This window comes from Lactuca saligna, chromosome 7, assembly GCF_052625555.1.
Source record: "Lactuca saligna cultivar CGN05327 chromosome 7, ASM5262555v1, whole genome shotgun sequence".
Classification (NCBI taxonomy): Eukaryota; Viridiplantae; Streptophyta; class Magnoliopsida; order Asterales; family Asteraceae; genus Lactuca; species Lactuca saligna.
In genome coordinates, this window is record NC_136423.1 from 51,826,370 (window position 1) to 51,898,458 (window position 72,089).

Genomic DNA, 72,089 nt, shown 5'->3' on the forward strand with positions numbered 1-72,089 from the left:
ATTTGACGATGCCATAACCACCTAAGGTCTGACGAAGCTTTCGACAAAAGACATACAAAAGGAACACCAACAATAGGTTTCATGTCGAGCGTGAACATGTATCCTTTTCTTTTCGACTTAAGTATAATCTCCTTTGTTTCTTTGTTAGAGATGATGCATCCTTTTTCATCAAATACAACTTGATTGTCAGTGCCCACAACGAGTTGCGAAAAACTTATCAAATTATGTTGTAAACCTTCGACATATGACACTCTATTTACAATGAACTTTCCATTCATCACCGTGCCATATCTCTCGACTTTGAATTTTTTGTTTGTTTCCAAACTTCACTACTCTTGGATTATCTAGCTTTCGATAGTCTCGTAAATTCTCCTTTCGCCCAGTCTGTGACGAGAGTACCCACTATCAATGTACCAATGCTTATCATATTGCTCTTCACTTAGTACCAGCGATCATTCAGAAGAATTTAGACCCCTAAGACTTTTTCGGTCCTAGGACATAGTTTGAAATGCATTATGAAAAGATGAACCTAGTACCAAATTTCGAACCTTTAACATTAAACTATCAATTAAGTCAAATTCGACAGATTTAGGCATTTAAATGTAATCATTCAACGTGAAAGATTTAACATTGATTTTCTCTTTTCCATCCTCAGTTCGATGTCCTTCATTCTTCTTCTTGGGAGTTTCTTTCCAACTTTTCATAGATGGATTCGACTCATGTGACTACAGACTTCCGTTCATTGAATAATGTAGTAGCTCTCGTAAGTAGATTTGATTTTTTTCTTGAGAGTACTTTCCCGACTAATATTGTTTTCCTATACCTTTGAGTAAATGATGGATATCTTTCACATCACTTACTTCCTTTCACAAACAATGCTTTCACCTTCTTCATTGAATCAGGGTTTTGGAAAGTGTAGGCTTGTTGGCTTAAAATATTCACTTTTCATCCGTTGAACACCCAACTTTTTAAAGTTTCATTTTGGTAAAGACGGTTTTGGTGAGTTTATAAATCGATTTTTGTATTGATTATTATAACCAACAACATTTTGATTGAAAACATTTTGTCCTTGTTGATAATGTCTTTGTTTATGAGTTGATTTAGGATTTATTTGTTCATTATGTCAAACAAAATTCCTTTGACTTTTGTTTTGATCAAACCTTCCTTTTTCACGAACATTTTGAGACCGGATTTGATTATGAACATTAGTTTGACTATGAAGATTTTGAACATTTTGAACAAATTTTCCATTTCCTTGTTTTTGAACAAATTGAGACCGGATTTGATTATGAACATTAGTTTGACTTTTTTAAAAATTATTTTGCTTTTGATATAGATTGTTTTGAACAGACGTCTTATTCTGGAAAAATTTCTTAACACGTTCAACTGATTTTGCTTAAAAACTTTTTATTATGAAAATATTTGACATTTTTCCAATAATTTTTTTTGAGCATTTGTAGTTAAAATACCTTCCTCACTAACAAATATTTGAACACTTTCATTGAAAACTTGTTTTTTTGTCTATTAAGATTTCGAAACAGTTTCTTTGGTTTGATTAACAACACTTGGTTTTTCCATTTTTACTTCCCAAACACGTTTCGGTTTTTTTGTTTGAAAAGTTGTTGAGTTTTTGTTCAGACCATTTTCAATTGTCCTTTGGTTTGAATAGAAACCTTCTTTTATCACATCTTTATTATCTTCCTCAACAAGTTTGTTTATTTTTAGATTCACCTTGTCAACTTTTGTAGAAGTGACAAACACTTGGTTTGGAAATACGTCTTCACCTGTATTGTTCAATGATGGATAGACAACTAAATTAGATTCTAGATAATGAGAACCTTTATCTTTTAACAACTTTTCGAACGCCTTTGATTCTTCATAGACTTGTTCAGCAACAACTCGAGGAATTGGTGTTTCATTCGAAACATCATCCTCATTGCTTTCATAATCTTCTACTACAACTTGATCAAAAGGATCACAAACTTTTAATGTAGAGGGTTGATCATTGTTAATCTTCGCCATTGAATCATGACAAATTTCTTCGCCTTTTGCCATCGAATTGACATTAATAATACATAATTGAGAGCAATCAACAATTTCCTCATTCTCAATTTTATTGATATTATCATAATCATCTTCGATAACAAGGAAATTTTGTTGAGATTCTAATATAGAATTCTCAATCATGTTAAAAAATTTAACTTGTTCTGTCAAATCCTAAAAATTTGATTTTTTTAAATATCTAATGGATTGATAAAGATAATTACCTTAATATTGTTTTAATTGGATAAAACTGAATATTTTAAAATGTAATTTGATATCGATATCTTGAATTCATGATTGGTTTTATTTTTAATTTAATTAATTGAACATTTATTCTGAAATTTTAAAATATAATCTAGTATTTTTTTGAAAAGTTTTAAAAAATACACCATCATGTTATATATAACAATAAAACTCTAATATTAATATATATATATATATATATATATATATATATATATATGTGTGTGTGTGTGTGTGTGTGTGTGTGTGTGTATATATATATATATATATATAAGAAAAGTCAGTCGAACCGCTAGTACGCCTCATTCACGAAGCTGATCTATAAGGGGGTATAAGAAAATTGTACATAAAATGACGATTAAATGAGTGTCCACTCTCACCCACCACTTCCTTGATTGGTGGAGGGTCGCTAGCCGAACGGGTTTGATAGGACGCTTAATCCTCATTAATAAGTATAACAAACTATAAAGTAACTAAATACATTTTTACAAGAATTCCCAATCTTAGTTACTTTAGAAAAAAGGTGAAATTGTATGCTAACCTATGAGGTTGCACATTGCACCTTATTGGTCGTTAGTGGAGTGTATGTGGTTAACGAGCACACTGATATGGACTAATAATTGTTGGTAATGGGTATCTTGTAAACTATCGTTGATCAATGGAGCATGTGTAATTAATTGGCACATTAAAATGAGATGATAAATGACACCGAGAGTACCAAGTTAATTTGCATTGTTATTCACATCTTGTTTGTGATTCTCGGTACCCCAGTCACAAATAGAAGAGCATAATCGAGATTAAACATGTCATTGAAAAGTTCAATGATTTTCAAAAGATCTAGGAATTTCATTCAAAACTTAATTCATTAAAATTTCGTTTTCGATGGTGCAATTGGTAAATCATCATTTACCTACCTTTATATAATATGCAATTAGATTACGACATCCATTTTCTAACTTGTAAATTATTTACTGGGATCCTAGCCTTGATATTTTATTTGGGTGTAATATTTAGGAATTCTCTTCTGTAACTAAAACTTTCCTTTCTTTTAGATGTCTACTCCAAGTGAACCCTACTACAACAACTTCTTTCTTTTTAACATTTGCACAAATGTGCAATTGGATGGCACCAACTACAATGATTAGATGCAAAATAGCAAGATGGAACTTTGATTTTGAGGATAAGGAATACGTCATGGAAAGCCACTCGATGAGATCAATGAAATGTAGCCCACTCCTAAAGAGATAGTTGCCGATGAAAAATACTACAATGATATGAACGAAAGCTTTTTGCATCATGGTGGCTACTATGACCCTAGAATTACAGAGACATGATGAGGATTACTGGTCGTACGAAATGAACAATAACCTTATGGAAAATTTCCATAAGCGAGCTCGTCAAGAAAAATACAAGGTGGTAAAGTCCTTCATGGCGTGAAAGATGAAGGGTGGTTGTAAGTAACAACGTTTCAAGAATGCAAAGATATGTGGATAGACTCATCAAACTAAATGTGAATTTTAATTAAGAGTTGGAAATCGACATTGTGTTCAACTATTTGCCAAGTTTTTATGATCAGTTCATTTTGACCTATCATTTGAACAACAATGAAATTACTTTGTCACAATTACACAACCTCCTAAGAATAGTTGAGGTAAGAATGAAAGGAAAAAGTGTTGCCTCCTCACCTGTTGTTGGTCCTATTTTGGCCATTGGTCAAGGGAAGGGGATAAAGAGGAAAGACCCTACCAAGGAGAACTGGAAGGGAAATTTCCAAGCTGGGTCATCGAGTAATGGACCCAAAGGAAAGTCTAGTTTCGCTGCTCCCCCTGTTTCCTACCCAATGGAGGTCACTTTCTTTTACTGTAACGACAAGGGGCATTGGAAACAAAGCTTCCTGAAATACTTGCAAGATATCAAAGATGGAAAGGTGAAGCCAACCTTGGCAGGTATTTACACTATATTATCTAAAAACTCATCATATTCTCATTCTTGCGTCCTTGATATAGGATGTGGTTTTCATATTTGTTCTGATTTGCAGGGGCTGACAAGAAATGAGGACGTGGAACATGGGAGAATGAACTTGATCACGACCAATAGTGAATCATCACATGTTACCAAGATTGGATTTTATAACTTAGTGCTTAGTAGTGGGTTATGTTTAGATTTAAATAATTATTTCTAATCGTCAAAAATGACATGAAACATCATTTCATTTCATGCTTTATATAGACTAGGTTCTAGATATTCTTTTGATAATGAGAATGGATCTACTTATGCTTATAAAAATGGTGTATTTTATTTTAATGCTTTACCTTGTGATGGTGTGTATCCAACTATGATGGTTGTAGACAATTTAGGAAATAGTGTTTCATGAATTGATTCACCTAATGGTTTAGACAAAGCATGCTTGTGGAATTGTTCTCTTGGACACATCAATAAGAAATGCATTGGCTAACACCACAAGAATGGAGTGTTGGAATCATTTGACTTAGTTTGCTAGGTAAGATTACAAAATCAACATTCATTGGTTCTTGTGATAGAGGTGAAGGATTGTTGGATCTTCTACACACAGATGTGTATGGGCCCTTCTAATCTAGCACAAGGGATGCAAATCAATTCTATGTGACTTTTACTGATGATTACATCAGATATGGTTATATCTACTAATGAAGTATAAGTTAGAAACCTTTCAAAAGTTCAAAGAATTAAAACAAGAAATGTAAAATTAATTTGGCAAAAGGATAAATATGCTTAGATCTAATAGAGGCAGTAACTATCCTAGTATCGACTTCCACGACTACCTCAAGGAATGTGGAATAGTTTCACAATTGACTCCTTCTAGAACACCACAACTTAATGGTGTGCCTGAGAGGTGTAATTGAACCTTCATGGACATGGTTCGTTCCATGATGAGTCGAGCTTCACTTCTAATCTCTTTCAGGTGGTATTCCTTAGATATTGCTGCCCACATTCTTAATCTTGTCCAAACAAAGAAGGTTGCCAAAAGACCTCACGAAATGTGGACGGGGAATGTTCCCTTGTTAGGACACATCAAGGTTTGGGGTTGTAAAGCATCTGTTGGACGAGAGACTCATGACAAGCTTGGACCTAGAAGTGCAAGATGTACTCTCATTGTTTATTCATAGAAGTCCTTTGGATATTTGTTCTACAAACCTAGCGAGAACGTGGTCTTCGTAGCACAAAGGGGAGTCTTGAGAGAGAGAGAGAGCTCGTATGAAAAGAGGACAATGGGAGTACAACTAATCTTGAAGAGATTCAAGAGGCAAATGATGAAGGATCCTCTGGAAATACTAGCACTCAACCCAAGGAAGAAATTCCAGTTGAATGTGTTGACGAGTCCTTACCTCTTAGGCCTTCTGGTAGGGTTAGCGTTCCACCTGTGTTGTATGGTTTCCATATAACAACAGAAGGTGATATGTTTATCATTGATACTACACTGGTAAATTTGGTTGAAACTACTAACTACAAGGAAGCAATGTCGGATGCTTAGTCTGCCAAGTGTAAAGAGGTAATGGGTAGCGAGATCAAGTCTATGTATAACAACCAAGTTTGGAATTTGGTTGACAATGTACAAGGTCATAAGATAGTTGGGTGCAAATGGATCTTCAAGAAGAAGACCAACATGGATGGAAAGGTACACACTTTCAAAGCTCGAGTAGTAGCGAAGGGTTTTACTCAAACCTTAGGGGTTGACTATGATGAGACCTTTTCACTAGTAGCTAAGATAAAGTCTATTAGGGTAATGTTTGCCATAGCTGTGTTTTATGACTATGAAATCTAGCATATCGATATCAAAACCGCTTTCCTTAATGGGAAGATGTCTGAAGATGTTTACATGAGTCACCAAGAGGGTTTTGTGGATACAAAGTACCCCAATAAAGAGTGTAAGCTTGAGAAATCAATCTACGGATTGAGACTAGCTTCTTGCAGATGGAATCTTTACTCTGATGAGAAAGCAAAAGTGTTTGGTTTATCTAAAAGTGAAGATGAATCTTGTGTGTATGTCAAAGCTAGTGGAAGTATAGTAACGTTCTTGGTATTGTATGTTGATGACATACTTATTATAGGAAACGACGTTCCAACCTTTCAATAGGTTAAGCCTTGGCTTGGAAAGTGTTTCCCTATGAAGGATCTGGGAGAGGCTGCTTATATTTTGGGAATAAGGATTTTGAGAGAGAGGAATAAACGACTAAATAGACTTAGTCAATGTTCATACTTGGATATAGTACTAAATCGTTTTAGTATGGAAAATTCCAAGAAAGGAGAACTGCCAATACAGAGTAATACCAAACTGAGTAAGACTTAGAGTCTGAGCGTCGATGCCGAGATAGCATAAATGAGTAGAGTTCCACATGCTTGCGCTGTTGGATCGATCATGTATGCTATGACATGTACTTGTCTTGATGTGGCTTTCAATTTGAGCATGGTTAGTTGTTATAAGAGAAATATGGGTAGAGCTCATTGGATAGTGGTCAAGCATATTCTTAAGTATCTGCAAAAAACTAAGGAATTGGTCCTTCTGCTAGGTGGAAGTGATGACTTGAGAATAACTAGGTATAGTGACGCCAATTTTCAGATAGACAGAGATAACTTCCGTTCTCAATCTGGCTGGGTGTTTATCCTAAATGGAGGAGTTGTAACTTGGAAAAGGTCCAAATAGGAAACATTGGTTGAATTTAGTTGTGAAACAGAGTACATTGCATCAAGTGAACATCGAAGGAGGCTATATAGTTGAAGAACTTCATCACATACCTTGTATTTGTGCCAACCATAAAGGAACCAATGGAGATTTTCTATGATAATGAAGGAGCGGTTTCCTTAACCATGAAACCAAGAGACCATGGCAGACCAATACATATCAAAAGAAAATACCATTTCATTAGACATAGAGTGGAAGAAGGTCACCTCATCGTGAAGTGAGTCTCATCCGAGGAGAATCCAACAGATCCCCACATAAAGGGTCTGAGCTGGATTAAGCACATTTAACATGCAAGGAGCATTGATCTGAAGGATGATATTAGTTTTAGTAGTTAGATAAATATTTGGAAACTTGTAACAAAATAAATGTAGTTTACATTTGATGATTGAATAGTGGAGAATTATTTATGAGTATTGTTTACTATCTTTTGTCGATTATTTATTATTGTGTTCCATTTTGCATGTTTTACTTCTAGAATAAATCGTTTTTTCAAAACAACCACGGTCGGTCATACTTTTGGAAATAAGTAGTGAATCAAGACTGTCATGAATTGAATTGTAGATTGTCTAAGGGGTTTAGACATATCAATATTTTGCTGCAACATTCATGGGTGCTTTGAAATAGAGATTTAAGTACTGGATTAACCCACACTCAGAGAACTACTTGACAGAATCTTATCACAAGTAATTCTAAGATGATAACATCTTATAATCTTTAAACGGAAATATGTGAGTTGTTTTTTACGAGTTGGTTGTGCATTGATAATGTGTTAACACATCAATAACTTGATGTTATATCACATGTTGTTGTGCATGATTTGATGAGTTAATAGTACAAGCATATAAGTAAAAATTTATCTGTTCCTTTTTTCCTTTAGAGGGAAAAAGCGGTCTCTTGGGCTCCTTGATGATTTGGTGTTGACTTATATTGTCAGGCCCGGCTAGGACTAGATTGATGTGTTTGATTAGTAGTTCTTTGTCATTACAAGTTAAAAATCGGGAAACAAAATATTCGAAAATGAGAATGATTCCGTTGTCACTTTTCCACATGATATCTTGCAGAACGGATGATTATATGATCACTTATCTTAGGACACGTAACTGACTAGGTCAGAGTTCGTCAGCGGCTTTGAGAGCTACAATTTGCTTGTCAATTTTGAAGGATATACTAGAAACTATAGTTATTAGACTTATCCAAGTGGGAGACTTTTGGATTAGGTGTCTAAACCCATAACTATAATTGGTATGTACTTGAATTGATTGTAGCACAGTCCTTTTGGGTTGCCCTCAAGACTAGCAACTAGGATGAATGATTTTAGAGAAATAGGTTGATTTATTAATTTGATTAATAAATTGTATTAACTAATTTATTAATATATTATGAGAATAATATGTTAATTAGAAATAGTATATTTAATTTATATTTAATGAAAAATTAATTAGAATTAATTTTGGGATTAAATGAATTAATTAAAAGTGTAGGGACTAAATTATAATTGTTCAATAGTTGAACAAGAGGTATTCTAGAACCCTGCATAGGGATGGACGGTTTAGATATGGTCTAGGGTTTCTATTATGGTCCTTATTGGATAATCCAGAAAGTGGATAATTACTCGGTTTAATATTATTTTGGACTTACGCTTATCTAGGGTTTCCTGATTGCAATATATAAAGGGTTTTACCCTAAGGATTTCAGCAATTGTTCTTAGAGAACCCTAGCCGAAATTTTTCCTCATGTCCCCTTCTCCTTAATCTCTTTCAATTACTAGTGTTGGGTGTGACCCATTAGAGGTGTGACAATTGTGACACTTGTTCTCAATGCTTCAATAACGTCAAGGAATTACATGGTTATTGCTTAATAACAATCAAGGTATGTTTCGTAACCCTTTATAATGTAATTTTCAATTATATGATAGTATTCTAGGGTTTACACATTGTTGTTCACATCTATGTTCAATTATAGAAAACATAGATCAATTTTTAGGGTTGCATGCACACATAGCATTATTGGTATGCTCAAAATCCATCATATGTACCTTCGTAGTCATTAGTGATTTTTCGACTCCAGTTGGGACAAAGTAAGTTCCAGTAACCTTCTCATCCTTCGAATCATCCTCTTCGAGCTGAGTGAACATTACTCCATGGGTTGAGGTCCTCATTTCTTCATCGTCAGACTCGGATGACAAGATATGATATGTTCCATCACTCTCATCTCCTCCTCTCGCCATCAAGGACGGTCCCTTTGTTCGTGCCTTCAAATCCTTAATTTTCTCAGTGTAGTACGCTTCATCTTTCACGCTCTCCTTCTTCTTTTCCTTCTTTCACAACATGTAGTCTTTGTTCAAGTGATTCAAACCATTGCAATAGTTGCAATCATGGCATGAATCCCCTTTTCAGCTTTAATGGCTTCTTCTCAATCACAACCTTTCCTTCCTTCGACTATACTCTTGCACCTTTAACTGTTGAGTTATTCCCTTTGAATTCACTGTTGTTCTTGTACCTTGGATTAAATGGATTTTTGAAAAACTTTTTCACTTTATTTTTCGAGTAATAAGCCACCACTTCATCCTGAGAATTCACAAAAAATCCTTCTTTTTATCCATCCACTTCTTCGCTGGATTCTATTTCAGAGTCCTTGGCAGTCAATTTCGACATTAAAGCCAATGGTCCTCCTAAGCTCAATTTCCCTTCTTCAATAATCTCATTAATCTCACTTTCATGTGCTTTTAGAATGTTTTACAAATCAGCCATAGAATAACCACTGAAAGTTTGTTGAGTTTCGATCATCAGGCTTATGTTCCTCTATTCCTTTTGCAATCCCATCAAGTAAGTCAAATTGTATTCCAGAGTCGAACGAGTAACACCATAACAAGTTCACTTGAAGATCAACTCGTTCAAGCGATCATAGTACAACTCGATGGTTTTGTTATCTTTCTGCTCGAACTCGCCCAATTCCAACATGCACTTCTTCACTAAACTTTTCTTGTTCTTCTCACTGTCCTTATATTTCTCTTTCAACGTGTCCCAAATTTCCTTCGTGGTTTTGTAACTTCGAACATAGTTGTAAACTATTGGTGGAAGAGCACCAATTAGTTCTCGAAGGCATTTCCACTTGTGATACACCTCCAAAGATCTTCCTTGATGACATTGAGATAATCCTCCATTTGATCGGTCCACTGCTCATAGTATTCATGTATGACCATTGGAATCTTGGTAGATAATCCAAGAAAATGAGAAAAACTTAACATCGTGTTCATGTTGTAGTACACAATTTTCGTACGGACAATAGTGATCTTCGATTTCAGAAAAGAAATCTAACAGAAGAATTAACCAGAAAATGATTAGGGAACACTCGGTCTAACAAACTGATTGTAGAATCGAAACAAATCAATAAATTAACAAAAGTTTTCTTAATCAATAATGCGAAAAACTTTGAATCGGAAAGAGCGATTCAAAAACATTGAAAAAGTACGAAAAACTAGAATTGGTTGAATGTATCCTGATTTGATACAAATTTTAGAGTGTTTAAATCCGGTTTAGAATAAGAAATCAATCACTGAAAGCAATAAGAACACGATCGTAAATAATATCTTATTAGCTCATTAACCATCTATTAAAGTATATGAGTTCAAGAGAAAGAATACAAGAACAAAACGTACAAAATACAAACACTTCAAAGTACATGACTTCACACCTAAACAAATGTAAACTAATTTTGACTTCTCACTAAACATTTCGCACCCTACAAAAACAAAATACTTTGCTAGAGAATACTCTTAAGGCTTACCGTATTCAAATCGACAAAAAATTCAAGTTTGTTGAGTTTTGAGAAAATTGTGAGACAATGCCCTAAATGGAGTCAAATTTGAAATCTTTGTCTTTTAATTTCTAACTAGGGAAGAATCCCGCGTTGCGGGGTTGGTTACGCTTTCACGCTTCATTTCACCAGAGGTTCCTCTAAGAATAATCATCTGTTATCTAAATATTTTGTTAATATTCCATCGTTATAATTATCATCCATATCCATTGATATGGACAACAATTATCCTTATAACAATTTACTTTCTTAAACAATTTTGATGTTTTGGTATTAAACAATAGACATAAATTAGCTATAAATTTGTTGCTCTAGAAAGCATTTCATCAGATACAAAAATTTCATCAAATACAGAAGTGGCAGTGCATGCCACATTACAAAACTTCTTCGGTTCACTTACAGACCTAGAAATTCAAATACAAAAGAAACACATTAAACAAAATGTAAAATTTATGTATGTATATATGTATGTATATAAATTGTAACCTGTATATCAAAATCTTTTGACACTCGCATGATATCATAGAGAAAACATTTGTGATCAACACAGTTAATTTACACATGATTCGCCCAACACATCATCCAATCTATCGTATGCATAATATCTCCTCTTTTCCATGTGTAAAAGCTCCCTGAAGTAATATCGCAGCAAAAAAAACGCATACATTCAAGAAACTTAAACAAATCTTTAACTACTCTTCTTGCATAATAGAAGGGTAAAATGGTCATTTTACTCACATCCAAATAGATTCCAAAAAGAAACAATATATATGTATACAACACTAATCATTTATCCTTTTTTTATGTATAATGCCCTTAGGGGAAAGAAAGAGGCATGAAGCATTCAAAAAAAAAGTCCCAAGTTTTATAATACCCTAATTGCAATAACTATAGACACAGTGCAAAGGAGTATTAAGAAACAAACCCTCACAAGTTATTGGTAATAATCACAAGTTATCGGTAATAAAGAACAGGTCCATGACACGTCCATCTGATGTTGTTGTCACTTTAACTCTTTGGATCATAACCTCAAGCTCAAAAAGCAATCGAGTCACATCTAAATGAAAAATAATAAAACATCAGACTGTGAAATGAATATAATACAAAAGTAAACTACACAATGAGAAAAAAGTACCATTTAATAATCCCTGTGGATCAGTGTTGCAGAATGTTAATAGGTAGACTGGAGAAGGTGATGGTTTTTGGGGTGTTTCGTTTAAGTAAGTTGATACAGAAAACGTTGGGCATATAGAAAAGGCAATTTATGATGCAAAAACCTCAACAGTAAAGTATGAAGAAAGTATTTGTACACTAGTCTTCACTTTGAAATCATATCTGTAAAATAACGACAATAGAGTTGTTACATTGAACCTAAATTTTACCAATTAACCAAAAAGAAAATTCAGATACACACACATGCACAGATGTAGACCCCAAAAACCATTTACACACATAATAAGACTAACGCTGACACCCACAAAAGCATCACCCTTCGTAGTTTACAACTTTAGGTTTTTAGATGTAAATTCTAATAATCACAAAAAAATATATATACAGCTTCATTTTAATTTATAATATAAAACGAATGGTTTTACTCAAAATATAAAATAAAAAAACTTAATTCGTTCTCCACAGTTTCCATGGTTAACTATTTTTTTTATTTAAATTAGGCATTTATAAGACATTTTATTTAAAATGTTGTTTTCAATTGCCTTTAAAGCTAATCAAGTGAACTATTTTATAAATTTTGATTATTAAAACATTTTTTATATTGAGTCAGATTTTTTTGAAGATGACAAAACATATTATAATATAAAAAAGAATGAAAATACCTCATTCTTGAATATCTCTTTTTACCAATAAAGATTTTCTCCAGTTTTGAATCTTAAAAAAATTACCTAAAAGAAATTTCATAAAAACTGATAGTCACTAAATCAAAATTTCCATACTATTTTATTTGAAATAAGTAGAAAATACCCTTATTGACTTACAGATCCACCCCTGATCGCTGAAAAAGTTCTCTCACATGACTCGCATCTCCATATAAAGGGTTTGCATTACGGTCTCTATTTACACTTTCACGCCGCCTCCTGTGTTGTCTGTATTTCGTGCTTTGAATCCATGTGAATCTTCTCTATCTATAAACCAGAACCTGAAACAGTTACGATCAGTTCCAAACTTACTAAAGGTGGGTATGCAGACTGATGTTGAGTTCCTCACCCACCATTTTTGTTGCACCAAATGTTTGTTAAACGCCAAACCTGTGAGCATATCAGCATAAAGATCAAAGTGGATCATATATGAAAAGTTGAATACTTAACATTAAAAATGAAATAAGAATGTGAGAAAGTGAGACAATGGATTACGTAACTACCAACCACGCGTCGTCTCCTAATCTAAACACAATTGATATGTGTTCTTCAATCACAAATAGATTCCAATTTTCATAATTATTATTTTTTTTATTAAACAATACAATTAATACCCCTTTTTGTAACTACCAGATTTTGCAGCTCTTTGATTTCTTATCGGTCAAATTCTAGAACTTATTATAACAATTATAACAACATTTGATTAGTACATTGAAAGAAAAAACAGAGATGGAGCAAAATAATTATAAAGATTCATTATAGAAGCCAATAAGATGACCTAATTCTGAACAAAAGTTGAAAGACCCCAATTTTCGTATTTATGAAAGACCCAAACTTTCATACTATTTCAAAAGATTTCTTAAGTTACTTCCTCAAAACATGCTACATGCATATTTATAAATCAATATTTTATATTGATAAAGTGATTACAAAGGATTGGATACAAACCGACTAAGTTTTATTACATTTCATGTCTACCCAAGAATCTACTATTCATATATATACATGAACATTAAAAATACAGAGAAATACTATTAACTATTCTAAATCTTTCAGTAGTATAAAGCTATATTGGAATACTCATCACCTGCAATTGTTAAATATTGAGAGGAATAAGCGACAACGCTTAGTGAATTCAATAGATAGATACAATATAATCGTATGCCTTACATATACCAATATGACAGAAGCAGAAGGGAACAAGAAGACATATGTGAAATCATGTGACAAGCGTTCATATCAATCAAAGACTTTATTCAAAGATATACTTTTCAATGAGACATAACAATTTCAATACTTGATATGCATAAATAAAGCTTTGGTCCAATTGGCACAGAAGACATATAATTTTGATTAACATTTTGGTAGATTTCAGGCTTATAACCCTGTCTAACCATTTGCCAATACCATATATTAGAGTTCATTCTCTTACGGAGTCATGCTCTACATGGTCAGAGGCTACATACCATTCCTATCAAACCTTATGCCAATGCCATAGAATAGAAGTCATTCTCTTACGGAGACATGCTCTACATGGCCAGAGGCTACGTACCAGTACCAATGTGAATCTAAGTCCTTTCACTGATCACATAGTTAAAGGTATTATAATTGCTATAAACATAGCGAATAAAATAACACGGGAGAATAACTCAGAATAATAACATTGAGAAGCACATAGCACATAGCACATATAACACATAACATACAATTGTTCCTATATATTGAACTCACCTTAAGTTAACCGGGGGTTAAAAATAGTAATTTGGACAACATTTCGGCTTTAAATATGTCTTTCTATGTTGAAAACCGCGAGCTTAATTGAAAACCAGGCTCTGCGAATGTAGGGCTTCAAAACCGAAAAGATAAAATTTCCGGGCTTCTAGGGGGTTTCGGGACGTGTTTTGGATGCTAAAATTGATATCGGGGCTCCGGGAATTGTCAAAATAGTGAAAATATGGAAAAAGGGGCCAAAAATGGAAATTTTCCAATTCAACCCCGGAGGGTTCAAACCCTCCTATTTATAGGGGCGAGGTTCGGATTCTGTGGTTGAGAAGCAAGCACGTGGCTGCTGGAGCGAAGGCCACGAAGCGAGAGGAGGGGAGAATACGTGCACCTGCGAGCTTCGGACATTTGGCAGGAGGAGCGAAGGCCACAAGGCCACTGCGAGGCTTGGACGTGGCACCGGGTGCGAGGCGGGTAGGCGAGACGTGTCTCGCGTCGGACTGGCCACCAATGTGAGACGTGTCCCCTTCCTGCTGGACCTCGGCCTCGGCGAATCTTCTTGTGACACTTGCTGACTTCGGATTTGGCCACATCTCCGGTGACGCACCTGCTTCGTGCGAGGTGATGTGGCTGGTACTATTCATGCAAGATTTTTTGGAAAATGTGCCCCGAACTTCTAAAATCCATAACCTTCGCATACGAGCTCCATTTTTGACGTTCTTTATATGCACGCGTAGCTAAAATTACGCTCTATAACTTTCGTTTGGACTTGTTTGGCTAATTTTGAGTTTAATTTTAATATTATTATTTTTAACAGACCGGGACAGGAAAATCCGTTAAAATTCATAACTTCTTCATCCGACACACGTCATAACTTATTCGTCAGCTACTTTTGATGAGACCTTTGATTCTCGTTTAGGATGTATCGGTAAAATATCGCTCGATCTAAAATTCGAGTTTTTAGTTGTCTACTGCTAAGTTGAAACTTCGAAAAATCATAACTTCCTCATACGAAGTCAGATTTTGGCGTTCTTTTTATCGAAATTCTCGGTTTAACGAATATTAAAACTTTTATTTAGATTAATAAGGCTAAAAAGTGGTTTATCAAAAACTCACTTTTTACGTCATTCGGCACCGTGGCGGTTTTGTCGCGGATCTTCGGTTGGTCATAACTTCTTCGTTATAACTCGGATTTCGACGAGGTTTTCGCCTACAAGTTTCTAACGAGATGATTTACATCATCGAATAATAAAATTTTACTTATTTCAAATTTTATATTTTCGCTAAATTTTCATTATTTGGCTATTAATTGGAATCTCATAAGACTTCCAATATTTTATGAGTGATTCTAAAAATAGTTTTACTTCATTTCTAGTAAAAACTAGCTGTTAGAACTCAACAATTAATTTTATTCACTTTTAATAATAACAATACACAATTTCAGAACGTGTACGTTACAAATAACTCCTCCTTTTGAGGATTTCGTCCCCAAAATCATAACGATTAAAACAATTAAGGATACTTCACTCTTATTCCATTCTTATTTTTCCCAAGTATAATTTGGGCCTCGATGGTGCTTCCACTTGACAATCACCAACTTCATTTCTTTATTACGTAAACTAGTCGTTCTTTTATTTAGGATCTCTTCTACTTAACTTATTATCCAGCATCATCTCGGATAATAGAACCATTTCATCATATATGGTTAAACCTTTACATAGATAGCTCACATGAAACACTTCATGAATATTTGTCAAATCTTTAGGCAATTCCAAGCAGTATGCTTGCTTACCAACCATTCTTTCTTCCAAAATAGCATAACACCTTTTCATGACCTTCAGTATTACTAAATCAACCACCAGGAATTCTACGGGTCGTCTCCTCTTTTCTGCATAGGGAATTTATCGATCCTGGGCCGCTTTCATTCTTTCTCGGAAAATTTGTATCTTGTTAGTGATGTCTTGAATCATTTCAGATCCTATAAAGATCTTCTATCTTATGTCACGCCAACATATGACATTTACACTCATACAATACTTTATATACCTTCAGTATATTTTCTACTGTTTGGATTGCTCTCTTCTTTTGACCATTTTTCTGAGGATGATAAGTTGTACTAAGAGCAACTCGAGATCCTAATTAATGTTTCATTCTCACCCAAAAGTGAGGAGTGAAACGAGTATCACAGTCGGAAATAATCTATAGTGGCACATCATGACTTGCCACAATTTCGTCTAAGTAACTTACGCGTATTTTTCCAATGGAGTCGTTTCACGTGTGGCGATAATATATGCACTCTTCATCAACCAGTCGATAATTATCCAAAGGTTATCATTCACAGTTTTCTTCTCCTCTTTCAAGGTATTAAATGTATAAGCCGGATAAGTAGAATATCCCTACGACATAATTTACGAGTTTTTAAGAACGAATTTATTACTTTCTTCGTAGACATAAATAGGATCTTCCCTTTCGATAGGGATGCATATCAACTCTTTCTAGATCAAGAGCTTTGCGTGGTTCTTTAACAACTAATCCATGTCGAGAATAATATCAAAGATAGGAATTAGGTTAGCAGGAAGATTATAACTTTCAATTCCTAAAACACTAACTCTATAGGCTTTATCAGCAAGTAATGATATATTTCCTATGTTATCTATATGAAATGATTGGACAACTGCGTAACAAGCAATTTGAAAAGAATATGCGAATTTATAAGGCACGAAAGAATCTGAGGCATTGAAATCAAATAACATATGCGTAGATTAGAGTTTACGAGAAAATTACTAGTCACAACATTCGAGTTTTTAACTTACTTCCTTTGTGGTAATCTAAAATGTACGATATTTAGCTTTTAGTTTGCCAAACGATTGTCAAATTCTTCAAACTTCCTAATTACTGGTAGTCTTCGAATTTGTACCCGCTCTTCATTCTCTATTGAACATTCGATCCTAATCTTTGAGTTAAAACTCAATTCTCATTGCAGACTCCTGCTCCTTCTATGTTTATAGACTAAACCCAAGATAAGGTCTTTATTTTTTCTATAACAGCAACTCGAATGGTTTTAATCTAATGACATTTGTATTTATAACACACAAGACACATAATGAGCCAAACTCTTGTATTAAAATCAGATCAAATAAATCAAGCTGATGGAATAAAGAAAATGAAAAGAGTTTGATCAACACGTAGATGCTTTGGAATAGAAAGAATAGAACCACGTATCTCTAATTCGTGCTTTCGGACCTACATATCTTTTAGCTTTTGGCACCTCCTCCTTTTTAGTTGGAGTACTCTTTGATTGTTGAACGACAACTTGACTCCCCGCCATTCGATCAGTAAGTGTAGGGTGGATACATTCTTGTGGCCAGTAACACCACATAGCAAGTCACATCTCTGACTAATGATTGCTCAATTATTTAATGAAGATTGTTATATTTCTATCGACTATCTCGACCATTTACTTCTTCAGTATTCCTATTCATGTTTTGTCACTATATAAGACATGGTTCTCTGAACCAATCAACTCCTTTCGCGGATTCATACTAATCGGACTCGATTCTTTATGACATTAACATTTGAATGATAATTATCTTCTTAGTCATTACCGAAACGAAGGTAACGACACACATGAATAAAACGAAATTATTTACTAGCTTCTTGGTAACCTTGTGACTTTTCCTGATCCAAATGTGAGTCCTGTGCTTCCAGTAGTATAGGCCTCTACTACTATTCACACCTACTCATACTCATCCCAAGTATTGTCTCATAGTTCCCAAGTCACCATTCAAAAGTTTTCACAAAGCAACTTATCACACATGAACGTATTCAAAAAAATACGTACAACAGTTTCTCCTAGACTCAACTAGGTTTTTCACGTTTCTATCAAACATATATTGGATTACTTATACTAGCCTTCTAGGATTTTTCTCATGCATATGCTCGATTTAATATATCCTAATACTTTTCCATAGGTCGATAGAAATTTACTTCAATTTCTTCATATTAATTCTTTCTTGAGTGGTGTCTACTCTACAACACACATTATTCCAAAATTTACTTTAGGGTTTATCTGCAAAAGAAAACGAAGAGTATTGATGAAAGCAAGAGGAAACTCGGGGCTAAGAAAGGGTTGTCGCTGAAATGAGCTGCGTCAACAACTCAAGACTCATAAAACCCAACATGTACATGTTAGCTTTGGACTTACACACCACGTGTATGCCAACGAAAAAAATAACTAAAAGCAGATCAGGAAAGAAAAAAAGAAAAAAAAATTCAGCAAATCACAACAAAGAACTGTTCATGTGGTACTTCAAAATTAGTATATATATATATATATATATATATATATATATATATATATATATATATATATAATGAGTTGTGTGTTTGAATTCTAGTTGTCATGTGATTTTTTTTTAATTTCTATGTTCTTTTTTCAATTTCAATGTTTTTTTTTCATTTTCTGTGTTTTTAATGGAATTTAAGTTTTAAAAAAAATAGTATTTTGAAATATTTATTTTCTCTCTCTCTCTCTCTCTGTATATATATATATATATATATATATATATATATATATATATATATATATATATATATATATATATATATATATATATATATATATGAGTATGATCAAATGAGAACGCCTAAAAGATTGAGAATGCGAGAACACTTATCAGACAACCATTTTATTAGGGTATTTAAGTAAATTTGTATTTAATCTAATTTTTAATTAATATAATACAATAATAATCAAAATATTATCCATTAATATTTACCTATAATTAAGGGATATTCCATAGTTATCGTTCTAGGAGATATTGAATTGAAGATACGTTTTCCAGGGACGATTTCCAGTATAGAATTCGGGATTTTGCATTCAATCGACTTTTGTATATTGTTCATCATTTACGATTAAAGATAACAAAGCAGTATACCATTCGTGATTCAAATCAATTTCGATGTCGGACTGTTTTGATTACATTAGCGATGATACAGAAGATGATGATCAATATGGCGAAGAAGCAATCAACTGTAATGAATATGATGACGATGATTTCTATAATTCGGATGATCAATACAGCGGAAGAAATCAATTATCCGATTATGCGAGTGAAGGTAAAAAATGAAAACAATATCAACATCTTGTAAATACAGAACTTGTTTTACAATAATTATTGAATTTTTGTATATGATGAATAAGACCGGAGTACATATTTGTATACGATTAGTCATATATGTTGCATGTATTAATTACGTAATGATGGTGTATATCATAGATCATTGTACAGGAGTCCCTCCTTGTACATTTTTTCTTAAGTTTAATACATTGTTGATTAAGTTTGATAATCATTGGTGATTATGCGTTAATACGATTAAAATGAGTAAACATTTCAACTTTGATTACTGTTTCATAGACGTTGTACAGTAGTCCCTCATCGGTGATTTTTCTTAAGTTTAATACAATGTTGATTAAGTTTGATAATCAATGGTGATTATACGTTAATACGATTAAAATGAGTAAGCACTTCAACTTTGGTTACTGTTTCACAGACGTTGATTATGATTATAAAATTATGTAGTTTATGTATACGTAATTGATAGAAATTTATATCATGTCTTGCATGTCGCATTATTGTTGTTTGTTGTCTTAAAAAATAGGTACAAATCAAACTAATTCTGAAGAGGAATCATTCAATAGTAATGTTGTTGACTCGCCTGGTGGGAAAACCAAGTTGTGGAAACCTATTGTTCCTAAAGATGTTATGCCAGATGTAGATGGTATATATCAATCATTAGAGGAGGCGGTTGAAATGTATAAATTATATGCAGATAAAACAGGTTTTAGTGTCAGGTTTAATACAGTAACGAGGTTTGGTGACAAAACCATTAAAAAAGGTATGTAGTGTGCAACAAAATGGGTAAAATACCTAACAGATCAACTGACACTTTGGATCCTGAGGGAAGTGGAAGGAATAAACGAAACTCAAACTTCAAAATCACGGACTGCAAGGCATTGATAAAGTTTGAAAGGTTACATATGCAAACTAATGCTTGTAAAATATATGAGTTTGAAGAGAATCACAACCACCCCCTAGAGACTAAAGAAAAAAGACGGTATTCCAAACGTGCACGACGACTTAGTTATAAAGACAAGGAGTTTATAGTGCGTTCTTCAACATCTAACATTGGTGCAACAAAGGCACATAAGTTACAAGCTAGTTTGAAAGGAGGTTATGAAAATGTTGGCCCTAAAGCAATTGATTATAAAAATTTCAGAAGGAAGATGGGAAACATTATAGGTGACAAGGATGCACAGCTGGTTGTTGACAAAATGAACATGAGGAAAGATGAGTTATAGAACTACACATTTGAGTATAAATGTGTTAATAGTGTGTTAAACGCAATGTTTTGGGCGGATGAAACCGATAAGTTATATTACAAGGAGTTTGGAGATGTGATATCATTTGATGCTACATTCCGAACAAATAAGTATGCTCTTATACTTATTATACATTTTGTTTTATTTAAATATGAATATTGATGTATTTTGAGTTTATAATCAATGTTGAATTTGTTTTTAATTACCTTTTTGATACAGGTATGGAATGATTTTTGTGCCGTTTACAGCCATTGATAACCACAAACGTTCAATAAACATTGTAGGAGGTTTGTTAAGCAACGAGTCAATAGAATCTTATTGTTGGTTGCTCGAAGCTTTTTTGAAAGCACATGTAAAACATCCTCAATTAGTGTTAACAGACCAAGATCCAGCAATTCTACAGGCCATTGAAGCAATATATCCTACTTCTAATCATCGTTTATGTATGTGGCACATTATGAAAAAACTACAAGCCAAGTTGTGTATATTTTGGTTTAAGTTAACACGCAACATGTTTTATACAGCAATGATTTACACAGTTTACATATTTTTAATAATGATTAGCATACATATTGTTTATTCATAGTTAATCTTATAAATTTCTATTTTTTTTAGGTTTCAGCCGATTTTTTTAAAAACACTCATTTTCGAAAGCGGTTTACGAAGCTTGTTTGGAATGTCTACATCGAGCCTGAAGTGTTTGAATCAAAGTGGAAACTGCTTATGAGAAAATTCAAACTACAGGACAAAAGATGGTTCAAAGACATGTACAGGGATCGAAAACTTTGGATTCCAGCCTATTTTAAAGACATGCCACTACACGGTCTGATGAAAACTACTTCAAGGTCTGGAAGCGTGAACTAATTTTTTAATAAATACTCTAACTCTGGTAATTAGCTTATCTATTTCATGATGAACTACGACACCACAATTGGAAAGCAATGAAATGTTCAACAGAAACTAGAACATGATACAAAAAATGCAAAGCATGAAATGACGCTTCCAAGTAGCTTACTAGAACATGCAGCTGCGGTTTACACTAAAAATATTTTCTATGAGGTCAAAAAGGAAATATTTAAAGCAACCTGGTACTGTTCTATCGACAGTGTTGAAAAGATTGATGGATGGAAAGTTGTTATGATTACACAAACGGATAAGAGCAAACAGTTGAAGATAAAATGCAAGGTTATATTCATCGTTTAAACGCTTTTCATTAGTCATCATACAAGTATATTATATCATTATTTTTAAATTACATATATTTTTTTCAATATTATGCAATAACCACCAACTAATATGTTAATTCAATCAGTTACTAACATACATTATTTTTATTATACAATATAGGTTGAACTAAAGTTGCCTGAAAAAGAAGTTAAATGTTCATGCAATCACTTCATACGTAGTGGCATTTTGTGTCGTCGTATTTTTGTTGTATTGAAAAACAACCATGTTGAAGAGATTCCAGAGCAGTATATTCTAAGAAGATGGAGAAGGGATGCAATTTCCAGCCATTTGCTTGCCATGAAACATGTTGCCATGGAAACAGAAGAGGACACCTTTAAAATTCTAATAGAGGCATACAACAATATTGAATACTGCTTGGATGATTTCAAAAGAAGCAATGAGAAATTCTTGGAATTTGTTGAAAAAACACGTACGTTGAAGCAGGAAGCAATGGAGTTTGGCAGTTCAAACCAAACATCACCTGATAACGATGAAGAAGAAATTATTCGGATGCTTGGAATACGCAGCATTCCTAATGAAATAAATATCCATCCACCTGCATCTATACGTATCAAAGGTAGTGGAACTAAGAAAAGAATGGTTAGTGCTATTGAGAAAGTCGTTGCAGCTGCAAAGAAAAAAACCAGAATGTGCACAGGTTGCAATCAATATGCTAACCATAATTGGAGGACTTGCAAAGTAAGACTTGCACGGGAGTCAAAAGCAGATTAAAATTGCCCATTCGTTTTCCCAATAGATTTTACTTTTCTATTAGATTTATGAATAAGAATATGTTTCTATGATTTAGTATGTTATGTTATCTTAAAACACTTTCATTATTTTTAACGTTTTGTTTTATTCAACGATGAACAATAACAATGCCAAATTTGGTAATCCTAATAGATTAATGATATTATGTGGCATTTAAACCTCTTTTATTTGATTAAAACAGTTCGCACTTAGAATAGATATACTTTTCCTTTCTTGAAATTATAAAATCATCAATCATTATATACTATAGTCATATACAATTAAAGCAGTATTCATAGTTTATTGTATGCTGTTAGTAGTATATCTTAATAATAAATGATTGTACGATTAACTTTTAAAACACCAATACATCATATATTGATTTACTTTTTCTTTTGGGTAAAATTTAATCATAAGTTAAACCATGGTCGACTTTAAACCCTTAATTACAGTCAATAATGAATAACATCATAAATACATTAATTATTTTCAACATATTGATGATATTAAAATTGTTAAATACTCTTCTCTTAAGTTAAAACAATTTGCATTTAAAGTATAATATGTTATGAATAATTCAAGTATTTTTGCTATTATTCAATATTTGAATAACAACATACTTTAAGATATAAACCCAACAACAATCATTATATAATATAGATATATTCACTTTAATTATTAATAATTATAATTGTATGGTCATAGTAACATAGCATATTAACAAATGTTTGTTAGTAAGAATCATTCCTGAATATACACTAAAACTATACCATCAATGTTAATCATCATTTTTTAACATAACTTAATTTTTCAAATGTTAATGTAAAATTATAGCTACTAAAATATCACTAATCCATTACTAAAACTAGCAAACCAAAAGTAACTATTGTACGTTCAGCAACCCAAGTTAATATCCTTAGAATACAAAACCATTGTTTTAAAACTATCTAAAAGAAACCATTGAAGTCATAACTAAAATAACTTGTTTAACATAATTAACTTAAATCATCCAATCTCCTGTGAATTTCTTCCTTTGCAATGGCCAACAGTTGAGAACGTTGTCTTGAAGGAATCGTGTGGAATTCATCAACCTTTTGCAGAACATAATCCTTTTTCACATTATATTCATGAGTGATGATTTTGTATAAATACTTTGTCCTTAGTTTAACAAGTTGATCATCTTGTGCAGAAGACTCGTTCTTGAACCCAGCTTTAAACTCATTCATACTTCCACCCATATGTGTTTCCATGTGATGCATCGTAAACACACCACAATCAATGATGTTGTTTATTGCTCTCTAAGGCATTTCCAGTCTATGTGGCATCACATGTGAAAACATCTCATCTTTTGGATGATTTTGAGATTTTAAGTAATCAACTATGTACTCTTTCTAAAATGTAAAAAACATTGTCAACACATATGAAACTTTATTAACTATGTAAAGTAATTTTTATTAATCACTTATAATGATTTGGGGCAACTGACCATATCTCTCACCATCAGGATCATCAACTTTGTTTTTGTCAATGATTACAAACTCTGGGTGTTGTAGATTGATCACAAAAAGGAAAATGTTGAAGGAACGGATGATTGGTAGGAAAAGCTACAACATTTATTCATTACAATTGTATTCACTTTATTTAATATTCATATTTGATCAAAGATAAATAAACACATAAGTAAACTGTGGAGATATATCTCTTACCAATCCAACAAAACATAGGCTTGCGTCCATATCTTCAATAGAAAGCACCAGATTCTCAATGAATTTATCTTTACGTTGACTTTCTGTTAAATCACTTTCAAGATACGAATTCTGTGATCCATTTTTACAAACTCATTAACTTATTTATATGTTGTATTTAAAAAAATAGTATAATCAACATTGAAAAATATTAAATTATGCCGTCACATCTGTCTTGCAATAAACTCTCAGAGACGATTCAGGTTCATGCTTACTTTTATCAAGATTCAACACTTGACTCCAACAATCATTGACATGGCCAAATAGTTCACATGTTGGAAAAAAACTTTCCATGTGAAACCTCTGAGCAGAAAACTCATCCAAAGTGTGGAAAACTATATCACTGCAAAAGACGTGACCAATTAATACTATTTTTAATAAGCAACCCACAAAATTAAGTAATTTTAAAAATATTTTAAATGCAACTTACTTTGGCTCTCCCTGGAGTGAGAATATCCATTCTACTACACGTGTTTCCTGCCGTGGAACTCCTTTGATGATATCAACAGCCCGTATAATGTAAGGACATTTCAGATATTCGGATTTCATGCGAGGCCTGTACCCTCTTCTACTAACACAATGTTCATCATTGTTGAATGGTACTACAGAAAAAGGAATTGGCATTTCCGTTTTAGATGGTGGTGTATTCTTAAAAGATTTCTTCCAGATCTATTCGCGAAGTCTGCATATTCCTGTGACATTTGAATACTACATTTTGCTATTGGGGAGTTGTCAAACTGTTTGTGAGTTGTAGCTAGAATCAGCGTACGTTCAGTTTCAGCCTCGTTATCATACCACCATTGAGATTATTCTGGTTCCTCTGATGCAGAAACTTCACTAAACAAATCATTTAATTTGTGTTTCCATTGTTTGACCAACTGATTCTCAGGATATTTCTTGACAGCATCATTTATTTTGTCTTCCAACACTTTCTTTTGCTGCAATATCATGTCGTACATCTCTTTTATTATTGAAATAGTTGTCTAATTAGGTCACCACAATAGAATTACGTTATAAACCAAATAAAAACATTAATATGCCAGTTAGTATTAATTAATACTATAGTAACTAATTATTCAACTGTGAATACGTAGTAACCTACCTCAACACTTTCCCCACTTCCACTAAAAATATCATCTCCTTGATTTCCCTACGAAAAGTAATACAATATTAGTTGTTGTACTAATAACTTATTATTTAGTAATGATTATATTATATTAATACCTTACACCTTACATATCCTGCATCATATCCCTATCAATAATGTATGAATATAATTAATTTAGATTATACCAAAAATAACAAATAATAAATTTCATATGCATTATTCAATACAATAAAATATTACCTGAACTTTTTCTTGCCCTACATTACCAATTCCCGATGCTTCATTGATGACTTGAAATGGATCTTGCAATTCACCCATACCCAGACCAATTGTCCTACACTCTACTCTCTCTCGCTCACGTAGTTTATCAACATTCCAACAACATATTGCTGGTCTGCATCGTACAATCTTCACTGAATCCCATCAAACACTTTCTACGTATAGCAACTACAACAAAGACAAATAAAAAATGTATTACTTAAATACACTTTAATGAATCTGCACACATAAGTCTACCAATATTGAATGACAGCTGAATTTAAAACAAATCTTACCAGCAGTAATATAATTGGCCCAACATAGAATCCTTTTTGGCTGTTTGGAATCCATGCACTTTTTGTCTCCTTAAGGCAATCAAAATCATATCCACACCAATCAATGTCACTTAGATCCAGGTCTTTCGTGACTTTTGATAACATCGACAGGTCACATGTTCCCATGCTCATCGAATGACCTAGTGTATTACACAACAGGACGAAGATGTTTACTTTAAAGATTAAATCCGTACGTGTTGATTGCATAATAACTTGTTGAACTGCCCTTGGTATAATATTATCTTCATCTTCGAATTGTTTTCTCCGAATAGTTATCGTGTCGTCTGTGACTTCTCTATAAGGCATGGACTTTAATGTAACATGTCCGAGAGGCAGACCCAACATTTTGTGAATAACTTGCCAATTGATTGGTATCTCTCCATGATGAAGTTTGAGTACCATCCTATCTGCATCAAAATTCCTTACAATATAATGCCCCATAATTGATGCACACCCATCCACTTTCATATTCAACAAATGCCCCAGACCAATAGAAGAAATATAAGATTCCTGTTCCTTGCTAAGGTTATGCATACAATTGTACAAAACATTTGGAGATGTCCGTACTTGTATTTGCCTTGCTTCTTATGCATCACTTGCTACAACTTTAGGCAGTTTTCTTGCCTTCACTACATTTCCTTCTTTATTCCTTTGTCTTTTAAATTTCTTCACATTTTCTTTGTCATCATTTTTGAATGAAGTATAATGCCTTCTCTTTTTCCTTGTTACCACAAGTTTGTCATCTTCAAAATCAGAGTCTTCATCTTCATCAAGCTTCTTGTTAGTAACATTATCTTTTCCTGTTAAGACATATTTAACACAATAAATGATTATAAATAAATTACCAAAATAATACTATACTAAATTTATTAAAAAAACACTACTTGAACATGAGTTTATAACAACAACTTCATCACCTTTTATCTTACATTTATCAAATCGTCTTTTTGTTCTTAATTCATTTTCCTTATTTATTCCACTATCTTCTGTCATGTCATAACTTTCAATCAAACCTGCCAATAAGTAGACAACATAATCATAACTGAAGTTACTTTACTATACAAGTTACATTACATGAAATCATCATTGATACCTTTTTGTTTCTGTATATATTTTTTTTAGATTTTGAAAACCTTGAATTTCCTCTATCAAACTTCTTCACATTGACTTTGGGTTTCATGTTCTTTTCTATTAATAAATACAAAACAACACAAGTTATTAAAACTAACTACAACATCAAACTCTAAATAAATTTAATTTTAAACAAGTACATTACTTGAATCTGAGCTCAAACCTACAACTTTAAGATCCATTCGCATTGAATGAGCTGGTGTGCGATTAACACGTTCCCCCACACCTGTCTAAAAAATAAGACACATAACTATAGATTCCAATTGATATTTAACATTTTAAATTTCATATAATCATCATCACCACCAGTTTGTTTTTTAGTTTTCTTCTTAGGTGTTGAACACTTCTTTTGTCCTTCTCTTCTAATCTGAGGTTGTACTATTTTGTTTCCTTCAGTGTCTTCATCTTCAATATCAATAAGCAATGGATTGGATTCTTCATTAGTGAATTTGTTGAATGTCGTCTTTAGTAATATCCTCTCGCTTTTCTTTCTACCTAATAGTAGAATTAAAATACCTTAATCATTTATAACTCAGAATCGAATCATTAACAACTCAAATAATCATAAATTATACCTACTAAACACAAACACAAATAAACACATACCCAAAAACAGAGGAATGTTTACAATAATCATCAATAAACAAACAGTGTAATTAACTTACTCATAAAAAATAGTAGGGACTCCTACACCATTATTCTTTACTTAGTACATCATGTACAGGATCAAAACCACATAGATACTCAATAAAGTATCCATTCACAACTGAATATGACTTTAACAATATACATAATATACAACCAACAACAAGGATTACTACTGGAAAAGTACTTGTGTCGCACAAACAATCGGATTTTACAAGTAATCATTAGTAATGAATGACGTTTATACCCTTCGTTATTATTTTTCTACTAAACACCATTCACAATCGAATACTAACATCAATTAATCCTCTTGTCCTACTTATAATGTATTTATTTTGCCATTGATCAACAATAACACTCTTAAAACAAAAGTAAAAAAAAAAAACCCTAATTTTTGGGTTTTCGTAACCTTACTTCAGTTCAAAGTAGTCGACTACTATTACACATGTATATGCATCTTAGAACTTTCAAACACGATCATAAACGATTAATTTTTAAACACATTCAATATCAGAATACCATACCTTCGGAACTCATCTACAATTACCATTTTCATTTGAACATTCACATACACCAACGTTTTATTTGTAAAATACAACCTTTAAATCAACAATCATCAACGATGAAGAATCACTACAGTTCAGAATCGACAATATAAAGAAAAAACGAAAAACCCAACTTCTAGGGTTTTAAGAATCGTTGAAATGTACACATTAAAAAAAATAAACACACTACTACACCCGTTTTCCAGTCAATCGACATTCAAAAAAGATTAGAAAGCTTACTTCTTCCACTTTGGTTGATCATTGACGACATTCCTCCACCTTCAACCCTTCACGGAGTTCTGAATGCAAAATAACCTCTTTACGGATGAACAGTATTAATTAGGTCTAGTATAAAGGTTTAGCTGTGATATTTTGCATTCAAGATACGATCGAATCATCCATAAGATTAGAAGTTAGTTGTGATTACTAAAACATAGGAACGATTTCTTTTAATTTTCAAACTTACCTGATATATTCAAAATGGATGAGATAATAAAACTACTTGAATACCCTTTTCTATTTTTTTAATTAAAAAAAATTAAATTCATTTAATATTTTGTTTAAATTAATGATTAATGACATCCTTAGATTATAATATTTAATGTACCAGATTTGTTCTTGCGTTCTCAACCTTTTAGGCGTTCTCATTTGATCCTTTCCATATATATATATATATATATATATATATATATATATATATATATATATATATATATATATATATATATATATATATATATATATATATATATATATATATAAAACAAGTGTAACAACCAACACCATAAAAATGATAACTTTTGGTTAAAATTTGACAAAAATAATGTGGCGTTTATATTAACTATGGTGAGTATGATACCACCCTAACTAACCTATTAAAAAAAATGTAAACTAATAAATCCTTAAAAGTTATCAAGTTGTAAGAGCAACCACATTGCATCTTATAATAGTCTTACAAACGAATTTCAATTGTCACTTGAGTTTAGATCTTTACTTATGAAAACCTTGCAAATGAAAATATGGGCTCCACCATAAAATTCTTTTTCGCTTTTATTACTATTTCCTTTTTTTTGATAAACGAGTTATTTTTATATATGTAATTATAATTATATTATAAAAATGTAGTCTATAAGTTATTGTTAAGTAATTATAGTCATATTGTAAAAACCAAAAGATAATATTAGATATGTAAAACATTTATTAAATAGTTAACAATTTAATAAGTTAATATTTAATGATTAAATAATATTTTAGAATTCTAAATTTCTAAACGATTAAATATTTATAAAGTAATAAATAAGGTGGCAGTGGGGATTATTTTTAAAAAATGATTGTTATTATACTGATTTTAGTAGTCATTTTTAAAAAGAAATATTATTGCACTTATTTTAATAGTGATTGCAAATGTTTGGTAGATAATTGAAATATTAGTTACAGTGAAATAGCCTAGGAGTCGTTGTATTTGTAACGATGGTAGTCCGGTCATTTTCGAAATGTATATTTTGGCTAACACAAGTCTCAACACCACGACAACAAATTTGCTTGTCACGTGCCACGTCTTCCTCTCATCGCCATGTGGATACATGCATACTGTACGACGTGGACTACCATGTGTCTTCGATGCGATTTTAAGCAACAACACGACAAACAATTTTCCACGTCAGCGAAAAGGATTGGGTATTGAATGTCTATTGTTGTCGCATTAATTTTTCTTGTTTCGATAACTTGGTAGTGGGTCCCCATGCTTTTAATGCACATATCTTGCAAACTTTACTTGACTACGTCATAGTTTACCTTATTTACTGTACAATCCTCCTTACTTGACCAACTAGTCTTTTATTTTTCATTTTTTCTAAATGCACAAAAACCACATTCGCCCAATTTCATGTTGTTTCCTTATCTCTTGTAATCTCATTTATTTGTTGTTGGTGCTTGGGGTTTATAAATGAATTAGAGTTACATTTCCAATTAATTTAGACAACATTTTGTTTATTTATTTTTTGTGAGTTAGAGGTGAATGTTGAAGGAATAACAATACATTAAAATTGTAAGAAATATTCGCGTTGTAGTGGAGACCTGGATACTAACTTGGATCGTGAGAACACTTTACAAACTAATATTTCTACCCTATGCCTGAGTTGAAAGAAATTCAGCCTAGGATAATGCAAATGGACACTTACGATTCTAGATACAGAAATCGTAAGCCAATTAGCTAGAGAGATTCTGTGAGAGTTGGATGAAAACGAGAGCTAAAATTCATAACCTTCTTCTAAAGAGGAATAATCGTTTATATATTAAACGAGATTAGGGTTTCATTAAGGTTGAGTTGTCATTAGTTGCTTTGGAAGCAAGTCAGGATAATCCGGATTAGGGTTACTAAAACTAAAGAGTTTCGTTAGTTTTATCATAATCACCCACAAGAAATTGAATTTTCCACTGTGTTCCCATATGTAAAATTCGATGAGGTTTTGGGGAGCTGCCCTAGCAGCGGGACCCTCAAGGAATTGAATTTTCCATTATGTTCCCTCGACCCCGCCCACTGACTTGGCAGTGGAACCCCAGCCAGAAGTTCTGCCCCTTGAACCCCGCTAGGTGCGCTGCCTCTAGAACCCGCCAAAGGGGTGCTACCCCTTTGGAATCCCCGGACCTAGGGGCGCTACCCCGGATCCCCGACTAGTCATCGAACCGGTTTCTAATTCGATCTTATACATGCATGTACTCCGCACAACCCCATATATATATATATATATATATATATATATATATATATATATATATATATATATATATATATTAGCGTACAAATTATGAAGCCTCTTAGCTCACATGTCAGTTCTAGTTACTTAAAATGACATGGTGACACTAAAATCACCAACTAAAATCAAACATGGCAAACTCTAAATAGAGAAAAGCCATGACCTGCTGAAGGAGATTAGAGGATGAGATAGTCAAAAAATTTCATGTAACATCTCAAAAATCACGATAATTTTTTTTTTTTTTAATTAAGGTAAAATCATTGTTCCAATCCAAACTCAAGTCAAAAACCAAGTATCATATATAAGTACCCCAAATTCAAAGTATCATAAAATCTCCAAAAATATATCATCAAAGGATTTGTACGATTACGCCTTTGTGTTATCCCGATCCTTAGAAGTACTAGAAACATAACACTCAAACTGTAAGCTAAAGCTTAATGAGTTTCCCCCAAAATACCACCACACAACATATAACAACATGTATAATGGGTCCACAGTTATCAAACTAGATTACCCCTGAGCCCACATCATGAGGCTGACTTGCCTTTCTGTCCACAACTCATGTCTGGATTGTCCCGGGTCCTGCAACATAAGTTTGGCTTGCCTTTCTGGCCTACAACGTAAGTTTGGCTTGCTCTCGGGTCTGTTGACCTTTGTACAAAGCAATTTTGCATCAACCCAACCGCACTATGTCGACATATGCAACAGATAGAACATATAACAACAAACAGATAATCATGCAGATCTTAACAAGTCACTACATCATAGAAACTTTCTAAACTATGATACATAGCCTACTGGGGGGGGGGGGTCATTGGTGCCTTCGACCCACAAGTATAGTGAGGAAACTCACATCATAGTCTGAAATGTAGTTGAATAGAATGCTGCTCCATACACCAAATGTACAGGTCACCTAGTCAACACAAAGGACCTAATCTCAAACTACTGCTTAAATTACCCAAAATGCCCTAAGTCAAACCTAATCAAATTCCTAGTTAAAGTCATGCTCAAGAAGTCAAAGGTCTCACCTAGGCTGAGTACCCCTTGCGTACTCCCATCTACGCCTAGTATAGAGGGTGCCTTCCAAAACTACAAGTTCCAAATATGTACACGCAACGTACCTCCAGGTACACCCAACGTACCAACATTAAATCTATATCTTACTATTATGTCCTCATTATAGTAAGTCAATGCATCAAACTTCAAATCTAGGTAAAAAAAGGACATCTCCATGGATAAATTCTATGACTTTATCCATTTGCATGTATACAAGAGGGTAGAAATTCAAACCCTTGGTCCAAAAGTCATCCAAGGTTCCAAAACTCTTGCATGGCTTAATGAGAGTATCCAAGCTCTCATTTTTTATGAATCCATGGAATCAAAACTATAGAAAACTACACCTTAAGGATCTAGAGTAGCTTATACTCCACTAGAACAAAACTATGGGACCAAAACTATACATAAACTCTAGACTAGCAAGATCTTAGCAAATAACTCATAGAGTTCCAAGCTGTATACCTTCTGGTGGTTGCTTGTAAGGTTGAAATTCCAGATCTACACTTGCTTGAAGCTTCCAAGATGAATCCACTGTATTCTTCTTCCTCCAAGAGCATAAATACGCACTCTGAAGCTAAAAAATATCACACAATGGACTAGGGTTAGCAAATGAAGATTTGGGAGACGGAGGCTGACGAAGGAAATGCTCTTCAAGGGATAAAGGTGTTTAAATAGAGCTCAAAACTTAAAAAAATTAGGGTCTTCTCCCCAGCCACGTACGCCTAATGTCCACATGAGTACACCATGTATACGTGCATGATCACACATTTCTTTTTATCGAGTTACACCATGTGTACGCCCTAAGTATGCATGGGGTAAGGACCAATCTTGCAATTAATTTACTTGGTTTAAAATGAAATTTTACCTAATATCTGGGTGTTATAATTCTCCCCCACTTAAGTCAGACTTCGTCCTTGAAGTACGCTGTTGCAAATAACTTTGGGTAGTGCTCTTGTATCTTTGCCTTAGGTTCTGAAGTCCATTTGAAACCCTTCCGATGATGCTACTGAACTTTGACCAATAGGACCACCTTGTTGCACAAGACCTTCGTTTTCCTATCCAGAATCACCACTGCCCACTGAACATAATTCATGCAATCATCAACCTAGAGATCATCCAAAGGAACCATTGCTGAATCATTAGTCATACACTTCCAAATATGAGAAACATGGAAAGTGTTGTGAATCTGAATGAGCTTATTAGGCAGGTCCAGTCGATAGGTCACCCTGCTTACCATGGAAACTTCTTAAAACAACTCGATGAATCGGGGCCCCAACTTGCTCCTCTTCATGTAGCGTATTACACCCTTCCAAGGTGTCACTTTCAGTAAAACCATATCGCTGACGTGGAACTCCAACTCAGATCGATGTCTGTCAGCATAACTCTTCTACTGACTCTAAGTTGTTAGTAACCTCTGGCTGAAATGTTGGATAAGCTCTGTCTTCTAAAGAACTACCACAATCTTTCTCATGAATATGTAACTGACCTCCCACCAACAGACTAGGGTACAACACTTCCTCCTATAAAGAAGCTCAAATGGCGGCACACCGATACTAGAGTGATAACTGTTTTTGTGAGAAAACTCATCCAGAGGAAGGTAAGAGTCCCAACTCCCACCAAAATCAATAACACAGGCTCTCAACATATCGTCTAGTGTCTGGATCGCCTGCTTGCTTTGGCCGTCAGTTTATGGATGATAAGCAGTGCTAAATTTCAATCTCGTACGTACCTAATTCCTCGTGGAACCTCTGCAAAATCGATAAGTGAACCGAATATCTCGATCAGATACAATGGAAATTGGAACACCATGTCGTTCGACAATCTCGCACACATACACATCCACCAATTTCTCTGCCGAGGAGCTCGCACAAATAGCTAGAAAGTGGGCACTCTGGGTTAGTTTGTCCACAATAACCCATATCCCATCGAATCCCTTAGCCATCCGAGGTGACTTGGTGATGAAATCCATGGTGATTTGTTCCCATGTTCACATGGGAACGTCCAAAGTAACTTGTTGTGCGACATATTATTCTCATCCTTGACGATCTGACAAGTCAAGCACCTTTCCACATATCAGGCTATATCCCTCTTCAATCTGAGCCATCAATAACCAAGTCTCAAATCACTATATATCTTTGTGGCTCCAGGGTGTATTGAAAATTTAGACTTATGTCCCTCTTCCAATACAGTCTGCCTAACCCCACTAAATCTAGCACCCAAACCTGACCGCATTGAATCAACAACTCTTAGCTATCAGTAGAAAACCTGTCAATCTCCCCTGATTCTCTCCTTCTTCTAATCTTCCTTCTTCACTCCTTCGTCCTAAGTCTCCCTGATTAAATCTTGAAGCGCCAAATCGATAGATGTAACACCCGGTTTTGAAAGTGCTTCCTTTCTAGGGGTTGTAGCCTATTCATCTGTTTCCATAAGGGTTAGGGCCTTGGGAAAGGAGGGATTTGGGCCATTTCGGATGTAAGTGATAGAGTATACGTAACCCAAGTGTTTGATTGTGTCTTCGGAGGCCAAGTGTGTAATCATAATTTGTCATCTCGGTCTTCTAGGGATTATGGGATTCTTATTCAGAAAGTTTTAAGTAATGAGGATTCATTAGAAGTGTAGGGCTTCTTGTGGCCTTTTCATGGATATAAATTTCAATGGAAATGAACTTAGAATGAAGAGGTTATAGCACTTTGAAGGTTTTCGCAGTCTTAGTCCCTGATGGAGAAAGTGGCAAGAAGATCCCATGCATGCAAAGAGGCATGCGTGAGAGTACGCCCAACATAAGTTGGGGTACATCCAGTATAGAGGGACAAGTCGACGCGGGTGTGGGTAGCCATACGCGCAACATACATCCAGAGTCCCCAAACCCTGATTTTTTGGGTAAGCACTATATAAAGTACATAATGCCCTACATATCAACCTCCATTTCATCCTTAGACAGCCACTGCAAAACCCTAATCCTTCTTTCAGTGTTCTTGGAGCGTATAAGACCATTAGAGAGCATTTTGGTGTTGTGAATCCGTTTTCCCAGCAAGTGAAGAGCCAAGCAAGGTGGTGGTTCAAAGGAGAAGCTGTAGATCCAAGATTGTTGCTTCATTTTAGATCATCTTGAGGTATAAAGTCTTGAACTTGCCTCTTGAATGCTTACATCTATTATGTTGAGTTTTTGGACCTTTTGGTCCCAAGAATGGAGGTTTATGGTTCCAAGTCCATTTTTAGGCTTAAGGTTGCCACTCTTGGTGCTAACTGAGTCCCTAAGGTAGAAATTTGCCATCTTGGAGGTCTTAATGGGTTCATGCAAGAGTTATGTCCATTTTCATGGAATTAGATTGCTATATATTGAGTTTGGTTTCATGTGGGTCATATAAAGTCACCAACTCAATGACTTTATTGATTAAGACATTAAGTAGAGCTTAGATATGTAATTTTGTCCCTTGGTTTGAATCATTAAAAAGGAATTAACATAGGAGTGTGTTGGGTGTACAAGCTGGTACGTGCAACGTACAAGTTGTTGAGATTAAATCTCTAAAGATTGAAATATTCAAATTGGTAACAGAAAAAAAAAAGAACACAAGAATGGATCAAGGTATGCTTAATGATTCAAAGTCAAGCCTCAAAAGTACTCGATGAAGAATTTCTACTGTAGAGGTGTGTAGGGTTACAAGCTATTTCCAAGATTACTAAAAAGCGGTGCATGCATGCACCTTAAATACTATAATGGACTATATAATAAAATACAATGACGCAATAGTAATTCCCAACAATCTCCCCCTTTGCATTAACTGAGGCGAAAGTCCATCAAGGCTGATTTCACTTCTACACTTCAAAAACTTTCAGTATAATGCTCAACAGAATCTTGCGAACCTGGATGTACCACTAAATCATATCCGAAAAACACTTCTTGTCTCCCTTACTGTTGCCCTTGAATTTATTGATGATGTCCAAAATATACTCTTGGCAAGAGGTTGTGTACATATGTTTATCAGGGAGGAAGAAACAGGACTTGTGAAATTCTGCATCATTTCGTTCTCCCTTACGCCTAAAAGACCACACACCATCCTTCCTTGTATATTTTACCAATATTTAACTTCTCAAAACCTACAGGGGATTCTTTAGGGGAAGCAGATGGCTTCCTTCATATTACAACATTAATTTCCACATCTATTTTGCCTACCTCTTGTACATAAGAAACTATCATCATTTTAAGGTGAGCAATAACGGGCTCGTACTTATATCCGTCTCTCAGCAGTAAATTATAAAGCATGATCTAGTCATAAGGGTTGAGGCAAGGCAAGTCTGCGATAGTTAATTCGTGAACCTGACTACCAGAACATATCACAACCTTGAAATTCGCATTAGGGAAGCTTTCGGTTTCGATTGGACCTTTAACCTTCACTGCAGTATCTTACTAGCACTCCACGTTTCATATTGTGGCTTCATATGCTTGAGACAGAATGAGAAGAGCAATTGATCAACATTGTTATCAGTGGAAGGTACATTCACTACTTTCGCAAAGGAGCGAAACTTGAAAGCTTTCGGAGTTATTGGCAGATCCAGCTGCAAATCTTGTGTATTCTGAAGCTCGAATGACACAATTGGTTCTAGCCAATATTGACTTGGTATCTCTACAACTTCATTCTGAATTCCCTTTAAAGTCCTGTTAGGTCATAAATTATGGTTCACCTGGATACATTGCCAGGAATTGTCCAAATCGTGTGTATGTTCCCTACTACAAACAAGGTTGGGAGAATGTGCCAAGTGGGAGATCCTCCAAAAGAAACCCTTCGTGGTCACGTTCACACAATAATGTATGCAACGCGAAAAAGGCCAAGAATCAATATCCTAAGGACAAGAAGACATATTAAAGAGATGGTTCAGTTAAACAAAGATCGGTTAATTAAACGTCATCTCGACGATCAGGCTCAAGTTCGAAAGCGAGTGATAAGGCATCCATTCGATTAAACAAGAAATGGGTTAAGCCCAACAACAGATGGGTACCAAAGGTTCATAATCCCAAATAATCTAATAATTCTAACATTTCTTCATCTTCTGTGTCTGATATATAGGATATGTCGAGGGGGAAAGTACCTTGTGTAGATGATAAATATCAACCCAGTTTCAAAATGGACTAGGTTCCAAAGACGAACTAATCCCACACTCTTTGTTGGGTCAGCTATGGAGGAATATCATCAGACTTTGGTCTATTGATAGTGGTTGTTCCAAGCATATGGTAGGGGACAACTCTCAATTGTGCAACATTTAGAACTTAAATTGAGGGTATGTTTTCTTTACGAGAAAGGAGGAAAGAAGAGGACCATAAATGTCACACCCCAAAACCAAGAACGGTGGAAACGTTCTGGGGCGGAGGATGTCATGTAAGTATCACAACACAGTAAATGTAAATAAGAAAACAACATCATCCATTGCATTAAATATATAATTTTAATAAAAGTGTGTTCTGTACAGTATAGACACCAAAAATAATGTATATCAAAATAATAAGATGAGTCTTGAATGCGCTCCATCTTCTCAAAAGCTGGCCTCGGTACCTATCTACTGATGACCTGAGAATACAAGTTATTTTGAAAGAGTTTATCAGCATTAAGCTAGTGAGTTCATAAGTATTTTAGTGTTGGTATTTGTTATCCAAAAATGTTTGAACATGTATCAAGTATAAGTTTGTAAAATGTATGTAAGGGTTTGCAGTTGTTTGTAAAAGTTTGAATCTCTTAGAAAAACCTATATTTTCTATTAAAGTAGTCTTCTACCAAGGCTTAACTGTTTTCTATGCTCGTTTGATGTAAAAGTGTGTAATTTCCCAAGTGTAACTATCATTTAACAAAATATAGTTTGTACATTATCGTTTAAGTGAGGTTATCACTAAAATATGTAATGGGTAAATCATTGTAGTACTGTAGTCTTGTATTATAAGAACTACTGTTGTACTAATTACCTTAAACCGGATTTATATTAAGGCATTTACGTGATAAATTGCACCATACTATCGACAAGTAACAACGACATAATGAATGGTCGTAATAACGGAATGACGTTTGGCACCAGCAGACCTGCAGGTCCAGCTGTAGCTAGCAGCAAGGTGTAGGATTGTCAATCCAGTATAGATCTATACGCAAACTCACGCTCTCCCTTCAAGAGAATTCTGGCTACAATTCGAGCCATGACAGTTAAGTCATGCTCCGATTTAAATCACAATAAATAAAGTATTCTTGTATATGTATTATTTCTAGTATAGTTGTATATGTATTGTTTCTAGCATCATTGTATATGTATTGTTTCTAGCATCATTGTATATGTATTGTTTCTAGCATCATTGTATGTGTATTGTTTCTAATATACTTGTATATGTATTGTTTCTAGCATCATTGTATATGTATTGTTTCTAGCATCATTGTATATGTATTGTTTCTAGCATCATTGTATATCTATTGTTTCTAGTATAGTTGTATATGTATTGTATTACCCCGATGGTAACTAGCTATCGATGTACTGGTAAATGTGAATATGGAAGTACTTTTATGTCTATACATGTATATATGATATATAACTAATATAGAAACGACCCTCGGATGGTCACCTGAAATCCCACCAGACCACATCCAAATCGAGGAAAAGGAAATAGGGCAGATGGCTTTCCTAAGCCCTTTAAACATTACTTATATATATATATATATATATATATATATATATATATATATATATATATATACATATATGGGCATGCAATTTATAAGAAGTAAAACAAAGTTTAATAAAAGCATTTGATAAGTAAAAAGAGTTTGTAAAACATTTGAAGTGAAACAGTTTGATAAACAGTTGAAAAGTGATAAAATCATTGGTTTTCTAGTTATTAATCACATGTGATTAATGCAATCACAGGTGGTTGATGTAATAACTATAAGTATTTGACTTGTATTCCCCCCCCCCCCCCCCATAAAGTATTTAAAACATTTAAAAGTATTTCAAATATTGATTAAAGGGGTATAAACTCACTTGTGGTGAGTAGATTGAATTGATGTATCGGGTACCGTGCTAAGTGGCAAACGGAGACTTGTTCACACGTTCGAGCCTAGTTATCATATAATAAGCATATATATAACTAATTAGCCAAATAATAACTTAAAAAAGTAAGTTAAGACACTTAGGAACATGTATACACTTTATATAGGTGTTATAGGTCCTAATGGTTGCATCTAAGTTGATACGGGACAAGGCAAAAGGGGTTTAAAGCACAAATGGCCTTGTATATGAGTTCATCACCCAACAAACCCCACCCATTGGAGTTTACGGCCATGAACCATTGATTTTACGGCCGTGAACTCCTCTCATGGTGGTTTTGGGTGTTTTGAGGTGTTATCTTGGTCCTAGAATAAGTCTAGCCTTGTTGGAACAATCCTTGAAGTAGTTTAAGGCCTTGGAATGCTCCTTGAGTTTACGGCCAAAGGACCATATCCCCTAGATTTTACGGCCGTAAACTCCTATGGGGTGTTGTTTTAAATTCATTTGAGTCCCTTGCATGTGTAGGATAGCTTCCATGCTTTTATCTAAGGCTAAAGGGGACAAGAGGCACACATTTGTGCCTTCACTTGGAGTTTACGGCCGAAGATATGTTCCTTGGCCATAAAATCCCTTTAAGGAGTGATTTTGATGTCTTTTGATCCCCATTCAAGTCCTAGGTATTCAACGGTAATAGTCTTAAGGCCTTTGGGGTGTTTGTGGTGCATTTTACCCATAGAAAAGGGGTTTACGGCCCAAAAGATATTCTTGGCCGTAAACTCCTATAAATCTATGATTTTGAAGTGTTTTGAAGTCCAAAATAAGCACAAGTATTAGAGGGTAAAGTCCTTACGCTTAAGGAGGTGAGTTAGGGCATTTATGACCCTTAAAAAGGGGTTTACGGCCCAAGAAAGTTCCTTGGACGTAAACTCCTATAACTTGTGTTTCCTGATTGATTTTTAGTCCTAAATGTTTATACACTAACCCCTAAACAATTTTTCTAACAAGGAATCGGTACTAGGTAGCCTTTTGGCTCCGTTTTGGAGTTTACTCCCCAAGAACGTTCTTGGGCGGTAAACTCTCGGATCTTGTAGTTTAGACATATAAATGATGTTATAAAGCATATAACAAGTATTAAAACGCATTTAGGAAAGTAGACTCACAATCCGGGGTGAAAACCCGAAGATCCGTCAGAGAGAATTGGCTTTTCTCTAGTTGGAATTCTGAATAATGAATTAATTAAATTCAGAAATCTATTTATAGTCCTGGAATATTTTGACAGAAAATATTTTTATTCTGGAAGTCGGACTATAACATTATGAAACTTACAATGTTCAAGTTTCACAATTACAGGAGCATCCACTCTCCTGATATGTCGAGAAATGTAAACCCTAATGTACACAAACTTGTTCGGACAAGTCTGAAAATTACAGAAACTGGACTAGCTTCTATTGAATAGATAATGTTCGTACAAATGGAAATTTCGGGTTGTCACATCATCCCCCCGTTAGAAGGAATTTCGTCCCGAAATTAGAATTTAAGCAAATAAGAAGTTACAAATAACTAAGAGAAAAGATGAGGATATTTCAGTTTCATCTGATCCTCGCGTTCCCAAGTGAATTCCGGTCCTCGCTTGGCGTTCCAGCGAACCTTCACGATAGGGATACGGCTTTGCTTCGTCTGCTTGACCTCACGGTCCATGATCTCTACAGGTTCTTCCACGAAGTTGAGGCTCTCGTTGATCTCGATCTCGTCGAGTGGGATTACGAGAGTCTTGTCGGACAGACACTTTTTCAAGTTAGATACGTGGAATGTAGAATGTACGTTACGAAGTGTGTCGGGTAGATCAAGTTTGTAAGCTACGGGGCCGAATCTTGCGAGAATCTCAAAAGGCCCTATGTACCTAGGATTAAGCTTCCCACGCTTACCGAAGCATATCAAGCCCTTCCAGGATGAGACTTTGAGAAGGACTTGGTCTCCCACCTGAAATTCCAAAGGGTTTCTTCGTTTATCAGTGTAGCTCTTTTGTCGGTCTCTAGAGGCTTTCAATCGTTCACAGATCTGAACGATCTTCTCTATTGTTTCCCGAATGATTTCCGGACCAGTGAGAGTACTATCGGAAGCTTGCCCCCTAGCTAATTGGGTATCACCCACCTCAGCCCAACACAGAAGGGATCTGCACTTTCGGCCGTAGAGAGCTTCAAATGGTGCTGCTTTTATGCTCGTGTGATAACTGTTGTTGTAGGAAAATTCGACGAGGGGTAAATGAGTATCCGATGCTTTCCCAAAGTCAATTACACAAGCACGCAACATATCTTCTAAATTATGGATCGTCCTCTCACTCTGTCCGTCGGTCTGTGGATGGTAGGCTATGCTCATGTCTAGCCTTGTTCCTAGGGAATGTTGCAGTGATTGCCAGAATCTTGAGGTGAACCTACTATCTCTATCGGAGATAATGGATATAGGTACACCATGTAGCCGTACGATTTCCCTAATGTATGTTCTCGTAAGTTTCTCCATCTTGTCGGTTTCTTTGATAGGCAGGAAGTGTGTAGACTTAGTCAATCTATCAACGATGACCCATATGGTATCAAGTCCACCCGTTGTCTTGGGCAACTTGGTTATGAAATCCATAATGATCCGCTCCCACTTCCATTCTGGGATCTCTGGTTGTTGCAGTAAACCAGAGGGCTTCTGGTACTCCACCTTTACCTTTGCGCAAGTAAGGCATTTACTTACGAAGGTAGCAATCTCTGCTTTCATATTAGGCCACCAGTATAGCTTTTTAAGATCTAGATACATCTTATCTGAACCTGGGTGGACGGAATACCGAGTGTCGTGCGCGTCGGTCATGACTAAGTCTCGGAAACCACCGTGTTTCGGTGTCCAGATCCTGTCCATGAAGTATAAGGCTCCGTCACCCTTGGCTTCTAAATTCTTGTCCATTCCTCTGAGGGATTCACTTGTCACATTTTCAGGTTTCATTGCTTCAAGTTGGGCCGCCTGAATTTGATTAGACAAGTGTGAATGGATGGTTATTGACAATGATTTGACTTTGCGACCAGAATATTCTTTCCGACTCAGGGCGTCTGCTACTACGTTGGCTTTACCCGGATGATAATGAATATCGCATTCGTAATCACTGAGTAGCTCGACCCACCGTCGTTGTCTCATGTTGAGCTCCTTCTGATCAAATATGTGTTGTAAACTCTTGTGATCGGTAAAGATAGTGCTCTTTGTTCCATACAAGTAATGTCTCCAGATCTTCAGAGCAAACACCACTGCTCCCAGTTCAAGATCGTGGGTCGTGTAGTTAACTTCGTGTGTCTTCAACTGTCTGGAGGCGTAGGCGATGACCTTACCTCGCTGCATCAGAACACACCCGAGCCCTTGGTTCGATGCATCGCAATAGACTACGAAGTCTTCTATCCCTTCGGGGAGAGATAGTATTGGTGCAGTGCACAAGGCTCGTTTGAGCGTTTGGAACGCTCTCTCTTGTTTCTCTTCCCAGTGAAAGGCCATGCCTTTCTGGGTCAGGGTTGTAAGAGGTTTCGCTATTCGGGAGAAGTTCTGAATGAATCTGTGGTAGTAGCCAGCAAGACCTATAAATTGACGAATTTCTGTCGGCGTCTTGGGTACTGACCAGTTCTCAATGGCTTTAATTTTGGATGGGTCCACGTGGATTCCCTCTTCGCTTACCACGTGTCCTAAGAATTCGACTCTTCGGATCCAAAATTCACATTTTGAGAACTTCGCATAAAGTTTCTCCGTTCGTAAAATTCCTAAAACTAGTCGTAGGTGATCACCATGCTCTTCCTTACTTCGGGAGTAGATCAGGATGTCGTCAATGAAAACAATGACGAGCTGATCCAAGTAAGGTCGGCATACTCTGTTCATCAGGTCCATGAAGACTGCTGGCGCATTGGTCAATCCGAATGGCATCACCACGAACTCGTAGTGTCCGTAACGATTTCGGAAGGCTGTCTTTGGAACATCCTCCTCTAGTACCCGTAACTGGTGATATCCAGATCTTAGATCAATTTTGGAAAAATAGTTCGCCCCTTGCAGTTGGTCAAATAGATCGTCTATGCGAGGTAGAGGGTAACGAGTTTTGACTTTCAGTTTGTTGAGTTCTCTATAGTCGATACACATACGGAATGATCCGTATTTCTTCTTAACGAACAAGACCGGTGCTCCCCAAGGTGAGAAGCTTGGTCTTATGAAGCCCTTGCTGAGTAGTTCGTTAAGTTGACCAGATAATTCTGCATCTCTGCTGGTGCTAAGCGGTAAGGAGACTTGGCTACTGGGGTAGCTCCTGGGACTAAGTCGATTCTGAACTCGACCTGTCGTTGCGGAGGTAATCCAGGTAGTTCTTCTGGGAAAATGTCGAGGAAGTCGCTCACTACTGGAATGTTCTTGAGTTCTTTCGTTTCGAGGTTCGTGTCGATGACGTAAGCAAGGAATGCGTGGTATTCTTTGCGCATATATTTCTGTGCTTGAATACTTGATATAATGCGAAGACTCGCACCTGGTTTGTCGCCGTAGACTATAAGAGTTTCATTAGACGGAAGGTTTAGTCGAACTGCTTTCTCGAAGCACATGATGTCGGCGCGATGAAGACTCAACCAATCCATGCCGATGATGATGTCGAAACATTTTATTGAGACCGGCATGAGGTCGATTGGGAATGAATGGTTATCTAGGGTTAGGATACATCCTAAGTATATGCTACTGGTGTTTTCTGTTTTTCCATTAGCCATTTCTACTGTGAATTGTTCTTTAAGTGCATGTGGTTGTTGTTTAAGCATGCGAGCAAGTTTGTGATTCACGAAGCTTCGCTCCGCTCCACTATCGAACAGAATGCATGCATAGGAGTTATCGAGGAGGAACGTACCAGTCACTACTGTCGGGTCAGCGACTGCTTCCCCGTGGCCTATAGCTAGTACCCTCCCTGCTCCTCCAGCATTTCACGCTTTGGGGCAGTCCCTCTTATAGTGGCCTGTTTCAACACATCCATAGCAAGTTGGGCTCGCGCCAGAGCCAGGGACTTGTGTGATCGGTTGCGCCAGGAATTTACAGAAACGGACGGTGTGTCCTTTCCTGTTGCAGTTAGAGCACTGCATTTCATGGCAGGGGCCGTTGTGGTGGAAGTTGCATTTGTTGCACTTCGGCAAACTTCCAGCATATTGCTTCGTCGGAGCAGTAGTAGCAACAGGGGTTACCGCGGCATGTACTGCCAAAATTTGCTACTTCTTGGCAGCTCGCTAACTCTTCTTGTCATCCAAGAACTTCCGCTTGGTGTCAGCGGGTTTGGAAGGTTCCGAGATGGCTAGGGTTGTTGTGGTTGCAGGGTTTTTGACACCATGGTCAATGAGTTGCTGTGCCAGTCGCTTGGCACTGTCGAAGGTAGCGGGGTTTGATGATAGGACATTCCCCTGATACGGAGGCACTAGCCCCCATATGTACCATTCGATCTTCTTCCCTTCAGTGGGAACCATATTAGGGCAGAGGGCCACCAGTTCGCTAAAACAGGCAGTGTAAGCAATAATGTTGGTGCCCTTCATGGTCAGGCTCCAAAGTTCCTGTTCCAGTTTCTGGATCTCGCCCCTCGGGCAGTATTCCTCAATCATGAGGTCTTTCATCGTATCCCAGCCTATGTCGTTGGCCACGCAAGAGTTAGAGATTTAACGTGACTGTTCCACCACGTTAGTGCCTTCCCTTCGAATGTGCATGCGGCATATTTGACTTTGCTCGCAGCAGGGCAAGAACAAATTTCTAAGACTGATTCAGTCTTCTTGAACCATTTGCGAGAGAGCAATGACTCCACCGGTCCCATGGAAGGAATTCGGCTTGCAATTGGTGAAATCCTTGTAAGAGCACTCTCTCGAGCGCACAGGAGTTTCAACCGGAATGGAGTTAACCGGGGTTCCACCTCTACTGGCATCAGTAGAGTGATACTGTGCCATGGCAGTTGCCACTGCTGCAGCTACGACAACATTTAGGGCTATTGTATCGATGACCGGAGGTGGTGGAGGTGTAGGGTTGTTCCGGGTAGATTTGCGAGGAGGCATCTTTCAACTATAAGTTTATAAAGATGAGAAAAGTGGTAAGAATCAATTTGTAAGTAATGTGCGAATGACACATGGACTAACTAACCATAGCCCAACAATTGAATGAGTGTTTGAAATCATAACCAGAAAGATGTGTAGGAAAATCCAAATGTAAGGATTCTTCCCACAGAGTAGGTAGTTGTCAATAATACTGGTATTACCGATGTAACGAGTTCAATGAAAATTGACCTAACAGTAGGTCTTACATCATACCATACAGAAAGTTTGACAGTTCTTAGATTCCTAATTAGAGTACTGAAAGTTAGGAATATTTTACAGATAAGTGCTACTTAGAGCATAGATGTTAAAGGCTAATCCTTAACCCAAAAGATAATGATGTACTAGACATTATCTAACGGCGATGAGTATTCCTCGAGAGAACCCTGAGGTCTCTCAATTAACGTACCACCTCTTGAAGGTGTCGCTCATGAGCCCTTTGACGAGCTCGAAGTTCCATGACTTCTGCTTGAGAGGCAACCAGACGTTGCTGTAGGGTTTCATTGATTCTCTGGGTCCATTCCATATCTTCTTCGAGACGGCGAATGCGGACTGTAATGACACCAGAGTTGGCATCAATCTCCACGACCCGGTCGATGGCTGCTCGACCTTGCTTGACATTACGAGGTATTCTGCGGATAATGACAGGTAGAGCTCGGTCAGCAGAGCCACCATCGCTGACGTTGTAAAAGGTTCGGTACCCAAAGTATGGTAAGGGTTGACCCTGTTCGTCACTCCAGCGATTCAAGTTATCTACCCACAAGGGAGTGGGACCTAGAAAAGCTGGTCGAGGGTTGTTGTTTGGGGCTTGACCTACTAGAGGTAGGTTGTTGACTTCAGGCTCAGAGTCTGATCCACCTGAGAAGCCTTCAGCTTGATGATCATCCAACGGGATTGGGTGTTCATCGTCAGACTCTGCTTCGAGCCATCCTGCGTTGCCTTCATTTGGAAAGTACGGGTCGCCGTGATGGAATCCAGCCATTTAAATCTACGCGACAAGAGAGGTATAAAGATATAGAATACAAGTAGTTGGTAGTAAAAAATACACCTATAGTATTTTAAGTTTAGGTTCTATCGATCTTCTTGTAGTATTGTTGGTAAGTATTTAGACTTGTTAACACATCACAACCATTATAGGGCATATGCTAATCACTCCTTGGACCAGCATAGTTGATCAGGCTATGCCATTCCCAGGACTGACCATATATCCCCGAGCTTACCTGTGATATTTAACAATCGTAATACTATTGTTCTTGTCGTTGTGACACTGGTTTTAGTATGAATGTAGACTAGTATACTTAATTAAATATTTTAGTATTCTAAGTATAGAGTCTTGGTCATAGTGTTTTAATCCCAAATGGGTTTATAGTTTAGTATATCTTTTATGGGTTGATATACTTGATTCACTATAAACAATGGTCTGATACCAATCTGTCACACCCCAAAACCAAGAACGGCGGAAACGTTCTGGGGCGGAGGACGTTATGTAAGTATCACAACATAGAAAATGTAAATAAGCAAACAACATCATCCATTGCATTAAATATATAATTTTAATACAAGTGTGTTCTGTATAGTATAGACACCAAAAATAATGTATATCAAAATAATAAGATGAGTCTTGAATGCGCTCCATCTTCTCAAAAGCTGGCCTCGGTACCTATCTACTGATGACCTGAGAATACAAGTTATTTTGGAAGAGTTTATCAGCATTAAGTTGGTGAGTTCATAAGTATTTTAGTGTCGGTATTTGTTATCCAAAAATGTTTGAACATGTATCAAGTATAAGTTTGTAAAATGTATGTAAGGGTTTGCAGTTGTTTGTAAAAGTTTGAATCTCTTAAAAAAACCTATATTTTCTATTAAAGTAGCCTTCTACCAAGGCTTAACTGTTTTGTATGCTCGTTTGATGTAAAAGTGTGTAATTTCCCAAGTGTAACTATCATTTAACAAAATATAGTTTGTACATTATCATTTAAGTGAGGTTATCACTAAAATATGTAATGGGTAAATCATTGTAGTACTGTAGTCTTGTATTATAAGAACTACTGTTGTACTAATTACCTTAAACCGGATTTATATTAAGGCATTTACGTGATAAATTGCACCATACTATCGACAAGTAACAACGACATAATGAATGGTCGTAATAACGGAATGACGTTTGGCACCCGCGGACCTGCAGGTCCGGCTGTAGCTAGCAGCAAGGTGTAGGATTGTCAATCCAGTATAGATCTATATGCAAACTCATGCTCTCCCTTCAAGAGAATTCTGGCTACAACTCGAGCCATGACAGTTAAGTCATGCTCCGATTTAAATCACAATAAATAAAGTATTCTTGTATATGTATTGTTTCTAGTATAATTGTATATGTATTGTTTCTAGCATCATTGTATATGTATTGTTTCTAGCATCATTGTATATGTATTGTTTCTAGCACCATTGTATATGTATTGTTTCTAGCATCATTGTATATGTATTGTTTCTAGTATAGTTGTATATGTATTGTTTCTAGCATCATTGTATACGTATTGTTTCTAGCATCATTGTATATGTATTGTTTCTAGCATCATTGTATATGTATTGTTTCTAGCATCATTGTATATGTATTGTTTCTAGTATAGTTGTATATGTATTGTATTACCCCGATGGTAACTAGCTATCGATGTACTGGTAAATGTGAATATGGAAGTACTTTTATGTCTATACATGTATATATGATATATAACTAATATAGAAACGACCGTCGGATGGTCACCCGAAATCCCACCAGACCACATCCAAATCGAGGAAAAGCAAATAGGGCGGATGGCTTTCCTAAGCCCTTTAAACATTACTTATATATATATATATATATACATACATATATGGGCATGCAATTTATAAGAAGTAAAACAAAGTTTAATAAAAGCATTTGATAAGTAAAAAGAGTTAGTAAAACATTTGAAGTGAAACAGTTTGATAAACAGTTGAAAAGTGATAAAATCATTGATTTTCTAGTTATTAATCACATGTGATTAATGCAATAACAGGTGATTGATGTAATAACTATAAGTATTTGACTTGTATTCCCCCCATAAAGTATTTAAAACATTTAAAATTACTTCAAAGATTGATTAAAGGGGTATAAACTCACTTGTGGTGAGTAGATTGAATTGATGTATCGGGTACCGTGCTAAGTGGCAAACGGAGACTTGTTCACACGTTCGAGCCTAGTTATCATATAATAAGCATATATATATATATATATATATATATATATATATATAACTAATTAGCCAAATAATAACTTAACAAAGTAAGTTAAGACACTTAGGAACATGTATATACTTTATATAAGTGTTATAGGTCCTAATGGTTGCATCTAAGTTGATACGGGACAAGGCAAAAGGGGTTTAAAGCACAAATGGCCTTGTATATGAGTTCATCACCCAACAAACCCCACCCATTGGAGTTTACGGCCATGAATCACTGAGTTTACGGCCGTGAACTCCTCTCATGGTGGTTTTGGGTGTTTTGAGGTGTTATCTTGGTCCTAGAATAAGTCTAGCGTTGTTGGAACAATCCTTGAAGTAGTTTAAGGCCTTGGAATGCTCATTTGGGGAGTTTACGGCCAAAGGACCATATCCCCTAGAGTTTACGGCCGTAAACTCCTATGGGGTGTTGTTTTAAATTCATTTGAGGCCCTTGCATGTGTAGGATAGCTTCCATGCTTTTATCTAAGGCTAAAGGGGACAAGAGGCACACATTTGTGCCTTCACTTGGAGTTTACGGCCGAAGATATGTTCCTTGGCCGTAAACTCCCTTTAAGGAGTGATTTTGATGTCTTTTGATACCCATTCAAGTCCTAGGTATTCAAGGGTAATAGTCTTAAGGCCTTTGGGGTGTTTGTGGTGCATTTTACCCATAGAAAAGGGGTTTACGGCCCAAAAGATATTTTTGGCCGTAAAATCCTATAAATCTATGATTTTGAAGTGTTTTGAAGTCCAAAATAAGCACAAGTATTAGAGGGTAAAGTCCTTAGGCTTAAGGAGGTGAGTTAGGGCATTTATGACCCTTAAAAAGGGGTTTACGGCCCAAGAAAGTTCCTTGGCCGTAAACTCCTATAACTTGTGTTTCTTGATTGATTTTTAGTCCCAAATGTTTATACACTAACCCCTAAACAAGTTGTCTAACAAGGAATCGGGACTAGGAAGCCTTTTGGCTCCGTTTTGGAGTTTACTCCCCAAGAACGTTCTTGGGCGGTAAACTCTCGGATCTTGTAGTTTAGATATATAATTGATGTTATAAAGCATATAACAAGTATTAAAACGCATTTAGGAAACTAGACGCACATTTCGGGATGAAAACCCGAAGATCCGTCAGAGAGAATTGGCTTTTCTCTAGTTGGAATTGTGAATAATGAATTAATTAAATTCAGAAATCTATTTATAGTCCTGGAATATTTTGACAGAAAATATTTTTATTCTGGAAGTCGGACTATAACATTATGAAACTTACAATGTTCAAGTTTCACAATTACAGGAGCATCCACTCTCATGATATGTCCATAAATGTAAACCCTAATGTACACAAACTTGTTCGGACAAGTCTGAAAATTACAGAAACTAGACTAGCTTCTATTGAATAGATAATGTTCGTACAAATGGAAATTTCGGGTTGTCACAATAAATGGGGATTGTCTTAACGATGTGAAGAGTTTTTGGATCTATTCCGGAATTGAAACACAACTAAGGTTGAATGTGTTGTTGTTCTAAGATCATCTAGATGCAACTTCAATTGGTGAATTATAGTTTGAGTTTTCTTCTCAATACTTCTAAGTTTTTCTTAAAATGATTCGTTTTGAAGACAATCTTTTTATTTGTACATTTATTTTGTTTCCTTTCTTCTCCATGCACAAATTAAGGTGGAGAAATAAAAATAAAAAATAAATTATAAAAATAAAAATACAAAAATATGTTTTCTTTTGTAAGTATTTTTGGGATGTGATATGAAGTCTAGTGCTAAAGGGCAATATTAGAGGCGTGTAATGCACTAAATCCAAATTGTTTAGATTGTGTGTTCAATGTGTTGGTAGGCACGAAGGATTCAGAAGGACTAGACACAACTAAAAGTGAAAGGTCTAGAAAATGTTAACTCGTCTGGACTTAGATAGTTTTATTTGGACTGACTATACGACGCTTGGATAGATTGAGCGGTGAGATAAACAATGGAGCCTGGGAGATACATTAAATTCATATGTATCTAGCATTGTGCCTTAACACTTTCTTATTGTATGGTTTTATTTCCTTAATTCCAGTACTGATAGGGTAACTAGGGGTTCTGATAAAGTAGGTATGTAGGAAATTGCTTTCTTCCTTTCTATTTGTCAGTCATATGTTCGTTCCTTTGTGTGATCGGAAGATCCGACCTGGAATGCAACTTATGCAACTCAATCTCTTTGCATCTTTTTAACTATGCAATTCCTTCTATCTGTTAGTCATATGTTGCCTCCTTTGCGTGATTGGAATAGATCTGACCTGGAACACAACATATGCAACATTCTACCTCTCAACCCCTCTATCTGTGTTAGTCACATGTTATCCCCACTGCGTGATTGGAAGAGATCCGACCTGTGGCACAACATATGCATTTCTAAATCTAACTTCTCTCTTAATGATTGTCTACTCACCTAAAGTAAGGAGTTCTTTGGAAGTTCTTGATTGCCGGGATATATTGACAAGTGGGGAACACGTTCTAGTGCATCTAAAATTGAACTATTTAAAAGCTTGTCTGTAGATTTCACTGCTGAATTTAAGTGGATAACTAAATCCTTGGTCATCGTCAGTTAAAACGTTCTATTTAGGAATATAATCACAATGTCTTGTCACTTATAATCTATCCAACTTGTCAATATCCTTTGTGTTTAAGTGGACGACAATATTAGTAATTGACCAGAGCTATTCATGCAGGTGTGTGCTGATAAATGTTACTGAATTGCTTGAAAACTTTGATCCCAAAAGTTTATGTTTTGTACATTTTGTATCTTATTTTTTGTTTCTCTTAAATTTTTCATATTTTTCATCTATGTACAAATTCAAACGAAAACAGAAAAACCATAAAATTTAAAAAAAAAAGTTTATTTATGTTTTATTTATTTTTCAGAAAGAAATAACAAAATAATATATATATATATATATATATATTTATTTATTTATAGTGTAATATTAATTTTATTTTTATTTCTTAGTTATCTTTAATGTGTGCTAAGTTTATTTTTACTTCTATTTTTTATCTCATAGTTCTGTTTGTCTTAAAAACCGAATTCAAAAGAAGAGGAGACTCAAGGAGACTTTATCAAAGTATTTTAAGCAAGGAATGTGGAAAGGAATTGATGGTCATTATACTTCACACTACTTCCACGGGAAATTGAAGATTTCATGGCTTCAGGCTCACACAGATACCGCAATTTGTCTCATTCTGAGCCAAGGCTGGGTCGTTGAATAAATGTGGTGAGAAGGGTCTTTATGAATCTGTGATCCACAGGGACTTTTTAGTCATTGTTACTTTTCAAGGTGCAACGGTGATCATTAAAGAATTCTCATTTGAAGGAACAAGAAGTGAAGACTATTTTTCAACATTTAAATTTTGAACCCATGAAGCAAGATGAATATGTAATTGAAGTTATGTGACAAGTTGCATTGAAGCCTCCTCAATCAATTTTCTGCTATTTATGAACTTGCTGAAATGATCCAGAAGAATCGGTATCTTTGTTATTTTCTCTGAAGATTCTCAAAGCTGCTAGTGCTGATTTTCAAGAATTGTTACAAGAAGCCTCTATACCCAATGTGCGTTCAAAGTAAAAATATGACGAAAAGCCCAACTACTAAAGATGAAGTTATTCATGAAGATTCATATGTTTAACTTGAAGCCATGAAGAAATCAAAGACAAAATCTGAAGCCAGGAACAATGCAAATAATTAAAAGAATAGAAAAGCTACAATCAAAGGAGGAGATTGTTAGATCATAAAAAAGAAAGCTATAAACCAAGTGGGATATTGTTAGGTCATAAATTGTGGTTTATACTCTTCTTTTCTTAAGCTATAAGAGTTATTGGTTGAAAATACCATGTTTTGGTGTTGATTAGACCAAATTCGCATGTGATTTCGATTAGCCTTTTTTTTGTTTTTTGTTTTTTGTTTTTTTTTTTTGTTTTTTTTTTTTTTTAAGTTTTGGGCTTGGGCTTGGTTATTAGGTCTAGCTATAAATTGTGTTATTTATGCCTTGTATAGAGAGTTGGATGTTCTTGGGGACTGCCATATGCATAGGATGTGATCTAGAGAGAAAACAAGAGAAAACAGTGTGTAATCGGAATCTTGTGTACCAGATGATTAATCAATATATCGTGTGCATTAAATATCACTTATCTTGTTCTTATTCATCTTATATCTTGCATCATTCACTTGATTGGGATTTGGCACCATCAAAGTGAATCTGATTGATTCGTACGAGATTTTGGGACTTATAAGTGGTATCAGAGCAAGGGTCGGTAGCAATCGGGTCATTGCAAGATATTTTTAAGAGTTTTGCTTGGAAATTGTTGGTGTTTTTAATTTATTTTTGACAAATGTTTGGCCATTGGTCTTCGTGTTCTTCAAATTTTAGGATTATAGATCGATTTTGGCTTTGAAGATTTGAAAATCCCGTGTTTTTGGCATGTTTTGGGCATTTTAGGTCAATATTTGCGAAATCTAGGCAGATACCCTCGGTCTCGGTCAAACCCTAGGCGGCCAACAGAGTTTCCGGAGCTTAGAAGCGATTTAGGACGGGGGCGCGGTTCACTGTGCGAAGATCTCGGACTCGCTATTTTCGGTTCGCAGGTTCACGGTCTTCGCTTCTCAGCCTTGCGATTTCGGTCGAACGTCATAGTCTCGCGTTTTCGATTAGCAGATCTTCGGATTCCGATCTTCATCCCTTGCATTCTCGGATGGAATCTTAGATTTTCCATATTTTGACTAATTTTTCGTCCAAATGTCTCGTTTTTGGTCAAACACTTTCGATTTTGGTCTAATACCCTCGTTTTTGGTCAAATACCTTCGTATTCGATAAAATATCCTTGTTTTTATATCAAAATTCTCTCGTTTTTAGTATTAAAACTTTTTTTTTCAGTCTAGAAACTTTTTTTTTAATCAAGGTTATTTTTTTGTCAAAAGGATTAACTTTCACCTTTGACTTTTAAATTTGACCCTTGACTTTCAAGTTTTCACATTTGAACTTTAAATTAGACTTTCAATTGTTACTTTTAGATTTGAGTTTTCAAGTTTAACTTTCAAGTTTGACTTTTCAAGTTTGATTTTGAAGTTTGACTTTTCAAGTTTGACTATCAAGTTTCAAGTTTCAAGTTTCACTATCAAGTTTCACAATCTGTTCTATTTTTGGTAAAAGTTTCTTTTTGGTTAATAATGAGTTCTTCAATCACCAAGGTTAATGAAACTTCATGTTCTCAGTCCTGTGAAGCTATACTTAAACTTTTTCGTGATCAACATGATTTACTAATTATGGAAATTGAGGACCATAAATATGAAGGATGCACTCTTAGGAAGGCTCTAAAACCCTTAAAACAAGAATTAGAGGCCCAAACCAAATACCTTAAAAGAATCAAGGAAGAATATAGTATTAAATATGAACAATAGAATTATGCTCAAGTAGAGATTGTCACTCTAACTACCGAGCTTGACATGTTGAAAAATAAGTTTAAAAATGCAGACTTTAATTTTAAAGGATTGATGTGTCAAGTAAGAAATTTGAGTCCAGGATTGAAAAGTAGTTAAAATTTAAAGATTATCATAATAAGGGTCTAGGGTATTATATAGTGTTCCACCTCCCTTCAATGACAACTATCCCTGTCCCTTGAAACTAACGAGGTAGAGACACCTATTCAGTTTAGCCCGCCCCGTATACCAGCTTCAGTTAAAACTGACCAATTAGGCCAAACTGAGAATGTCGAGGTGAACGATACTGATGCTTCCACTCCATGTGATGGTAAAACAGTGGAAGATGAGCACAAGGAGAACAAAAATAATTCTAGTTCTGTTGATTATGTTGATTGTCAAACCAATGTCTCCTTGAACTCTGATTCTATTGCTTCTAATCTAGTTACTTCTAATAAACATGTTGTTGGTAAGTATAGGCCACCAAAACAAGCGAAACAGACTGCTTGCTGTAAGTGTGCTTGTGGGAACAATCAATGACATGGCATGGGTATGCTTTCACAGACAGATAGAAACAACTTCTACATGAAGCAATAGACAGGTTTCCAATATGGAGTACTTGGACACATTGCCAGGAACTATAAAAATCGTGCATATGTTCCCTACTATAAACAAGGTTAGGAGAATGCGCCAAGAGGCAGATCCTCCAAAAGAAACCCTTCGAGGTCACGTTCACACAATAGTGACTGGAACGCGAAAAAAAAGCCAAGAATCAATCTCCTAAGGACAAGAAGCCATATTCAAGAGATGGATCAATTAAACAAAGATCAGTTAATTCAAAGTCATCTCAACGATCAGGCTCAAGTTCCAAAGCGGGTGATAAGACATCCATCCGATCAAACAAGAAATGGATTAAACCCGACAACAGATGGGTACCAAGGTTCATACTCCCAAATCATCTAATAATTCTGACATTTCATTATCTTCTGTGTCTGATAAACAGGATATGTCATGGGAGAGAGTATCTTGTGTAGATGATAAAGGTCAACCCAATTTCAAAATGGAATGGGTTCCAAAGACCAACTAATCCCGCACTCTGTGTTCGGTCAGATATGGAGGAATACCATCAGACTTCGGTCTATTGATAGTGGCTGTTCCAACCATATGGTAGGGGAGATCTTTCAACTATACAACATTCAAAGCTTAAATTGAGGGTATGTGTTCTTTAAGGGAAATGAAGAAAGAATAGGATCACAAATGAGGATTGTACTTAATGACATGAAGAATTTTGGGATCTGTTCAAGAATTGAAACACAACTAAGGTTTGATGTGTTGTTGTTATCATATTATCTTGATGCAACTTCAATTAGTGAATTACGGTTTGAGTTTTCTTCTCGATACATCTAAGTTTTTCTTAAAATGATTTGTTTTGAAGATAAATTTTTTTATTTGTGCACTTATTTTGTTTCCTTTCTTCTCCATGCACAAATTAAGTTGAAGAAATCAAAATAAAATATTAATTATAAAAATAAAAATACAAAAATATGTTTTCTTTCGTAAGTATTTTTGGGAAGTGATATGAAGTTTAGTGCTAAAGGGCAATATGAGAGGCGTGTAATGCACTAAAGCCAAATTGTTTAGACTCTATGTTCAATGTGCTGGTAGGCACGAAGGATTAAAAGGACTAGACACAAATGAAAGTGAATGGACTAGACACTATTAACTTATCTGGACTAAGATAGTTTTATTTTCACTGACCATACGACACTGAGATAGATTGAGTAGTGAGATAAATAAGGGAGCCTGCGAGATACATTAAAGTCATATTTATCTAGAAGTGTGGCTTAATACATTATCGATGTATGGATTTAATTCCTTAATTATGGTACTGATAGGATGACTGGGGGTTCTAATAATGTAGGTTTGTAGGAAATTGTATTCTTCCTTTCTGTCTGTTAGTCATATGTTGCCTCTTTTGGGTGATTAGAAGATTCGACCTAGAATGCAATATATGCAACTCTATCTCTTTGCATCTTCTTAGCTATGTAATTATTTCTATCTTTTAGTCATATATTGTCTCCTCTACGTGATTGGAATAGACATCACCTAGGACACAACATATGCAACATTCTACCTCTTAAGCCCTCTATCTATGGTAGTCACATGTTGTCCCCTCTGGGTGATTGGAAGAGATCCGACCTAGGGCACAACATATGCATTTCTAAATCTTGCGTCTCTTTTAATGATTGTCTACTCACCTAAAGTAAGGATTTCTTTGGAAGTTCTTGATTTCTAGGGTATGTCGGCAAGTGGAGAACACATTCTAGTGCATCTAAAATTGAACCATTTAAAAGGTTGTCTGTAGACCTCGCTGCTGAATTTAAATGGATAACAATATCCTTGGTCGTCGTCAGTTAAAATGTTCTATTTAGGAATATTTTTTAGGAATATAATCGCAATGTCTTGTCACTTATAATCTGTCCAAATTGTTAATAAACTTTGTGTTTAAGTGGACCACAATATTCGTGATTGACCAGAGCTAATCGTGCAGGTGTGTGCTGATAAACGTTATTGAATTGCTTGACAAATTTGATCCCAAAAGTTTATGTTTTGTACATTTTGTATCTTATTTTTTGTTTTTGTTAAAATTTTCATATTTTTCCTCTATGTACAAATTTAGGGGGAGAATTAGAAGAATTTAAACAAAAATAGAAAAATCATAAAAAAATTTTAAAAAAATGTTTATTTATGTTTTATTTCTTTTTTAGATATATATATATATATATATATATATATATATATATATGTATATATATATATATATATATATGTATATAATATTTTTAGTGTAATATTAATTCTATTTTTATTTCTTAGTTATCTTTAATGTGTGCTAAAGTTTATTTTTACTTTTATTTTTTCTCTCAAAGTTTTGTTTGTCTTAAAAATCGAATTCAAAAGAAGAAGAGATTCAAGGAGACCGTATCGAAGTATTTTAGTAAGAAGAAGATATGTGGAAAGGAATTGACGGTCATTACACTTCACACAAGTTCCATGAGAAATTGAAGATGTCATGGCTCTAGGCTCACCTGGATACTGCAATTTGTGTCATTCTTAGCCAAGAGTGGCTCCTTGAACAAGTGTGGTGAGAATGGTCTTTGTGACTCTGTGATCCATAGGGACTTTTTATTCATTTGTTACTTTTAAAGGCGCAACGACGATCATTAAAGAATTCTCATTCGAAGGAACATGAGGTGAAGATTATTTTTCAACATTCTATTCTTCAACTCCAAAAACAAGGTGAATCTATAATTGATGTTATGTGACAAGTTACATTGAAACCTCCTCAATCAATTCGCTTCTATCTATGAACTTGATGAAATGATTCAGAAGCATCAGTATCTCTTTTATTTTCTTTGATGATTCTCAAAGCAGAAAGTGCTAATTTTCAAGAATCCTCACAAGAAGCCTCTAGACCAATGTGCATTTAAAGTAAAATTTTGAAGAAGAGCCCAACTACTAAAGATGAAGTTATTCATGAAGATTCATACGTTCATCTTGAAGATGTGAAGAAATCGAAGACAAAAGCTAAAGCAGGAACAAAGCAAAGATTTAAAAGAACAGAAAAGCTACAATCAAAGGAGGAGATTGTTAGATCATAAGAAAAGAAAGCTATAAACCAAGGGGGAGATTGTTAAGTCATAAATTATGGTTTATACTTTGCTTTTCTTAAGCTATTAGAGTTCTTAGTATAGGATAGAAAACACCATGTTTTGGTGTTGATTGGACCGAAATTGCATGTGATTTCGGTTAGACCTTATATTGTTTTGTTTGAGTTTTGGGCTTAGGCTTGGTTATTAGGTCTAGGTATAAATAGTGTTATATATTCCTTGTATAGGGATTTGGACGTCCTTGGGGGCTTCCATATGCATAGGATGTGATCTAAAGAGAAAATAGTGTGTAATCAAAATCTTGTGTACTGGATAATTAATCAATATACCCTGTGCATTGCAAATCAATTATCTTGTTCCTATTCATCTTATATCTTGCATCATTCACTTGATTGGGATTCTGCACCATCAAAGTGAATCAAATTGATTCGTAGGAAAATTCGAGACTTATAAGTCCACTCTGGAAATAAAAGCTTTCGGATTTCCAAAGTGACATGAGCTTCACGTTCTGCTATCTCTTTCACTTCAGCCTCTCAGATTATCCTTTGATATTCATCCATTTCAGCCTCTCGTGCGTTTTTTTTCTTTTGAGCTTGTTATAATCAAGCTCTTCATCTTCGCTGTTGTTGATAATGGGTACTTAACTGAAAAGTTTTTCCTTCCCTTTAGGCTCAGATCTGATTTTGACAGTGTGCTTGACTGAAGGTTTGGGGTCTTCCTTCTTGGATTATGACACACTTTCTCCCTTTGTTTCAGAACGGAGCTAGATTTCGGAACACCTTCCGGTCTATGAAGCATGGCGACGACGGGCCATATTTTTTCAACAAGATGCTTCTTTACCGTAATCGTGATCATTGAGACATGATTCTTAATGATATCCAAAAGCCTCCCAGTGACGTCTGCGATATTGCTTTTCATAGCAGCTTTCTCAAATAACAAATCATTGACTTATTTATCAACATTTTCAAGTTCGACTATCAATACTTTCACCTTTTCAGTCTTGATGGCAAGAGTATCCATTATTTTGCTCTGCATAGCTTGATCATTTTGAAGCTTAGTGATTTGCGTGGATATGGATAACTGGAACTCATTATGGTTAGATTTAAAACCAGTGCGGACCTCTTGAAGTTTCTGATGGGTTTTGGTCATAAGAACATCCTATGTGGTCATACAAACCCTAATGCTTGGATCTAGGTTTCTGTATTGTACATGCAAGTTATCCAAGACTACAAACCCTAATTCTAGCATACAAGTAATCATATTAACATAAGAATGGGTTTAAGACATTACCTTGATTGTTATGTAGCAATAACAATCCAATTCCTCCTTGTATTGACTTTAGGAAGCTTAAAGTCACAAATGTCACTCCTCTAATAGTTTACAAACACCAAGAGCAAGAGGATGAAGAAGAGAGAGGATGGAGGCTGCCCTAAAACATGTGAAACCCTAAAAGGATGCTTCTCTACGTTTTTAGGTCATAAGGGATGTATATATAGTTAGGCTATTAGGGTTATCTAACAAGGAAACCCTAAATTGGATGCTTAAGCCCCAAGCAACCCATAGATTCCTTTCCTTAAGGCCTTGGACGATTTCCTCATGGGCTTTCCCATAGAATTCGTCCACTCCTTAATATAAGGCAATCCATAGCCCAAATTGTAATTATCTTATAATTACAATTCCAGTCCCTTAAGTTTAATTAATCTCTTTTAGTTACAAAACTAATTACCAATTAATTATTGACTAATATTAATTAAACAATATGATTTCTCCTTTAATATATTATTCTCAAAATATATTAATAAATCATATTTAATCCTTTCTCTCCATAATTCATCCTATCAAGTTGCTTTGGTGAAGGCAACCCAAAAGGACCATGCACCATCGGGTCAAGTACATACCAAAATAGTTATGGACTTAGACACTAATCCAACAATCTCCCACTTGGATAAGTCTAATAACTATTCTGCGTATGACTTCAGATCCTGATCTGCAATCGTAGCTTTCCAAAGCCGCTGTCAACTCTGATCCTATCAGATATGCGTGTCCTTTAGATAAGGGATCACAAATTCCTCCATTCTAGATATCGTATGAGACATGATTTCAAATCATTCTCTTTGTACTATTTCTCGATTCCCGATTTATGATGACTGACTAATTGAACAAATCAAATTAGCCCTAGCCCGACCGAGCATTTACGTTTGACACACCCCAAAACCAAGAATGGCGGAAATGTTCTAGGGTAGAGGATGTCATGTAAAGTATCACAACACAGTAAATGTAAATAAGTAAACAACATCATCCATTGCATTAAATATAAAATTTTAATACAAGCGTGTTCCGAACAGTTTTAGACACCAAAAATATAATTTAAATCAAAATAGTATGATGAGTCTTGAATGCGCTCCATCTTCTCAAAAGCTAGCATCGGTACCCGTCTAATGATGACCTGAGAATACAAGTTATTTTGAAAGAGTTTATCAGCATTAAGCTGGTGAATTCATAAGTATTTTAGTGTCGAGGTTTGTTATCAAAACGTTTGAACCTGTCGCAAGTATGAGTTGTAAATGTATGTAAGTGTTTGTAAAAGTTTGAATCTCTCAGAAAAACCTATATTTTCTGTTAAAGTAGCCCTCTACCAAGGCTTAACTGTTTTGTATGCTCGTTTGATGTAAAAGTGTGTAATTTCCCAAGTGTAACTATCATTTAACAAAATATAGTTTGTACATTAAAGTTTAAGTGAGGTTATCACCAAAATGTAATGGGTAAATTATTGTAGTACGATAGTTTTGTTTTATAGGAACTACTGCTGTACTAACTACCTTAAACCGGGTTTATATTAAGGTATCATGTGATAAATTGCACCATACTATCGACTGGTAACAATGACAACGTATAGTCGAAAAATAAGGTATGACGTTTGGCACCCGCAGACCTGTCGGTCCCACTGTAGCTAGCAGCGAGGTGTAGGATAGTCAATCCAATATAGATCTATACTCAAACTCATGCTCTCCCTCCAAGAGACTCTGGCTACAACTCGGGTCATGACAATTAAGACATGCTCCCATACAGTGGATCACAATTGTTAACGTATTCGTGTATATGCAATATAATGTTACTTGTTCTAGTATCGTTGTATATGTTCTCTTACTAATAAGTATTGACTCCCGAATGAACTGACTCGTTGATCTAGAAATTGTAGTAGTATGATCCCGTGTTACCCCGATGGTAACTTACTAATGATGTGATGATAAGTATGAATACGGAAGTGCTTTTATGTCTATACATGTATATATGATATATAACTAATCTTGAAACGACCCTCGGATGGTCACCCGAAATCCCACCAAACCACATCTCAGTGCACGAAAAGGAAATAGGGCGGATGGCCTTCCTAAGCCCTTTAAACATTACTTATATATCTATACATATATGGGCATGCAATTTATAAGTAGTAAAACAAAGTTTAAATAAAAGCATTTGATAAGTAAAAGAGTTTGTGAAACATTTTGAAGTAAAACAGTTTGAACAGTGATAAAAATAATTGGTTTCCTAGTTTTTAATCACATGTGATTAATGCAATCACATGTGATCGAAGCAATAACTATAAGTGTTTAACTTGTATTCCCCCCATAAAGTATTTAAAACATTTAAAAGCATTTCAAAGGTTGAATAAAGGCGTATGAACTCACTTGGAAGTTTGAAGATAGCGAGATCGAAAACCGGGCAGAATTTCGTCTCGGGAAACAGATTTTTCTCGGGAGTAAAATCGACCCTCGGGACTTGAGCAAAAATGACCAGGGCTTCGAGGTAGTGTGAGCACGGAAAACGAGGTAAAACGCAAGAAAAAGGAGAGTGAATGAGCAATTTTTCCGGAACCCCTCGCACCCCTTTTATAGGGGGCTGGAAGGCCCTCGTACGCGGGGCATACTCCCGTACGCGGCGCGTACGGGACGTCACTGCTTACGTATTTCGGATGGGGCGGGTCGGATGGGACGGTGGGTCGGGTAGCTTCGCATAGGGCGACGTGGACGATCCGAGGCCGTGGCCTCGAGTACGCACGGCGTACGAGGGTACGCGGCGCGTACCTCGGCCCTAGGCTGACTCCTCTTCGGATAATACCAAATTTTTAATAAAAATTATATATAAATTATTTATCAAACTTCAAAAATTCATATCTCCTTCATACGAACTCCGTTTTCGACGTTCTTTATATCCCCGCGAAGGTGAGACTACGATCTACAACTTTCGTTTAGATTCCATTGGCAAATTCCGAAATTATTTTTATTATTTATTTATTAAAATTACGTGATTAAGGAATTTCTTTAAAAATTCATAACTTCTTTATCTGATGTCGGTTTTTGCTAGACTTTTTACCATTGACATACCATTGTCGAGACCTTCGATTCTCGTTTAGGTCATTCCAGCCAAATGTCGCTCGATCTCCGTTTCGAGTTTTTAGCTATCTGTTGCTAAGCTGAACTTGGAAAAATCATAACTTCAATATACGAAGTCGGATTTGGGTGTTCTTTTTACGTAAGATCATGGTTTAATGATATTTAAACATAGAAGAATTTAAATAGAAACTTTTTGGACATTTTATTATCAAAGTTAATTTTATTAACTAAAAAATGTTTACAATACTTGACCTATTAAGCCATTACAAAGAGTTGAAATATCGGGTTGTCACATCATCCCCTCGTTAGAGGGAATTTCGTCCCAAAATTCAAAGTAAGAGAACACTCATGGATTAGGGAAACAGATGTGGGTACTTGCGTTGCATCTGATCTTCGCGTTCGCATGTGAATTCAGGTCCCCGCTTAGCATTCCAGCGAACCTTCACGATGGGTATGCGACTTTGTTTTGTTTGCTTGAACTCTCAGTCCATGATTTCTACTGGTTCTTCCACAAAATTGAGGCTCTCGTTGATCTCGATCTCGTCGAGTGGGATTACGAGAGTCTCGTCGGATAGACACTTTTTCAAGTTAGATACGTGGAATGTAGAATGTACGTTACAAAGTGCGCCTGGTAGATAGAGTTTGTAAGCTACGGGGCCGACTCTTGCAAGAATTTCGAAAGGCCCTATGTACCTCGGATTAAGCTTCCCACGCTTGCTGAAGCGTATCAAGCCCTTCCAGGTTGAGACTTTGAGAAGGACTCGGTCTCCTACCTGAAATTCCAAAGGTTTCCTTCGTTTATCTGCGTAGCTCTTCTGTCGGTCTCTAGAGGCTTTCAATCGTTCACAGATCTGAACGATCTTCTCTGTCGTTTCCCAGATGATTTCCGGACTGGTAAGAGTAATGTCGGAAGCTTGCCCCCTTGCTAGTTGGGTATCACCCACCTCAGCCCAACACAGAGGGGATCTGCACTTTCGGCCGTAGAGGGCTTCAAATGGAGCAGCCTTGATGCTCGTGTGATAACTGTTATTATAGGAAAACTTGACAAGGGGTAAATGAGTATCCCATGCCTTCCCAAAGTCAATCACGCAGGCTCGCAACATATCTTCCAGTGTTTGGATGGTCATCTCACTCTGTCCGTCGGTCTGCAGATGGTAGGTTGTGCTCATGTCCAGCCTTGTTCCTAGGGAATGTTGTAGTGATTGCCAGAATCTTGAGGTGAACCTACTATCTCTATCGGAGATAATAGATATAGGCACACCATGTAGCCGTACGATTTCCCTAATGTATGTCCTAGTCAGTTTCTCCATGTTGTCGGTTTCTTTCATAGGTAGGAAGTGTGCAGACTTGGTCAATCTATCGACGATGACCTATATGGTATCAAGTCCACCCACTGTCTTGGGCAACTTGGTTATGAAATCCATAGTGATCCGCTCCCACTTCCATTCTGGGATCTCTGGTTGTTGCAATAAACCAGAGGGCTTCTGGTACTCGACCTTAACCTTTGCGCAAGTAAGGCATTTACTCACGAAGGTAGCAAAATCTGCTTTTATATTAGGCCATCAGTATAGCTTTTTAAGATCCAGATACATCTTATCTGAACCTGGTTGGACGGAATACCGAGTGTTGTGCGCCTCGGTCATGACCAAGTCTCGGAAACCACCGTGTTTCGATGTCCAGATCCGATCCATGAAATATAAGGCTCCGTCACCCTTGGCTTCTAAATTCTTGTCCATTCCTCTGAGGGATTCACTCGTCACATTTTCAGGTTTCATGGCTTCAAGTTGGGCCATCTGAATTTGATTAGACAAGTGTGAATGGATGGTTATTGACAATGACTTGATTTTGTGACCAGAATATTCCTTCCGACTTAGGCCGTCTGCTACTACGTTGGCTTTACCCGAATGATAACGAATATCACATTCGTAATCACTGAGTAGTTCGACCCACCGTCGTTGTCTCATGTTGAGCTCCTTTTGATCGAAAATGTGTTGTAAACTCTTGTGGTCGGTAAAGATAGTGCTCTTCGTTCCATACAAGTAATGTCTCTAGATCTTCAGAGCAAACACCACTGCTCCTAGTTCAAGATCGTGGGTCGTGTAGTTAACCTCGTGTGTCTTCAACTGTCTCGAGGCGTAAGCGATGACCTTACCTCGCTGCATCAGGACACATCCGAGCCCTTGATTCGATGCATCGCAATAGACTACAAAGTCTTCTATTCCTTCGAGAAGGGATAGTATTGGTGCGGTGCACAAGGCTCGTTTGAGCGTTTGGAACGCTCTTTCTTGTTTCTCTTCCTAGTCAAAGGCCACGCCTTTCTGGGTTAGGGTTGTAAGAGGTTTCTCTATTCAAGAGAAGTTCTGAATGAATCTGCGGTAGTAGCCAGCAAGACCTAGAAATTGGCGAATTTCTGTAGGCGTCTTGGGTGCTGACCAGTTCTCAATTGCTTTAATTTTGGTTGGGTCCACGTGGATTCCCTCTTCGCTTACCACGTGTCCTAAGAATTCGACTCTTCGGATCCAAAATTCACATTTCGAGAACTTCGCATAAAGTTTCTCGGTTCGTAATGTATCTAGAACTTGTCGCAGGTGATCGCCATGCTCTTTCTTACTTCGGGAGTAGATCAGGATGTCGTCAATGAAAACGATGACGAACTGATCCAAATAAGGTCGGCATACTCTATTCATCAGATACATGAAGACTGCAGGCGCATTGGTCAATCCGAATCGCATCACCATGAACTCGTAATGTCCGTAACGAGTTCGGAAGGCTGTCTTCGGCACATCCTCCTCTAGCACTCGTAACTGGTGATATCCGGATCTCAGATCAATCTTAGAAAAATAGTTCCCTCCTTGCAGTTGGTCAAATAGATCGTCTATGCGAGGCAGAGGGTAACGATTCTTGACAGTTAGTTTGTTTAGTTCTCTGTAGTCAATACACATACGAAATGATCCGTCTTTCTTATTAACGAATAAGACCGGTGCTCCCCAAGGTGAGAAGCTTGGTCTTATGAAGCCCTTGCTGAGCAGTTCGTTAAGTTGACCAGAGAGTTCCTGCATCTCAGCTGGTGCTAAACGGTAGGGCGACTTGGCTACTGGGGTAGCTCCTGGGACTAAGTCGATTCTGAACTCGACCTGTCGTTGCGGAGGTAACCCGGGTAGTTCTTCTGGAAAAATGTCGGGGAAGTCGCTCACTACAGGGATGTTCTTTAGTTCTTTCGTTTCGAGGCTCGTGTCGACGACGTGAGCAAGGAATGCATGGTATTCCTTACGCAGATACTTCTGTGCTTGAATACTTGATATGATGCGAAGACTTGCACCGGGTTTGTCGCCATAGACTATAAGAGTTTCGTTAGATGGAAGGTTTAGACGGAGTGCTTTCTCGTAGCACATGATGTCGGCGCGGTGAATGCTTAACCAATCCATGCCAATGATAACGTCGAAAATTTTTATTGAGACTGGCATGAGGTCGATTGGGAATGAATGGTTATCTAGAGTTAGGGTACAACCTAAGTATATGCTACTCGTACTTTCAGTTTTTCCATTAGCCATTTCTACTGTGAATAGTTCTTTGAGTGCGTGCGGTGGTTGATTAAGCATGCGAGCAAATTTATGGTTAACGAAGCTTCGCTCCGCTCCACTATCGAATAGAATGCATGCATAGGAGTCATCGAGGAGGAACGTACCAATCACCACTGTCGGGTCAGCAACTACTTCCCCGTGGCCTATAGCTAGTACCCTCCCTGCTCCGCCAACATTTTTCGTCTTGGGGCAGTCCCTCTTATAGTGGCCTGCTTCGCCACATCCATAGCAGGTCGGGCTCGCGCCAGAGCCGGGGACTTGGGCGATCGGTCTCGCCGGAGATTTACAGAAACGGACTGTGTGTCCTCTCCTGTGGCAGTTAGAGCACTGCATTTCATGGCAGGGGCCATTGTGGTGGTAGTTGCATTTGTTGCACTTGGGCGAACTTCCAACATACCCACCCACCGGAGTAGTAGTAGCAGCAGCAAGGGTTATTGCGGCATCTATTGCCATAATTTGCTGCTTTTTGGCAGCCTGTTGCTTCTTCTTTTCATCCCAGAATTTCCGCTTAGTATCAGCGGGTTTGGAGGGTTCCGAGATGGCTAGGGTGGTTGTGGTTGCAGGGGTTTTGACTCCATGGTCAATGAGTCGTTGTGCCAATCGTTTGGCACTGTCGAAGGTAGCGGGGTTTTATGCTAGAACATTCCCATGATACGGAGGCACAAGCCCCCATATGTACCTTTCGATCTTTTTCCCTTCAGTGGGAACCATAATAGGGAAAAGGGACACCAGTTCGCTAAACCTAGCGGTATAAGCAACAATATTGGTGCCCTTCATGGTCAGGCTCCAAAGCTCCTGCTCTAGTTTCTGGATCTCGCCCCTCGGGCAGTATTCCTCAATCATGAGGTCTTTCATCGTTTCCCAGCCTATGTCGCTGGCTACGATGAGAGTTAGAGATTTAACGTGGCCGTTCCACCACGTCAGGGCCTTTCCTTCAAAGGTGCATGCGGCATATTTCACTTTGCTCGCAGCAGGGCATGAACATATTTCGAAGACCGCTTCAGTCTTCTCAAACCATTGCGAGAGGGCAATGACTCCGTCGGTCCCATGAAAGGACTTCGGCTTGCAGTTGGTGAAATCCTTGTAAGAGCACTCTCTCGAGCGCACAGGGGTTTCAGTCGGGATTGATTCCACAGGGGTTCCACCTCTGCTGGCATCAGAAGAGTGATACTGAGCCATGGCAGTTGCCACTGCTGCAGCTACGGCAGCATTTAGGGCTGCAGTATCGATGACCGGAGGCGGGGGAGGTGGTGGTGCAGGATTATTCTTGGGAGATTTGTGAGGAGGCATCTTTCAGCTATAAGTTTATAAAGATAAGAAAATGGTAAGAATCAATTTGTAAGCAACGTGCGAGTGACACATGGACTAACTAACCATAGCCCAACAGTTGAATGAGTGTTTGAAATCACAACAAGAAATATTAGTAGGAAAACACAAGTGTATAGATTTTTCCCACAATTTAGATAGATTTCAATAATACTGGTATTACTGATGTAATAAGTTCAAGGAAAATCGACCTAACAGTAGGTATTACATCATACCATATAGAAAAGTTTGACAGTTCTTAGATTCCCAATTAGAGTACTGAAAGTTAGGAATATTTTACAGACAAGTGCTACTTAGAGCACAGATGTTAAAGGCTAATACTTAACCCTAAAGATAATGATGTACTAGACATCATCTAACAGCGATGAAGGTGTTGCTCATGAGCCCTTTGACATTAGAAAATCCTTCTGCGAGGTTCGGAGTCCGATCCATTAGAAAATCCTTCTGCGAGGTGATCATCCAAAGGGATTGGATGCTCAACTTCGGGCTCTTCATCGATCCACCCGACATTGCCTTCATTTGGAAAGTATGGGTCGCCGTATTGGAATCCAGCCATTTAGATCTACACGAGAAGAGAGGTATAAGAATATAGTATACGTGTAACTAGTAGTACAAAATGCACCTATAGTATTTTAAAGTTTAAGTTCTATAAATCTTCCTGTGGTATTGTTGGTAAGTTTTTAGACTTGTTAACCTATCACAACCATTCTAGGGCATATGCTAATCACTCCTCGGACCATCATAGTTGATCAAGCTATGCCATTCCCAGGACTGACCATACATCCCCTAGCTTACCTGTGATATTTAACAATCACAATACTTTTGTTCTTGTCGTTGTGACACTGGTTTTAGTATGAATGCAGACTAGTATACTTAATTAACTATTTTAGTATTTAAAGTATGGACTCTTGGTCAGAGTGTTTTAATCCCAAATGGGTTTATAGTGTAGTATATCTTTTATGGGTTTATATACTTGCTTCACTATAAACAATGCTCTGATACCAATCTGTCACACCCCAAAACCAAGAATGGCGGAAACGTTCTAGGGCAGAGGACGTCATGTAAAGTATCACAACACAGTAAATGTAAATAAGCAAACAACATCATCCATTGCATTAAATATAAAATTTTAATACAAGCGTGTTCCGAACAGTTTTAGACACCAAAAATATAATTTAAATCAAAATAGTATGATGAGTCTTGAATGCGCTCCATCTTCTCAAAAGCTAGCATCGGTACCTGTCTACTGATGACCTGAGAATACAAGTTATTTTGAAAGAGTTTATCAGCATTAAGCTGGTGAATTCATAAGTATTTTAGTGTCGAGGTTTGTTATCAAAACGTTTGAACCTGTCGCAAGTATGAGTTGTAAATGTATGTAAGTGTTTGTAAAAGTTTGAATCTCTCAGAAAAACCTATATTTTCTGTTAAAGTAGCCCTCTACCAAGGCTTAACTGTTTTGTATGCTCGTTTGATGTAAAAGTGTGTAATTTCCCAAGTGTAACTATCATTTAACAAAATATAGTTTGTACATTAAAGTTTAAGTGAGGTTATCACCAAAATGTAATGGGTAAATTATTGTAGTACGGTAGTTTTGTTTTAAAGGAACTACTGCTGTACTAACTACCTTAAACCGGGTTTATATTAAGGTATCATGTGATAAATTGCACCATACTATCGACTGGTAACAACGACAACGTATAGTTGAAAAATAAGGTATGACGTTTGGCACCCGCAGACCTGTCGGTCCCACTGTAGCTAGCAGCGAGGTGTAGGATAGTCAATCCAGTATAGATCTATACGCAAACTCACGCTCTCCCTCCAGGAGACTGTGGCTACAACTCGGGTCATGACAATTAAGACATGCTCCCATACAGTGGATCACAATTGTTAACGTATTCGTGTATATGCAATATAATGTTACTTGTTCTAGTATCGTTGTATATGTTCTCTTAGTAATAAGTATTGACTCCTGAATGAACTGACTCGTTGATCTAGAAATTGTAGTAGTATGATCTCGTGTTACCCCGATGGTAACTTACTAATGATGTGCTGATAAGTATGAATATGGAAGTACTTTTATGTCTATACATGTATATATGTATATAACTAATATTGAAACGACCCTCGGATGGTCACCCGAAATCCCACCAGACCACATCTCAGTGCGCGAAAAGGAAATAGGGCGGATGGCCTTCCTAAGCCCTTTAAACATTACTTATATATCTATACATATATGGGCATGCAATTTATAAGTAGTAAAACAAAGTTTAAATAAAAGCATTTGATAAGTAAAAGAGTTTGTGAAACATTTTGAAGTAAAACAGTTTGAACAGTGATAAAAATAATTGGTTTCCTAGTTTTTAATCACATGTGATTAATGCAATCACATGTGATCGAAGCAATAACTATAAGTGTTTAACTTGTATTCCCCCCATAAAGTATTTAAAACATTTAAAAGCATTTCAAAGGTTGAATAAAGGCGTATGAACTCACTTGGAAGTTTGAAGATAGCGAGATCGAAAACCGGGCAGAATTTCGTCTCGGGAAACAGATTTTTCTCGGGAGTAAAATCGACCCTCGGGACTTGAGCAAAAATGACCAGGGCTTCGGGGTAGTGCGAGCACGGAAAATGAGGTAAAACGCAAGAAAAAGGAGTGTGAATGAGCAATTTTTCCGGAACCCCTCGCACCCCTTTTATAGGGGGCTGGAAGGCCCTCGTACGCGGGGCATACTCCCGTACGCGGCGCGTACGAGACGTCATTGCTTACGTATTTCGGATGGGGCGGGTCGGATGGGACGGTGGGTCGGGTAGCTTCGCATAGGGCGATGTGGACGATCCGAGGCCGTGGCCTCGAGTACGCAGGGGCGTACGAGGCTACGCGGCGCGTACCTCGGCCCTAGGCTGACTCCTCTTCAGATAATACCGAATTTTTAATAAAAATTATATATAAATTATTTATCAAACTTCAAAAATTCATATCTCCTTCATACGAACTCCGTTTTCGACGTTCTTTATATACCCGCGAAGGTCAGACTACGATATACAAATTTTGTTTAGATTCTGTTGGCAAATTACGAAATTATTTTTATTATTTATTTATTAAAATGACGTGATTAAGGAATTTCTTTAAAAATTCATAACTTCTTTATCTGACGTCGGTTTTTGCCAGACTTTTTACCATTGACATACCATTGTCCAGACCTTCGATTCTCGTTTAGGTCATTCCGGCCAAATGTCGCTCGATCTCCGTTTCGAGTTTTTAGCTGTCTGTTGCTAAGCTGAACTTGGAAAAATCATAACTTCAATATACGAAGTCGGATTTGGGCGTTCTTTTTACGTACGATCATGGTTTAATGATATTTAAACATAGAAGAATTTTAATAGAAACTTTTTGGACATTTTATTATCAAAGTTAATTTTATTAACTAAAAAATGTTTACAATACTTGACCTATTAGGCCATTACAAAGAGTTGAAATATCGGGTTGTCACAACGTTTGTCATCACTAAATCATCGAGGGGCCCAAAGACATCGCTTTTATCCTACTTTGAATAAAAGGAACGGATAAACTTTGATTCAATTCTCGCTTGCACTTACTCACCGAATCACACACAACAATATGTTTTATGACACCAAGTTACTGGTGCGTTTACATATTATCAATGTGCAACCGATATGCCAGATACAACTCACACATCTCAATTTCAAGAATATAAGATGTTATCGTCTCACCAATTACTCGTGATACAATCCATGGAGTGATCCAAGTGAGCGTCGGTTTGATCCAATGCTCAAATTCATATTCATAAGCACTCATCAACGTTGTAGCAAACATTTGCTTATGTCTAATACTCTTTAGACAATCCACACACCAATTCATGACATTCTTCATTCATACCTGCTTCCAACATATGAACGACTGTGGCCCGTTCGAATAATTAGACTGTTCTTAATCAATTAAATTATTTAGGAAGTCAAAACATGCAAAGTGAAACACAAGAATAATACTAATCCCATATGGCCTCAACACTTTGAGCATAAATAAAACACCTTTTATTTATCACCATATCGATTACTCATTATTTGTCGTTTCGGGTAATCAACTTCTTACTTAAATTATTACACTTGTCCCATGCTCTTCCGCATGCACACAATGTTTACCTATGGTTCTTACATTGTGAAATAGATCAAATTGGACACATTTCCAATCATTCTCATTTCACAACTCCTAATAATTTTTCATAAGTTTAAGAACATCAAATTCTTGCGACTTATAGAATATGCTAGATTCTAACACTTTATGCAATGATCCTTTTGTAATATCACTTCACCAAAGTCACAAAGACTAATGTCAATGAAATTACAAAGTCCTCTATCGAAAATTGTTACAAGGCAATTCCTTATATATGATGTCTCTCACTCAAAGTACATTTCTTTGAACATCCTTTTGCATAAAAGTTTCTAATCTAGACATAGATTTTCAATATTCAATTCCCAATATGGACACGTTTCCATAGTTTCCATATGACAACTCATTCTTAATAGAATCTTATCTATTCATAATAATGTCGACATGGTCCATCCAATATGGAAACATTTCCATATTTTCCAATAGTATACTTCCAACTACTCACAAGCGATCAATCCTCGGCGAACTTTGGATTGTCCTTTGATAGTTGTTTAATTATTTTGGTCAAAAACCGATTGTAGTCCTTTTTCCCTCTAAATGCGCTAAACATTTGGAAAATTTCAGAATGGTCAAATATTATAGCATTTGCAATTGATCCTGTACCCGAAGTGTATGGGACATGATGCAAAATGTCTTACATAAAGATTTGATACTTTATCAATCTTTTGCATTAATGTTTTATTTACTATGTTCTCAAAATCCGAATTGTGAAGAGGAATGCCGTAATCCTAATCGAAATTTTAAGAACACACTATGTACT

At 36.1% G+C, this 72,089-nt stretch overlaps 2 protein-coding genes across 2 annotated transcripts; both read left to right on the forward strand.

Moving 5' to 3' along the window:
- The first annotated feature begins 20,821 nt into the window (after nucleotides 1-20,821).
- LOC145006934 (protein FAR1-RELATED SEQUENCE 5-like) lies at nucleotides 20,822-21,661 on the forward strand. The gene is made up of 4 exons (XM_078965949.1): nucleotides 20,822-20,907; nucleotides 21,017-21,240; nucleotides 21,322-21,335; nucleotides 21,413-21,661. Exons 1-4 carry the CDS (start codon nucleotides 20,822-20,824, stop codon nucleotides 21,659-21,661), a joined length of 573 nt encoding a protein of 190 aa, XP_078822075.1.
- A 129-nt stretch (nucleotides 21,662-21,790) lies between these two features.
- LOC145006935 (protein FAR1-RELATED SEQUENCE 3-like) lies at nucleotides 21,791-22,756 on the forward strand. The gene is made up of 2 exons (XM_078965950.1): nucleotides 21,791-21,982; nucleotides 22,145-22,756. The coding sequence occupies exons 1-2, from the start codon at nucleotides 21,791-21,793 to the stop codon at nucleotides 22,754-22,756; spliced, it is 804 nt and encodes a 267-aa protein (XP_078822076.1).
- The last annotated feature ends 49,333 nt before the right edge of the window (nucleotides 22,757-72,089 follow it).

Bases quoted from the DNA above. Each gene is read 5' to 3' on its own strand.
- LOC145006934 (XM_078965949.1), top strand. From the start codon at position 20,822: ATGTTTTGGGCGGATGAAACCGATAAGTTATATTACAAGGAGTTTGGA. The intron at 20,908-21,016 runs GTATGCTCTTAT...TTTTTGATACAG, and splicing joins GCTACATTCCGAACAAATAA to GTATGGAATGATTTTTGTGC.
- LOC145006935 (XM_078965950.1), top strand. From the start codon at position 21,791: ATGACGCTTCCAAGTAGCTTACTAGAACATGCAGCTGCGGTTTACACT. The intron at 21,983-22,144 runs GTTATATTCATC...TATACAATATAG, and splicing joins AGTTGAAGATAAAATGCAAG to GTTGAACTAAAGTTGCCTGA.